Below are 72089 nucleotides of genomic sequence, written 5' to 3' on the forward strand. Positions count from 1 at the left end.
TAATTTCTATAGTATTTTTTTTATAGTCAGCAAATCTATTTTATTTTATTTTATTTTATTTTATTTTATTTTATTTTATTTTTGTATCTTGGTTTGTTTTCCCTGATCCAACAACAGAGGCACTCGAAAAGGTGTCTTTAAAATCACAGAGCAAATGGTATATATTCTAGAGTGCACATTTGAGCAAGCTCCTGCTTTCAGTTTAGACTTCCACTGATCGTGGTGTCACTACACCAAGAGTGTTGACAAACTTGAATGGAAGACATGTTTCTTAATTTTGTTTTTGGAACATACCTCCATTAGAAATGTGTCTTAATACTTAACATTCTCCTTTTAAGAATTATTCTTGTCTATGACTAAAATGCTGTAAGAAGAGACTGCTGTATGAATCAAGAAAAACTGACTATAAATATCAGGAAACTGTATATTCTTTTTTGCTAGTTAGTTATCTGCAGTCATTTATCCTACTATTTTTCTCCCCAAATTTCTTGTTTCAATATCTCTTTTTTATATCTCCCACCGTCTACCAGTTACCTGAATTTCCTCTTTCACTCTCTGAAGTCTTGAACCTTAATACAGTAAGCATGCCTTTTTTTTTTAAATATTGTAAGGTATAAACACCTTAGGAAATCAGCCAGAGGTAAAGAAAATTGGAAACACTGAATGTTCACCAAGCTTTGACAGAGTGGTACAATATGATGAAACAGATACACTGGCATAAAAAAAAAATACAGAATTAAGTATTATATCCGTTTCACTACTTTAGAGATGTCACTTCTCCAAAACTCAGTTGTGCCCTGAAAGATAAAGATAATACTGTCCAACTTGTAAATCGTTAGAAAGACTGGAGATAATTCATGCATTCAACAAATATCTTTTGAACACATTTTCAGTGTCAAGTGTTGTGTTAAGCTCTGAGTGTACAATAGATGACAGGTCTATTATATAGATTGCATTGGTCTCCAAAAGGTCTCTCCGGCCTCAGTAGTTCACATTTGATTGGGGGATGGGCCAAGAAATACATAAGCACAGAGCAAATAGATATTTACAAATGGCCTAAGTAAAAAATATGAAGTAAAGATTAAGATAGAAGGCCCTTTGGAAAATTTTTCTTATAGTTTTCAAGTTATTTGTTGACCTCACTTATTTATATGTCTAGAAAATTACCTTAATCCATTGGGGGTTCTCCGAAAGATATGTCAGTCACCTGGGGTAAAATAAGGGAAAGCCTGATCAAGGAGAGAGAAAGTCCTCTTCTGTTCTTGGGCTCTAAAGAAAGAGGTCAAGAGGAATGGCCAGATTTACTCACAGCTAATGGCTGACTTGTCCAAGTGGCTAGCCTGAGGGCAGCGTTCCATGGGTTTGGATTTGAAGAAACGAAACACCATGAGCTTATGTGGTGCATATGAAATCCTTTGTTCTTATAGAAAGGGAACTGAGGCAAACATTGGTGGCAAGAACACTCGTAATCAATACCTTGTAAAGTCGCAGGGTGAGGACTCACTGCCGTTTCTGGAAATAGAATTTCATGGAATAATTATTTTTATTTTTGGGTCATATTTCCCTGTTAGGTATTTTGAATTTAACCTTCTCGAGTACTCATTGAGTTCCTCAGCTCACACTGACTGATTCCATACAACTCTCCAGAGACTTTATGAGGTTGGAGATACGCTAACGGGTGGGTTTGTTCCTGCCCTCAAGCAGCCCAGAATGCGGAGAAGGCAGACAGTGGATGAATCACTGCAGTGCGACACAGTCCGTGGTCCAGTGGTAACTGAATGCCAGAGCTCAGAACCTTCAGTACATCAAATCTCCAGGGTGTGGCGTGTTGAAGTTTGCTTTGTCTTCTGGGATAGGAAAAAACAAAAAACAAAAAACAAAAAACCAACCGAGAAGGAAAGAGAGAAAGAAAGAAAGCGAAGAAAAGAAATAAGTCATCATATCCAGTCTGCACTTATCTGAACTTTTGATATGGTTATTATGTTTTGACTAACCCAAGAGCTCGTTGTAATTTCTCTGAGCCTTATAGTGGTTGAGTCTACTCTCGGTCTGTCTAAGTCTGTAGCTGAGTCGACTCTGCTATTTTTTAAATTTGATATTGTGCCAGGAGGAATTCTCAGCAAAGACTGTTTTTGCTTTCAACCCTTCTGCCAAACCTGGGAAGCAGTCATCAGACCGAGTCACTTTGAGGGCATCCTTTAAGAACACTTTGAGTGTTCTCGTCAAGTATGTTGTGGTTGTCTAACTACCACGTACTGGTTTTTTGAAGAGGCCTTTACAGTTAGGCTCCCAGAGCTTAAACACTCTGTACACACGTCAAAGACCCCTCGATGTATGTCTCCCACCCTCACCGCTTTCCAGAATTCTAGTCTCGTATATCTAGCAGCCCCTTCCACCTCTCTACCTACTTATCTAACATGCTTATCAAAGATTACCTATGCAGAACAAAACTCGTGATTCTCTACCTTGTAAAACTGTCAACTTTTTAATACATAAGGAAAATTAATGATGCTCCTAACATTGTAATTCAATTCTATCAACCTTCCCCTGAACGAGGACCTGTCTAGGTAATTATCTATTGGTTGACTAAAAGCCCACGAGTGTAGTGAAGAGTATACACTTTGGAATCAAAGAGGCCATTCATAATTTGATCCTAAGCATTTCGGCACAACGCTGTACGATTTTGAGCAAGTTACCTAACATTTCCCAATCTGAAAAGTAGAATTTAAAATATTACATTCATTCATTCATTCATTTAAAAAATGTTTGTTGCATAACTAAAAAGTATCAGATACTCTGATGAGCATCAATATAAAAAGTAAAAAAACAAAACAAAACAGATATAAAGCTGTCCTTATGTTGCTTAAGATTTATAACTGAGCATAATAAGTGTCAAACATACAACCAGTACTCAATAAACAATGGTTGCTGTAATGGTGTTAATGATTGTGCCCCGACCCACTCATACATTGAAATCCTAATGCCCAGTAGGATGGCCCTAGGAGGTGTGGCCTTCGGAGGTGGGGAATGTGGAGCCCTCTTAAGGGGATTAGTGTTCTCATGAAAGAGCCAAAGGCAGCTCCTTGGCCCCTTCTGCAATGAGAAGATACAACCTGGAATCTGTAACCCAGAAGAGGGCGGTCACTTGACGATGCTGATACTCTGATCTCAGAAGTATAAGAAATAAATATCTATTCTTTATAAACTACTCAATCTGTGGCATTTTGTTATAGCAGCCTGAACAGACTAAGACAGGGGCTTGGTTGTTTTCCTTTTGACACATGGATCATCAGCCACCTATCCCAACTTCCTTCAGACATCTCCTGATTCTTAATACAGAGCTATTTTTACTTTGCCATGGTGCCTTACGCCATCATCTACTGTAGCGGTACTCAGTTTTTATTTATTTATTTATTTATTTTATGAAATTTATTGTCAAACTGGTTTCCATACAACACCCAGTGCTCATCCCAACAGGTGCCCTCCTCAATACCCATCACCCACCCCCCATCAACCCTCAGTTTGTTCTCAGTTTTTAGGAGTCTCTTATGGTTTGGCTCCCTCCCTCTCTAGCCATTTTTTTTTCCTTCCCCTCCCCCATGGTTTTCTGTTAAGTTTCTCAGGATCCACATAGGAGTGAAAACATATGGAATCTGTCCTTCTCTGTATGACTTATTTCACTTAGCATAACACTCTCCAGTTCCATCCACGTTGCTACAAAGGGCCATATTTCATTCTTTCTCATTGCCACGTCGTACTCCATCGTGTATATAAACCACAATGTCTTTATCCATTCGTCAGTTGGTGGACATGTAGGCTCTTTCCATAATTTGGCTATTGTTGAGAGTGCTGCTATGAACATTGGGGTATGTTCTATGCTGCTATGAACAAGTGCCCCTACGCGTCAGCACTCCTGTACCCCTTGGGTCAATTCCTAGCAGTGCTACTGCTGGGTCACAGGGTAGGTCTATTTTTAATTTTGGGGGTACTCAGTTTTTAAATTTAAATCAAAGAGCTAAAATTATTTGTTCTCAGAGGATCACTTGGCTAGTCCTTAGTGCAATGTAGGGAAAGCATCCAATTATTGTCTGAGTAGGCCCTCAACCACATATAGCACCTACTCGATGTGGTGAGATAAGGTGTATGAGGAAGTGAGCATGTTCACTGAAGGTTATAAAGAAGCATGTAATGCTTGTAGTAAAATACAAGAAATAGGTTTTAATTGTAGCAACACACCATAAACAGTCAGGTGACACCTATAGCCACAAAACAAGAATGCTGTTCAATAACTGGAGTAGCTCGAGACCCTAATAACCACAGCTGCAACTGGTGTCAGCTAGAAGCCACCTTAAACCAATTCAGTCGCAGCAGCCCGTGAGTGCCAGGTGATACCACCCTTTGATGAGCAAAATGTCACTGCAACAACCTGGGGGGGCCAAAGGCTGGTTGACATCGCCTGAGGCGCTGAATGGTTTCCTTTTTATATTTAGCCCCAGGAATTCATGCCCTCCTTCCTCCAAAGGAGCCAGGATTCAGTTCGCAGCAGAGAAAAGTCCAAGGAACAGGATTCCCATCACAAATGGAGACAATCAGAAACTGCCTATTTGCAGACACGATACATGGAGCTCTGAAATGGTTTGATCTTCATTTGCACCGGACAAGCAAATACAACCGTATAGAATGGTAGGCAAAACACACACAAATTGGCCGGTGTGAAAGATTTTCTCTCTGCGCTCTCTGGGCATGGAAGGTAATGAAAATGTAGGTGGTCTGGGGACAATTGTGATTCTGTGCCTATGCACCAATGGGTAGGTCATTTCCTTTCCGTGGGCCTTCATATCCTCAGTTGTGAAAAGGCAGTTGAGCAGGAAGCTTTAGAAGGCTCTTTGGGTCTTCAAAAGAGGATGGAGCTGTGGAATGGCTCAGGCCCAGACCTCTCTCTATCTGTGGTTCAGATCACTGACATCAGCCTCCTAGGGCATTTTGCCAAATTCTGGGCTTCCTTTCAGGAAGTCGCTTTGCATTAAATAGGCTCTTTCTGGATCTTTAGTCCCACACTATTAGCCAGATTTCACCTTGTTAACTACCTGCATTTTCTCCTCTTTGAGCCTTGGGGCCCCTCTTTGTATAGTAGCTGAATTTGCTGCCCGGGCAGCTGCACTAGAATTTCCAGTGGGTTCCTCTATTCAGCTTTTGCTCCAGGCCAAGAGACAGGCCTCCTTAGAAGAAAGGAAGATTGTACTTTTATAAGCTCTTTATTAACTCCCTTTTCTCAATGTAAGCATCTATAAACTCATGATAAGTGGGAATTAATGGACATTAGGAATTAATGGACCCACCCAGGTATTTGTCCTGTAAACGATTATTAAGCATCTTCTATGTACCAAGCACTGCGATAAAGGTATTACACATATGATGTAATCAAGCAAGTTAAAAATCTTAACCGACATGTACTGAGAATCTGGAAACATATATCTTACATGTCTGGTAAATTTTCCTGATTTTTTTCTTTCATAATACCTTTCTCCTAAGAAAAGATAAAAATACATTTTATCAAGATATAATGAACATTTTAAGTACACAATTCAATGACCTTTGACCAATAGGTGAATCCACGGAACCACTCCAATGAAAATATAGAACATTTACATCATCTCTAGAAATTCCCTCATTCCCCTTGGCAATCAACTCTCTTCTATATCTGGCCCCAGGCAAGCACTGATGTATTATTATAGATGAGTTTTGCCTACTCTAGAATTTCATATAAACGGACTCATACACCGTGTTTTCTTGGGTCTGGTTTCTTGCCCTCAGCATGTTGTTTTTAAGATTTATCCAGATTGTTTACATGTATTACTCATTATCCCTCCCTACCGTTGAACAATTTTCGTTGTAAGGCTATACCATAGTTGGTTTATCTCGTCATATATTGATGACATTTGAGTTGTTTCCAGCTTGAGCTATTATGATAAAGCTGCTATAAGTGCTCATGGACGAGACTTTGTGTGAATACACGTTTTTATTTCTCTTAGGTAAGTACCTAAAAATGGAATAGCTAGGTCATATTTAAGTGTATGTCCTACTTTATGAGAAACTGCCAAACTGATATGAGAATAGTATCATTTCATACTCCTAGAGTTTTACCTGCTCTATATCTTCACCAATACTTAGTATTGTCAGTCTTTTTATCCCAGCCTCTCCAGTGGATGCTTAGTCGTATCTCATTGTAATTTTAACTTCCATTTCCCCGACAACTAGCGACGCTGAGCGTTTGTAGATGTGCTTATTGGTCATTCCTATATCCATATACTATTTGTTGAAGTACTTTGGGTTGTTAGACTTTTTATAATTGAGCTGTAAGAGTTATTTATATTCTTGATACAAACTTTTCATTAGGTATGGGCACTGGGAAAACTTTCCCCCAGACAGTGGTTTATTTTTTCCATTCCTTAATGGTTTCTTTCAAAGGGCAGACATTTGTAATTCTAATGAAATCCAATTTATTACTTATTTTTTCTTTGTGGTGAGTTAATTGGGGTAAGGTCCAAGAAGCCTTGATTTATTCTAAGTTTGTGAATGTTTTCTCCTATGTTTTATTTTATGAGTTTTATAATTTTAGTTTACCTGTAAGTCTATGACCCATTTTGAGTTAATTTTTCTGTAGAGTATGAGGTACAAGCCAAATATTATTTTTTTCTATAGCTATCTAGTTTTTCTACTACAATTTGTTGAAAGGATTATATTTCCTATATTGACTTACCTGGGTGAATTTTCTAAAAACCAATTGACCATATGAGTGAGAGTCTGTCTCTGTATTCTCTATTCTGTTCTATTGATGTATATATCTCTCCTTATGGCAATACCAGGCTGATTGATTACTGCATCTTTAGAGTGAGTAAAACACTATGTCACTCCTTTTAAAAATTGTTTTATCTATTTTAGATTCTCTGACTTTCAATATTAATTTTTAAATCAGCTTGTCAAGTCTTATTTTAAATTTTTTTTTCAACATTTATTTTATTTTTGGGACAGAGAGAGACAGAGCATGAACGGGGGAGGGGCAGAGAGAGAGGGAGACACAGAATCGGAAACAGGCTCCAGGCTCTGAGCCATCAGCCCAGAGCCCGACGCAGGGCTCGAACTCACGGACCGCGAGATCGTGACCTGGCTGAAGTCGGACGCTTAACCGACTGCGCCACCCAGGCGCCCCTCAAGTCTTATTTTAAAATAGCCTGCTTGGGAGCACCTGGTGGCTCAGTTGGTTACCCTGGTCATGATCTCATGGTTCCTAAGGTCAAAATCTGTGTAGGGCTCTGGGCTGACAGCACAGAGCATGCTTCGGATTATCTCTCTCCCTCTATCTCTGCCCCTACCCTACTCGTGCACATGCATGCTCTCTCTCACTCTCTCTCAAAATAAATAAACATAAATAAATAAATAAATAAATAATAGCCTGCTGGGATTTTTACCGGAGATGCATTGAATCTACATGTTAACCTGAAAAGAATTGACAGTTTGGCAATATTCAGTGTTCCAATCCATGAGCATGGTATAGCTATGCTCCATTTATTTATCTTCTTTTTTGTTGCCCTGGCACTATTTTATAGTTTTTAGTATATAGGTATTGCATATATTTTGCAAAACTTATTCCTAAGTATTTCATGCTTTTTGATGCTATTGTAAAATCTTTTGAGATTTTCTCCCAATTATTTATTACTAGTACAAATATGCAAATACTTTTTGTATATTGATTTTTTTTTCTTTTTTTAATTTTTTTTAACGTTTATTTATTTTTGGGACAGAGAGAGACAGAGCATGAACGGGGGAGGGGCAGAGAGAGAGGGAGACACAGAATCGGAAACAGGCTCCAGGCTCTGAGCCATCAGCCCAGAGCCCGACGCGGGGCTCGAACTCACGGACCGCGAGATCGTGACCTGGCTGAAGTCGGACGCTTAACCGACTGCGCCACCCAGGCGCCCCGATGTATATTGATTTTTTGTTGTATAATCTTTCTAAATTCAGTTATTTGCTCATAAAGCTTTTTGTAGAGTCCTTAGAATTTTTTATCCGATAACATTATCTGTGAATAAGAACTGTTTTATTTTTTTTTCTTTTCAATCTATGTGCATTTTGCTTCTTTTACATGCATTAAAGTGACTAGGATCTTGTTTGTTGTTGAATGGAAGTGATGTGAGTTAAATGTCCTTCTCTTATTCCCATTCTTCCAGAGAAGCATTCAGTCACAAGCCATAATATATAATGTTAGCTGTAGGATTCTTTTGTAGAGTAGTTTGCGGAGAATTTGTTCATGAATGCTTTTTTATTTCGTGAGATGTGGTTTTTCTCCTTATCCTGCTAATATGGTAAATTACATAGGTTGATTTTCAAATGTCATATTACCATTGCATTTCTGTTTGTTCATACATATGTATCAAAAATTAAAAGCTGCTTTAAACTCACTGCTCATTGGTCGGCCTTGTCAACAGATGGGCTTCTTTATAAGATGTGGATTGTTCACTGTGTTGAAGGATTCCCATATGTCAGTATTTGTATTTCTTTTCTCTTTGGCTGATCAGATTCCCCATAAAGGAATTTACTAGCACTTCCTCAAAGGTTAAGGCCTGTTTTCCACTAATTTGTTGCTTCATGAAGGAAGAGAATATCATTGTAGGGCATATAAATATGTTTCCTGTTTTATTCTCTAATGTCAGTTTTTTCTGCTGTCCCTCTGGCTCAACTTCTCCAGAGACCATACCTCCATTCTTCTGTGACCTAGGAGAGGCATGTTGCCTATTGCGTGAGAAAGAAGAAGGGATCTGAAGGTCTGACTTCTTATACAATCTTGAGTCAATCATTCTGAGACCACTTACAGAAGTTCCTGATCTTTTGAACTTCTGGAACTTTCTGGAGTTTCATGGTACAAAATAGTTTGCTTTCAGGATTCCCTGTATTTATAGCTTGGGTTTCAGTATTGCAGAATATCGTTGCTATATCTCGTTGCTAATATTGTTGTTGTTTCTCCTCCCTTTATCTTTGTGAATTTATGCCTTAAAACATTTTTTACACTGTCTTTTAAAATAATTTAGAGAAGCAGCAGAAATTAATGAGGGAGTTCAATCTTTCAGAAAGTCCTGGCATCAGTTTTTAAAAATATTTTTAAATATTTTCATATTTGATGAGGAAACTGTGATGTTGTAAGACTAGAAAAACAATCGCAGACTTTTCCATAAGACCTTGTAATCCACGTAAGTGTTTTTCTTTCTCTCAAAGGCAGTGGAGAGCATTGAGGGATTTTAAGTAGAAGAGTAATGTAATCAGAATTTTGTTTGGAATATGAAAAAGTTGTTGAGAATAGTTAGGAATAAAGGCAGGGAGACTGGTTAAGAGGTTCTAGCAGCAAGAACAACCGAAGAGAAAGCTATGGCAATTTCCTCTTGGGCAGAGGCAGGGCATCATGGCCTAGAATCCTGACCTCTGCTTTCAAAGACTTCTTTCTATCATCCATCCTTCTTTCCTTCAATGAGGATGAATCCTACCATGTATACCTTCTAAATATCACTCCACTCTACCTTCTTTTCCTCTCCATACTAGACAGCCATCTATCTCCCCAGTGGCCTCAAGATACATCATGCATCTTTCACTCTGCTGCCTGAATGGCTTCTCTAGAGCACAGGCTGATTCTGTGTTTCTTCAAATGAAAACTTTTCAATGGTTCCTCAAAGTTCAGAGGACAAAGTTTGAGATCCTCAGTCTAACATTTATTTTTATTGCATTTTGCAAAAGTATCCAGCAACTGTAGTGTACAGGAAATTTTCTTAAAGAAAAAAACAACTGATCCTTTATGATACACAGTTTGAAAAACACTGCTTTAGATAACCTTCTCTGTGTTGTTAAAACTTGTGAAGCACCAGCTTCCTAACCACATTGATCTGGTCTCCAATGCTTAGAAAGGCCTGGGAAGTAGTAGAATATTAGTGAGAGAAAGAAAAAAGAAAGGAACACTAACATCTGTCAAATATTTGCTGCCTTTGTGTGACTTTTCTGGTAGCTTTACATATGTAGCAAAGTAAAGAAACTATTTTAACTCCTGACATTAGAGTTTCTCTTAGGGATGACACTCTTTGCTTAGAGAAATACCTTGATGGATCACTTTTGATAGGCAATGTAAGGCCTCAAAACAGAGCATGCAATATAGATGAGCATGTAATTAGTGCTGAGGAAAAGGGAAATGGAGGTACCAAATAGCCTCACAGAAATTTGGAGCCCATGGAGAAAAGTGGCCAAAAAGAAATTCAAGATGGCAGAGCAACATGAAGATGCTATTTTAAGCCAAAAATCAAAATAGCTGATTGCTAAAGTTTTATTGTTTAAATTGCTATGATATTAGCCATTATATTCTAAGGCATTTTTAGTAAGGATGCACACTAATACATAGTATGAATGGTTTTGAGAGTATACCAAAGAAAGGTGTGTGTTTCATATTTAGTTTGAAACAGGAAGAAGATAATAGAAAAGAGATGAGATGAAAATGAGCAGAACTTGATGGAAACCAGAACTCATAGTCAAGAGTAAGTAGGAGAATGTAAATATGCCATCACCCAGAAGTCACATAAAGCTTGGGCAGGGCACAGCATATCCCACTGGACACGGGATACATATTGTGAACCAAAATTTAAAAATCTCTCAATGCATGGTTGCTTCATAACAAATTGCCACAAAATCAGAGGCTTACAACAAATATTTATTATTGAATCATTTTTACAGGTCAGGAATACAGGCAAACTTAGCTGGGTCCTCTGCCTCAAGGCCTCCCATATTTAGAGAGAGATGGGGAAGGAGAGAGGGATTTATGCTCAGGACTTGCCTTACACAATTGTGAGGGCTGGCAAGTCTGAAATCTGGCAGGCCGGATATTCACGCAAGAGTTGAAGTCTTGAATCCAAATTCAGCAGGACGATAGACTGCAAACTGAAGAAAGATCTCCACGTTGCAGTCTTGTGGAGAATTTCTTTTTCTTTGAGGAACCTTAGTCTTCGCTCAGTTAAGGTCTTCGACTGAATGAGGTCCACCTACATTATGGAGAGTAATATGCTTTATACAAATTCTTCAAATAAACTAAATGTTAACCGTTACTCAAAGTCTACCAATTTTTTTTTCAAAGTCTACCAATTTTGACGTTAATCCCATCTACAAATTACCTGCACCAAACCCCTCTAGATTGGTGTTTGACTAAACAACTAGGCATCATAGGCCAAGTAGACATACAACATTAGCTATCACAGGCTGCAGTCAAGATGTTGGCCAGGGCTGGGTCCCGTCTGAAAGCTTAATGAGGGAAGACTAGATCTTCTTCCAAGTTCATCAGTTATTGGTAGCATTCAATTCCTTGCATGCTGTTACATTAGTGGCCTAAGTTCTTTGCTGGGTATTGGCAGGAATTTGTCTTTGTTTTTTGCCACATGGACCTCTCCATTTGGTAGCTTGTTTCATCAAGGTCAAGGGAGAGAGTCTATTAGCAAAATAGAAATCGTAATCTTATGTAACCTAGTCAAGGAAATGCTATCCCATGACTTTGCCACATTCTGTTGATTGCACACAAGTTGCTAAACCAGTCCACAATCAAGGGAGAGAATTATACAAAGGCCTGGACACCAGCAGGTGGGTGTCATCTTAGAGTCTGCTTGTCACAGTCTGTTTATCTCTGTTAACATTTGGATTTCAGGTAAACTATTTCATCAGAATTCTCTCAAACAGTTGATGAAGTAAGCACTTTTATTCCCACTTCACACATTAAGGAATTAGAACAACATAACATATGAAGTCACAGGCAGAGCTGGCAATCAAGCCAGCATCTATTTGCTACCAAATGCTGCATCTTTCCTATTATACTGTAAGGAAAGTCAGTGAGGCATAAAAAATATTGGGAGTAAGCATCTCTGAGAACAACCTTCTTTTTCCGTTTCTAAACGTTGAGATCCAATCCTGCAATCTGTGATGGTTTCCTTTTTTGATTCACTAGACATTTCTATTAGAAAGACTGATATGCATTTCTATTTCGCAAATCTAGGTACTTCACAGACGACTCTTAACTTTTTCGGAAAGAGCTCTAAGACCAGAAGTGGAGTTTCTGGGATTTTTCTCAGAATTTCTTCTCATTCTTTATATTCCTGGGTTTTTTTTTCCAGGCTTATTGTCTTATTATAATTTTTGGTGCCTCTTTGCATGGCAAGGATGAGCCTAATTTTTTGCTGTCCTCGTCATCTGACTCCAAAACTGGAGATATTCTTTTTGCCTGCAGATTTAACCTTACCTCATTCTTCAGGTTAAAACTCTGGATCTTATTTCAAGTTGTGCCCTTGGTCCTAAACTCTGGCTTCAAGATCTGCATTTATAACTGATTCTCATACCTAAGTACCTGTCTGGCATCCCAGTTTCTCTAGGATTAGGATCACTACCTTGATCCCTTCAGGACTTCTGAGGGTGTGGAGTTATGATTCTGAACCCAGTACCTTGTAGCTAGGTCCTCTTTTCTACCTCCTGCTGACCCTCTTCTTCTTTTAGCCTATAGTTATTATTTAAATGTAATTCATCCCAGATAAGTAGAGGATATGGAGCCTTCTGACACTCCTTCTGGGTTTGTAACGGTGGGAAATGGCAATAATTTATATTGTTTATATTGTTAGGTCACTTGTTACAAACATTAGACACAAATGAAGAAAGTTCCAAGCTAAGGGTGTGGGAAGAATAGCAATTTGGAAGCAGAGGCCTTTCTGTAGCTCCTTAATCATGAAGTAACCTGTGGCTATTCTCGAGGCAGCAATTTACCCAGACATCCATACAGCAGACTATCTCTCCCTCTTACACAAGTTTCTTCCATTGACCCCTATTTCACGGAATATGAAATCCAATGCCTAGGCTTGTATTCAAGGGTTTCCCTGGCCTTATTGCAAGCAGTTTTTCCAATCTTACTTCCATGTTCTGTGCATGACAAGCCTTTCCCCCTCCTCGTGTACAATAGTCTTCCCTTAATTATTCACTTTTTAAACTTGATAGAACATCTTTTCATTCAGGTCCATAAACACCATATTCCTAGATAGCACTTCCTGTTCTTTACTAGAATCCCAGTGAAATTCTCTTTTATCTATGATCCTCAGTGCACTGTTTATATCCACTGAAGCACATCTTTCATTCTATCAGGTGATTTGACTCATAATTTACATGCCTTTCTTTTCTTATTAGCCCAGAACACTTTTATTTTTTTTTTAATTTTTTAATGTTTATTTATTTTTGAGAGAGAGAGACAGAGACAGACAGACAGACAGAACGTGAGCAAGGGAGGGGCAGAGAGAGATGGAGACACAGAATCCGAAGCAGGCTCCAGGCTCTGAGCTGTCAGCACAGAGCCCGACGCAGGGCTTAAACCCACCAGCCGTGAGATCATGACCCGAGCTGAAGTCACACATTTAACCAACTGAGCCACCCGGGCACCCCCAGAACACTTTTTAAATAGTTAACTTTGTATTCTTAATTTCATTCCCACCCTCAAATTCTATCACAATGTCCTGAGCGAGGTACGGTGATAAAATGAGGTTGAGGATAGGAGATAAGTTTGGGATTCAGACACACCTAAATTTGGAAATAGGTTCTGGAAGTTACTGTGTGATTGGAAAAGTGGTTTAGCCCTCAAGTCTTGGTTTCCTCATCTGTCAAATGAGAATAGCATTGCCTGCCTCCAACATTTGAGGTAAGAACACAGTAGTATTAACTCTATAGAAAGATCGGTGCAACGTAGGGTATACAGCACTGTTTCTCCTCCAAATTTCCCGTTTTCACAACCCAGAGCTCACTCTCCATTCCAACCTCCCCTCTCACCTCCTCTTCCTACTTACACCCCCACTATTAATAAATGTTTATGAAATTGGAATGAATCCTCTGTCATTGACCTGCTTGAATCAGGAAGCAAATGACTCACAGGTTTTAAACAATCTATTGACTTTTCTCTCTGCAGACTTTCGGTTGTTTGGTGCTTTGCATTCTTGCTTTTCTCTTCCTTCCTGCCCTGATTTGCTATAAATCCGTCTTTTGTGCTCTCTTTCTGTTCTAAAATTTCATTTTCACCTTCAAGCTCTTTGTTTACGTTGTGTCTCTCTTCTGCTGAAAGAGCGTGGCCTTGCGAAGCTGACATTCGTTTAATCTTCTGGCTTCTCAAAATCTGTATTTATGAGTTTCCTCATGTTCCCAGTGCTGGGGACTGCAGCACACATGCCTGAGCTTTCTGAGTAAGTGCTCCAACCTGAAAGGAGAGCTGTTCCAAGGTTATGTCACCCCCCACCATGGCGCTTCCTCATCGACAGCCAGGAAAAAGAAAAGTTTCCATGGAGATGAAACAGAAACGAGTCTGTCTGATCAATTCTGATTTTTATAAATAGGAATCCATTTTAAGTCTAGGTTTGTAGCCTGAGCTGCTGTCATAGTTAAAAGGAAAGTAGGAAGTTATCCAGTAAATTTCTAGCATGGAATATCTACCTACTTCAGTATAATAGAGAAGAGGTCCTTGCCCTAAGGGGGCTTAAAATTTAGTTGGGGAATGAAAAGTAATACACAAGAAGGAGAGGTTTATTAAAGCTAGGAATAGGAAGAGCTAGTTTAATTAACACTTATTGACTTACTGTGTGAATAAATCAATACAGATTTCTATGCACTGAATGTGTTCCTCCCAGTGTTCGTATGTTGAAGCCTTAGTCCCTAATGGGATAGTATTTGGCGATGGAGTCTTCAGTCCTAAGAGAGGAACCTTCATCCCTCTCTCTCTTTCTCTCTCTCCCTTTCTCTCCCCACTCCCCATAATGAGAGGACACAGCAGAAAGACAGCAAACCAGGAAAAAAGGTCCACACCAAATCCAACTATGCTGACATCCTGATCTTGCAATTCCAGCCTCCGGAAGTGTGAAAAATAAATTTGTGCTGTTCAGGTCACCCAGTTTATGGTATTTGTTATATTAATCCAAGCTGAGATGATGATTGAGAAAAATGATTAAATGAATGAATAAATGAAGGCTTGAGCTTTAACTCTTGTGCTTTAAAACTTAGACAGAGTTACTAATCCAAAGCAATTTAAGTCACCTTTAAATTATTTGCACTGGAACTCTGTAAGTATATCATTAAGTCAGCAGTCTAGGCTATTTCAACAAACAAACTCTAAGTGTCTACAGTGGGCCAGACCATATAGTGAGTCCAAAAGGAAAGCAAGATGAATGAGATATTGTCCTTTCTCTAGAATAAAAACAGAATTTTCCCGTCACCATTTTATGGATTATTGCCAAGTATATCCTAAGTATAGTCCCAGAATAGACCAGTAGAATATCATTAGTTTTCAATACACTAATAGATTGAATGGAAAGTTTGTTGGGACTTGGGAATACTTGCTGGTTGATCTGTAAACATTATGCAGTATATCTATTTCATCATTTGGAGAGTTTTACCACTCCCTCTCTGGAAGTAATTTGACACTATCCATCCTCTGTTTTAGGTATGTGAAATATATGTTATGTTCCCAGCTAAACTTTAAATTTCCGGAGAGTAGGTCTATTTTTATTTATCTAAGCGTCTCCCACAGAGACTAGCCTAGCACTTGACATATGATAGGTTCTCAATTATATTGACTGAGTGGATAAGTGTAATATAAAATAAAAATATGTATTTGCTTAATATGGATTTGGGGACCTTGCCGTGTGGAATGGCAAATCTAAGTGATGGAGACATAACGATGAGTAAAACTGGTTCTTGGTTCTCCAGGACCTCTTAATCTGGTTGGGAACTCAGAATGCAAATGCAAATCAGTAGTGATAATCCAGTGTGCTAAGTATCACAGTGATGATAAGCATTGGGAGGTCTATGAGCAGTTGACAGGGATCGAGAGTTCTGAAAAGACATAGGAAGAGAGGTGAACTGAAAGCTGGACCTAAAGAATGAATGAGTTTGCCAAGCACAGAAGTTAGGAAGAGAGTTCCTTCAACTGAAGGATAAGAGTTCATGGTAGTGGTGAAATAGAGCTCACTGTGCACAGAAGGAACAACATATGCAAAGGTTCAGAGAAATGAGAATGTCCAACCCTGAGGTGGCCAGGGTAAAGATGTGTTATGGAAAATCATCACATAGGAGAATAGCAACATACACCAGGGTCAGATCATGAAAGCCTGTCATGCCACATAGTTTGAATTTCATCTCTTGAATAATAATAATAAGCCTCTAGTTTTCTTTAAGGGTAGTACCAAGATAGCCAATTTTTTTTTGTCTTAGAAAGACAATTCTGACAAGCACAGGAAAAGCGATCCTGAGGATCAAAGAAGGAAGGCAACATTTATTGAGTGATGACTATGTGCTGAGAAATTCATTAGAGGTTTTCACAGATATTATTGAAGTTTGCTTCATTTAATCCTAACAAAACAAGAGATAAGCATTAGTATGCTCCTTTAGCAGATTAAAAATCTGATGCCTGAAAATGGGAATGGGAATTGATTAGAAATGGAGAAACTACTTAAAATTCTGGGTGAGACCCAAAGTGGGTCAGTGCGAAACAACGGTGTTGGGCAGCACAGGTGGGGAGGGAAGGGGAAAGAGAAAACAACCTATTGGACAAGTATTTGGAAAACACAATTAATAGGATGGTCATTAGTTGGGTGTAGGCATGAGGAAGAGGACTAGTTAATGGTGAATGCAAACTCTCTGCAGAGTTGAAAACCTGGGTCTCATATCACTACTGTGTTCAAATGGTTCTTAAGTCTTTCACATTTCCTCTCATACCTTTATCTTAAAATCCATATAGGTAGAAAAAAATTTCCCTCAATACGTAAGACAGAATTGTACAGCTTTGTGACTTTAATGTGTCTCCCTGGGAGTCAGCTATTGAGTGTGCCAAGGAAGATCCTAGATAACCAGTTTTAAAGACAATTTTACATCTTGTAACTCTCTGGTATAGGAGAATCCCTACTGTAAAGTGTTCAGAGGAATTTGAAGGCAAACAAGTATATAAGTGCAAGGAATTGTATCCGATGTAAGACACCACCCAGACTCTTGGCAAGGCGAAATCACTTGGAAACAATTAGTGGCTCAAGAGACCGATATCATAGAGGATCAAAGTGTTCACTGGGAAATGATTTGGGAAGTGGAGAGGCCACCAGTGACTTCACAGCAAACCACGGAGCGATTGTGAAACTCAATGCATTTTGCAATGTTATACACAGAGGAGGAATGCTTCCAACTCCAGAGAAATCCTGCTGACATCCAAGAGGCCTCTTGTTTCCGTGTCCAAGGATCTCTAGTATCACATATTCCCCTTTCTCTCCTAGACTTCATTTGCGGTAGTCTACTCCCTATTTTGAGAGTTTCCTGAACAACTGACACGATTGGCAAATTCAGTCAGGCGCATCCTCAACTATTTGTTTTACGAGGGAACCAAGAGTATAGGAGACAGATTAAAGTTGAGGTGATAAAAAACGATATAATATACCTTATCGACCCTTCCATGGTAGTTTGGACCACGTCCTCTGGCCACTTTCCTCTCATGAAAGAGGAAATAAGAACAGAGGAGGTAAGCGACACAGGAATTTACAAGGGGAGGAGACAGGCCAAAAAGCCCCTTTCCTATTTTGCAAACCTAAAGACTCCTCATTAATGTTGTTTCATAGCAGATTACTTTTAATTTTACAGTTCTTAGCAAAATTTGTAGCCATAGTTTTTATAAGTATGGTCACCACTCATGATCCCTGAAATGCTTCATAATCCCTAAAATAATAGTGTCTAAGAAACTACGTTGAGGGATGTGTATGTGCAGGCTTATGTACGTGTGTATGTGTACGTGCATCTGTGCGTCTGTTTGTGTGTGAGAGCAACAATGGCTGCCAAGATGAGAAGATACCCTAAAATTCTCACATGGAGGCCTAGAACTTCATCTAGGTAGGAAGGTAAGTTTTATATAGTTCAAATATGATACTCAGGAAGAGAACCAGATCAATGAGCCCAAGTAATGGTAGTTATATATAAAGTAAACTATCTCTATTTCCTTATGACATTATGTATCTATCATCTATCTATCTATCTATCTATCATCCATCATCATCTATGATATAAGTAAATCTATAGAAATAGAAGGTGGATTGGTGGCTACCAGGAATGAGAAGGAGTGCGTAATGGTGACTAACTGCTTAATGGGTATGGGGGTTTATTCTGGAGTAATAAAAATGTTTCAGAACCAAAGAGATGTGGTGGTCGCATAAGTTGTGAGTGTACTAAATGTCGCTGAATTATTTTACTTTAAAGTGATTAATTTATGTTATATGAATTAAACATCAACAAAAACACTTTTTTAAATGGATTTGAATATAATTTTAAAGACTCATATTATAATTGAATGTAGCCAACAATTAAAAACATAAGTATATTGATGGGGCACCTGGGTGGCTCAGTCGGTTGAGCATCCGACTTCGGCTCGGGTCATGATCTCACAGTTCGTGGGTTCGAGCCCCGCGTCGGGCCCTGTGCTGACAGCTCGAAGCCTGGAGCCTGCTTTGGATTCTGTGTCTCCCTCTCTCTCTCTGCCCCTAACCCACTCACATTCTGTCTCTGTCTCTCTCAAAAATAAATAAACATTAAAAAATTTTTTTTTAAAAACCATAAGTATATTGAGCCCCAGGGGATAGGTAAAATTATGCCACTATGACTGAATATTTTATTATACAGAAAAAAAAATTGATATATAGTTAGTTCCTAGTATTTTACCAACATAGCAGAATAGCTCTTCTTCTTCTGGGAATGGCCATACATGTAACAATGTTGCCATGGTTGTGATGGCAACAGGGGTTTTACCTAGCCCCTGTCCACAGTTGACTTGTTGAGGAGTGGGCACTAGTTCCAAGATGAAGTACTTAATCCTCATTCAGTCAAATTGTAGGTTAAAATTTCTATATCTTGGATTGTAAAATATAAAAGCAAAGGTTGGAAAGCACTGGGTCAACTATTTTTCCCACTATGTAGACCAGAGAACCTGAGGAAAGAAGTTTGAAGGGAAAAAGGAATGAGGCAAACACACAAAGAAAAGCAAGAGGAGAGAAAAGGGGCTTCTACAACATTCATATTCCTCATTCCAGATGCATCTCTGAGATTGAATTCCACAATCCCTCTGTATCTTTTTAATACATAGTCTCTTTAACTTAAATTAGTAGGTTTCTTGTCCCTTGACGATGAATCATAACTATTACACAGTGAGGAAATGAATACTGCTTTATAGACGCAAATTCTTAATACCTTTGCATATTTTAAAGGCAATAGTGTGAAGACAATTTTCTTTCGAAAATAAAACATGTAACTTTATATAGGATTTTAAAGTTTGTAAAAAAAATTAATGCAATATCTAATTTCATACCAATACTACCCTGGAAGTAAATGTTATTATCACCCTTACTTTAAGGATTAGAGGACTGAGACCCAGAAATGTCAAATGGCTTGCCCAATTAGCAGGAGAACAGGAACTAAGACCAATTTTTTTCCTCTAAAAGCAAGCAATCTTTACTGAGCAGTCATTCTGAGGGTCTTGTATTGGCAGTCAGAAGAGGGAAGCAACTTGGGATGCTCCCCTTCCAGCATTCTCTCCAGTTGGACTTCTGCTCCCATGGCCCACAGACTCCTTCTTACTTTGTGGGACCAAGTAGAGTGAACCACGCTGCCTGGACCAGTGCTGGTATCTCCTGTTCCTACAAGGGTTTGCTCCAGGGCTCCCTGGTTGCCATGAAGGACTCTCAGGTCAGCTGGCTTGCCTGCTCCCTGGAATCCAAAAGATTCCATCCGTCTTTAGCTTTTCCCCTGGGGCCATTCCCCCTCACCACAGCACAGATCACCACAGACAAGTGATTTTAAGGAGGCAACATTCTACAGCTGAGGGAGCTGTGCAAGAGTTTTTGTGTTCTCTAACTAAAAAGGCTACTTTTGGAATTTGTTTATAAGGCTCACTGCAGAAGTGACCTAGGCTCCAAGGTATCAAACCCAGAACAGGCTTCGAGCAGATTTCTGGTACGAGTAGTAGATAAGGACGAGGTTCCCGATTATAGCAAAAACGTTCATAATGGGGAGTAGGTAGGGAGTGGGAATAGTGCCTAGACAGGATACCTGTGCTGTTTACTTTCTTTGCTAGGCTTACAGAAGGTCAGGTTGGTATGGGGCTTTTCAATGTCAGGGACCCAGGATCTGTCTGTTTTGTAGCTTCAACGTCTTCAACACATGGTCTCCACCTCATGGCTCAAGACGGCTGCCCAAGCAGAAGCATTATGTTTGCATTCCAGGCAGCAGGAAGGAGAAAGATGATATCCCTTTAAGGACATTGCCTGAAAGTTATATACTCATTTCCATCTACAGAAAAGGCACCGAAGTGTAGGCATGAAATCATAGGTAGCTGCAAAGAGGATAAAAAAAAAAGGGCAGTCTTGATTCTGAGTAGACATGTGCCCAGCTAAAATTTGGAAGGTGCCTTAATAAGGAACAAAGGGATATTAGGTGACACATAGCAAACTCTACCCCAAGTGCGAAAGCTGCTGATGAAGTCATTAAGTGGCTGTGCATGTGTGGCCTATGTGAAAATGCCAAGATAGAAAGTTCTGTTTCTTTAGAACAGACATGTCCTTTTCTAAAGAGGCATCCTGGTATCCCAGCACCCTGGGGAAGATGAGAAAAGAGATGTCTGCAGAGCAATAGAGGACACGAGATGTAGCAATGAAGAATAAAAAAACATTGTTATAATAATTATGATAATGATGCCTCACATTTGCATAACGCTTCAGATTTCTAATATTTAACGCATTCTAGTTGAACCCCAAACTATGTTAAGAAGAATTTTTAGTAATAACGCAATTTTAGAGAGGAGAAAATGGAGAAGCAGGTAGGTTAATTGCTTCTGTAAAGTTGGTTAAGCAGCGAATAAATCCTACTCCAGGGCGCAAGCACTGTCATGAACTCCAATTCTCACATTCTTCGAGGAATGCAATGGCAACATAAGTGTGTAATTCCAGCTTCTATATATTCCTTCGTTTATTCGTCAGTACACGTTTACTGAGCGGCCCAAAGAATACAAAGGTAACAAAATAGCCCTGCATCCCAAGACTTGAGAATCTAATAGCAAAAGTGGCAAAGTTATGTATAATATTTATAGAGATTGTATACTTATATTTTATATGTGATATGTAATTTTATTTTATATGTAAATATATTTATATGTAATAATATATATTGTATATTGTATATTTATATAGTATAGTTTATATATTAAGGTATATACTATAAGTATGACTATACATTATATATATACATAATTTATATATATAAAAACACAACATATTTGTGCTTTTATAAAGAATATATTCAAAATTCAGTTTTCCAATTTTCCTTTTCAAGACTAAGATTCTATGCCAACAGAATTCAAAAGCTAGCCCGTACCGTAGAACTCTTGTCTTTCGTATTCAGGCTTCCTTTCTCTCTTAAAGCTTCCTCTCACCATGTTTTCCATTCCTTGCTGATGCAGTTCTCAGACGTAAGGTCGCACAACATCCCAGCGAAGTAACTATCGCTCTACCTATTTTATAGAAAGAAAGCACAAGGCCAAGATGGAGAGAAAAGATGCTCAGGATAGAAGCAAATCTACACCAAACCAAAGTCTCCACATTTTTAAGTAGGATCCTTGATAAAACTACAGAAACCTAATAATAAAAAATGTATTTATACATTCTTTATAGTAACCATCACTCTGTGTTCCTCTAACACAATGCCCTGAACACAGCAAATTGCTCTACTTGCCTGGTACCAGGTTGAGAGCTCTCTACATATCGGAAGGTAATAATAATCATAGTTAATATTTATTGACCACTTAGCAGAGGCCACGCGCTTTGTTAAATATTTGACGAGTGCCTCCTTTCATCTTTAGAACGATGCCGTGAGGCCAAGGATGATATTCCCTCATAGTGTATGAAATTACCAAGAGCCAGCCATATGCCTATATTCACTCAGCTCCTAAGAATCACACTTGGTCTGGGTCTCACAATCTAAGTTCCCAATCACTCGTCCTACTGTTGTAGCCCTCAGAGCAACTACGCAAGAATTTACAGGGAGGCAAATTGTTGATATTGCTTAAAATTTCATTCGTTTTGTTCTGCCCTAAAACAAGCAATAGTGTGCAAGTGTTGGACAACCATCTGTAAAAGTGGTGTCCATATGGCTTCTAAAAAATTTGCTTTCCGCCGTGTTATGAGTCTTCTGTAAAAAATGAACACATGGGCCTGGTCTGTTCTTTACCTTCCTGTACAGGGCCAATTCATCATTTTATGTTGGTACCAAGAGATGGTGGAATAGAAAGTCATAACAAAGCACTTGGACATGTTTATTGTCTATTTTGTTTATTCGTTTTTGTGTACCTTCTGACTTACACCGCTGATATTAGTATTTTAAAATATTCAGTGTTTTCCTGAGATTTTTTACTCCATATCTGGCTTTTTCTAAATTTGATTGATGTTGTTCTTTTTATGTCTCATATAATTTTCTTCTGGTCTTTTAGCTAGTTTCAAAATAGAAACCTACAGTTTTTATCTGTTTTGAAGATGTAATTTTCTGGTCTAATTTTATTGTCTATAGGGATTTTGTTACTGTTCTTCCACTTTTGTCTCATGATAATTTGGAATTGGATATGCCCTCAATACTTTACTGTTGCTCAGTTTTATACAGAATTAACTTTCATGAACTTTTAGAAGGTAGTTCAGGGTAGCATGTTCAACTTCACCCCCTCTTTGACTTTTTCTGGTAGTGTTAACAAATATGGCAGCTTGTCTTCCCAGATTTCATGGCTCTTCTGCCCTGCCCTGCTTTTATTGGACCTTTTCTCCTTTCTCTGATTCTTCTCCAGTTCCATCTTGGTTCACCCTCTAGAAGTTTCTTTTCAGTGTGGAGTCCTGTCCTGGAAAAGAGTCCTGGCTAGTGAGTTTTGAGAGTTTATAAGACCTAGAATGATCCAGCCCCTTAAACAGAAATTTGCACTCACCTACTACCTGAATGGGAGAGATCACCCTAGGTCTTAGATGCTGCTTCCCAGTGGATGCCTATGGGTGCTTACCTTCTCCTGTTCTCTATGAGGTCAGACATGCCTTTATTTCCCTTTGCCGCTTCTAGGCAAATACCAATACCATGCAGGTCTTTAGGCTGTATAGTTTTTCCTCACTTGCTGGTATTTTGAAGTTCATAAGAATATTTTTTCATCTGGTTTTGTTAGAAATATTACCCATGGGTTTTGGTTTTATTATCTCGTTGTTCCCTCTCTTTTATTTTGAGATTCTGAGATACTCAAAATTCATACTGTGGTAATTACCAACTTCCGAGAATCCCCTGGGCATTTTATACTTATCTTCTTGTTAATAATTTCTACCTTAATCCCATTGTGATTTGGGGACATATTCTGTATAGTTTTATTTAGTTAATGTTTGCTTCCAGGGAAGCTCTGTGTGAGTCTTCTTATATTTCTAAAATAAAATATATTTCTAAAATATGGCAAGCCAGTGCTTGCCATATACTGACATTCAATAAATATTTGTAGATCGTTATTTTTGTCTGTTTTTCTTTCATTATTCATCAAGAGTGCTTTGCATAGCTATTATATACCTGGTAGTAACATAGCCACTTTGGAGTTTGTCTTAGTTCTTTCAGACTGCTAATAACAAAATACCACAGATTGGGTAGAGAATAAACACAGAAATTTCTTTCCCACAGTTCTAGAGACTGGAATTTCCATATCAGGGTGCCATTATGGTCCAGTGAGGGCCCTCTTCTAGGTCATAGACTCTTCATTGTGTCCTCACTTGACAGAAGAGACTAGCTAGCTCCCTGGGATCTCCTTTATGAGGACACTAGACCCATTCATGAAGGCTCCACCCACATGACCTGACCAACTCCCACAGGCCCACCTCCTAACATCATTGCATTGGTAGTTAGGAACATGTGAACTTGGGGGACACACAAACATTTAGACTATAACAGAGGTACCAAGAAATGAAAGATATAGGTTTGTCCTAAGATACTTTATATCTTTAAATCAGAGACTTTTCTGATTGAAGACATTGTTAGAGTCACCCAGGTGTACTGAAACCATTAAACAATTGAAATCACAGAGCTTAGATAGAAGTACATTTTGACTCACAAGATGGTAATAGTAGTATTGTAGTGTGTTCTCAGTCTACTATGTGTAGAGGACTATTCCGTGGCTACATATGGTGTTAGAAGAAAGAACCCAGTAGTTGACTGCCTGGAATGTTTCCTGCCATGTATATGGGTCATGAGAGTGGCATAATTTATCTATATATTTGTATTCTGAGATAAAAATCTGTTTACATTGCATAAAGATAATACGATTGTTTCAAAAATGAAATTGAAGGTGAACATTGAGTTTGCAGGAAGCTTGGGACTTATACATAGTAGTGCTATCAACAAAATAGAACTTTCAGAAAATCTGAGTTCAAGCTTCTGAATTTCTACTTGCATACCCAACATTTAATGAGTACTTACTATGTTTCCTACACTCTAGTTAGAGTTTTACATATATTCAACTTATTTACTCTTCACAGCTTTATCAGTAAGTTGTTACTCATTTCATAATTTTGGGAAATCACCTAAATTTACAGAACCTCATCTCTTCACCTATATGGCATGGGTCACCAGTGCTACTCCATTGGGCTCACTCAAAGCTTTTGTGATGTAATGTATGTAAACACAATCTATCGTCTGAAAGTAATATGCTGTTATTATTTCCAGCCCATTGCACTGTGATAACTAACACACGGGACGATATGACATAGGGACTGAATGGCATAGTATAGAGTACAACCGCTATACCAAAGGAAGATGTTGACAGCTGGCATATTGAGGCGAGAAAGGGATTCACACAGCACAGTGGCTTTAGTCATGAATTAAAATGTGAGGAGGAGAGAAAACATGAAAATTGTGGAGTAAGACTAAAATATTTCCTGAAATACAGACAACAGTTATCTTTGTGAGATGAAAAAGTAAACATTAAGAATAACATAGAAGCATAACAGAATATAACGAATGTTTGTTGACATTTAAGATATATTTCCAACACTGTCTTTTCTCTAAGAGTCACAATTATTCCTGTTCAGGTTTTGCTATCTTTTTTGGCTATAACCTTCTTGAGGACAGGAACGAGCACTTTTTCACTAAAATGACCCTTTTCATGTAGTGAAATAACATAGTAATTGGAGTAAGAGATGTGAGTTGAAATCTTCGCTCCACTCAATTCTTGCATGACTTGGAAAATTTTTCTTATCCGTGAAGTGGAGACGATGAGCGTGACCAACCAAAAGCACAGGCCACGGTGAGGATAAAATGATGCCATAAATGGGACACAATCAACTGAAGTGCTATCCAAATATTCATCATTGACACCACCATCATTGTCACCAAATTACCATCGCCTCACTACGATGACTATCAGTAGCCCAAACGCTATGTCTTGCAAGGTGGGTCAGTGAATTTTTGCTGAATGAAGGGACAATGAAATAAAAGCATGAAAAATGACTAAGACAAGACAGACTAGAAGCAAATAAAGAACATAAATGATTCAGGGCTTCGGAATCTCATCGTACATAAGCAACTCAAGGCAGAAGACGGGTTAACAAGACTCAATTTTGTAGTTCTGCCTTGTGTGTAGTTTCTGACAGCAAAATGTAAATTTGGCTTGAATGGAACCCAAGTAAAGGCCAGCGGCCTTGTTTAGGACTGGGAAAAATCTTTTTCCTTTAAAAGGAAACTTTAAATACTTTGGCACTGAGAGGAAAGCCAAATTTTCAGTGAGTGGGAGCCAGCAAATGACCTTCAGAGCAGAGGAAAGGAGGGAATCCAATCCCTTCTTTAATTAGGTCTGTTGTGGATGGACCCCACAGCCAGTTACCCTCTTTCAGACTCCTGGCATCTGTATCCAAATCAGACAGCATTTCCGGAAGTGAATTTTTACCACTGAGGTTGAGAATGTTACTTGACAAAGAAAAGAAGATCATCCAATTTCAGGAGGGTTGAAACCTCATGACACTTCCTGCCCTTTTGGGAAACTTGCGTACATTAAAAGCTTCTTAAAAATCAAGAATCACTTTTGCCCCGAAATAACATAATTTCTTAACCCTCTCCTCATAATTTTTGATGTTACAATCACTTATGCTTGAGGGTAAAGACATCAGCCTGAAGCGGGGAAAACAGCCTGAAGCAGATGTGGAAAAAATTTGTAAGATTTAAAACTACACCCTGTTTTACATCTCTGGCTCTGTTGTACAGGGTCATCTCATGATGAGTGAAAAGAAGGAAAACCCACAAAGCCAACCTATTGGGTGGGTGGAGGAGAAGAAGAAAGACATTTTTAAAAACATTTTTTTTTGTTCAAACTGGTATCACTTGCTCAAGACAAAAAATAAAAATAAAAAAACAAAAAACAAAAAACCAAAAAAAACCCTAAATTACAAATATTGTTAAGAGCTTGGATTTTTTTTCATGAACTAATTTGCATCAATGCAATTGCTTTTATGTATGCCCCTATGAGTATTTGAAATCATGTATAGGTTTTTATCGGTTTTGTTTTAAAAAAAATGTTTTCTCATCACAAGAATGTGCAATCATTTATAATAAAGATATGAAGGATCCCAAACACTGAGGCCACCGGGCTGGCAATAGAGTAGAAAAAAATTAACAATTCTCCGCAGTCTCTTCATTTGACCTTTAAACTTAGTTTTATCATTTTTGCCTGAAGAACTCTGAATTCTCAAAACTCGTCTGAGCCCTTTACTCTGGGTAATGAGTAAGTATGAAAATGTCTTCGCAGGCCAGCTATGGGGGCCGGGGGGGAGTGGGCTATCGGTGTCTCTGATCATCCACATTTGTATGAATACTGAATGTCATCAAAAGGATGACTGGAAATTGATAGAAACATTCCAATACTGGTGATAAGTACATTGATTTTAATTTGGAAAATATAAGAAAAAGGTCATCTAGAAGGCATCTACCTGTGAAAGCCCAGAGTTCCAAGAGAAACCAGGTAAGGTGCTCTCCTATTTTATTTTATTTTATTTTATTTTCAACGTTTTATTTATTTTTGGGACAGAGAGAGAGACAGAGCATGAACGGGGGAGGGGCAGAGAGAGAGGGAGACACAGAATCGGAAACAGGCTCCAGGCTCTGAGCCATCAGCCCAGAGCCTGACGCGGGGCTCGAACTCACGGACCGCGAGATCGTGACCTGGCTGAAGTCGGACGCTTAACCGACTGCGCCACCCAGGCGCCCCAATGCTCTCCTATTTTAAAAGCCAGCCCCACTTTTAAGAAGCAGGCCAAGTGATTCCGATGCAGGCAGCTGTTTAGAAGACTATACTGTGAAAAACCCTCTTAATTGGGAAGAGACCAAATATTTCATTAATGAACATCTAGTACTTGCCTAACACTGATGGGTGCTTTACACACATTATCATCATTCCTTATAATAACCTTATGAATGAATAAGTGTCATTATTCCAATTTGCAGATAATAAGGAGAGCCCAAGAATATGGCCCAAGAATAAGTGACCTAAAAAAGAAACAGAGGATTAAGGGTTGAGGTCCATGTTCTGTTGGCTATTTCTTTTCCTTCCCCAAAACTTCCTCCTTTGGCTCACATGTCAATCAATTCTGAGCATCAGGAAATTACTCTTGGGACAGCAGGGTGACTCAGTTGATCGAGCGTCTGACTTTTGACTTCAGCTCAGGACCACACTCAGTAAAAGTATGGAGAAAAATGTCTCCTGGGTCCAACTTGGCTCTAACCAACAGCAGTGGGCCTCTCCAATTGAATTTTTAAAGAATTATTCATCATCATCTTTTTTTTTTTTTTGGTCTGAAAATTGGATATTTCTCACAAAAGAAAATTTTGGGGGTGTGTGTGGTTACAATCAGGTTTGTGGATAATGATTTGTGTTTTTATAAACCAATCCTGTTACTTCTGATGGCTCTACTGTCCTTAGGAAAGTTGGTGTGTTTTCCTCTTCCTTTATATCGGTTTTCCATTCTTTCTTATACCCAGATGCTAAAATTAGATTTAGGGCAGCATAATTATGCCATAATTACCATGATCATATTTTCCTGCCATTGAAAACAAGTACCAATTTTGATTTTCCCCCAAACTTCAACAGATGCTATCTCTCTATAGTGTCGTAAATTAGTGTCAGAGTGTATCTAAATGTAAAGGCCATTTTCCTGAACTTGTGAGGGTTGTGCCGAACACACTGCTTCACTGAAGGTAATTGTTTCCAAGAATTATCATTTTTTTCTATTGATAACTTTATTCCAGAGAGCTTAATTATTCTCTAATTACCTTGCAAACTGTCTTATTTTACTGTCCAGAAAGAAACTTAATATCTCTGCCAAAAAACTTTATTTTACAAACAAGACGCAGAGAATCAGGGAAGGAAAATGACTTGTTCAGGGTCACTCAGCAAGTCCGAAACAGAGTTGGGGTTAGATATTTTAATCCCCAAAAGCTTTTTATGATATCACACTGACTTTATCAGTTTTTTTTTAATGTTTATTGATTTATTTCAAAAGAGAGAGAACGTGTGCTTGTGCGAGTGGGGGAGGGGCAGAGAGAGAGGGATAGAGAGAGAATTCCAAGCAGAATCTGTGCTGTCAGCATGGAGCCCGACGTGGGGCTTGACCTCACAAACCCCAAGATCATGACCTGAGCCAAAATCAAGAGTCAGACCCTTAACCACTAACCCACCCAGGCATCCCTGACTTAATCAGATTTTAGTCTTGAAGACTAAGACTGGAATCTTAATTCTGGCTAGCTGTCTGGGCCTTACTGCTTTTGAGCAAAAGAAGATTAAGGATATGGGAAGGAGACCAAAGTTCACCGCTTCTGGAATAGAGCGAAGCACCTCATGTCTCAGTAAAACCTTGGGAGATAGGATGCTGCTGTTTACCTGGGATTGAGAGCATTCCTACTCTCTTCTCTAGCTGGTTCTTGGCTGAGAGGAACAACACTCTGACATTCATTCACTCCTTAAACACTTAGTGACTGACAACCTTCCATATATAGTCCTTGGGGATGAAGGACAGGCGACACCATTTCCCCTCCAGCACCACCTCGTCCCAAGAACATAAACTCCCACTCCAGTGATAGGTGGAGATATTATAAACCCACAGTTACCCTACAGGTTGGTACCATTTTTTGATCAGAGTTGATCGTGAGATTTATTTTTAGCCCTATTTCTCATTTTATCGTAAGGTAACTGTTTCTTTTTCCTGCTTTCCCAGAAACATTGCTTTACTCAATGAATTTTAATTTATATTTTAATTGAGTATTTTTTGAGCTGTGCTATCAATAAAGAACTGAATCAGGCAAGGTTCCTATCTTCAAAAACTTGCAATCTAGTAGAGTAAACGAAATAAGTATATAATCATAATTCAGATTAGAGACTGAATATTCATCTTCAAAACTAAAGTATTAAGGAATTAAGATAAAGGTGGCATTTATATTGATCTTTAAAGAATTTGGAGGTGGAGGGTCTTGATATCCCATTAGGTGGGGAGAGGAATTAAGTGCAAAACGCAGTAGGAGGTGCAGGAGATGGCAGGTTAGAGAAAGGGAGAGTTTCTCCTTGGGCAGCTCATACACTGTAGGGGCCATCTTGGGATCAACAGAAGCCCACATACTATGCTGAAACAAAATCAAGATTAGACCAGAACTATGTTCTGTCCCTTATTTCTCCTAATCACCATCATCACATGCAAAATCCTCACACATGCATAACACACACACGTACACACACACACACACACACACACACAGAATCATGCATATTTTCTCCAGTTTTTTTTTAAATTTTTTTTTCAACGTTTATTTATTTTTGGGACAGAGAGAGACAGAGCATGAACGAGGGAGGGAGACACAGAATCGGAAACAGGCTCCAGGCTCTGAGCCATCAGCCCAGAGCCCGACCGCGAGATCGTGACCTGGCTGAAGTCGGACGCTTAACCGACTGCGCCACCCAGGCGCCCCATTTTCTCCAGTTTTAAAGCAACTAAGTTCTTTAGAAAAGAATATGTGAGCCCTCTGCAAGTTCATGGATATATTCATGAGACAGAACAGAGGAAGTGTGGACTCCAAAGCAAAACATGTAGTCCCCTCCACTAACACTATTATTGGTTTGCTCATCGTGGATTCCCTGAACAAGGGTTATAGACCTCTAGACAATAGTCCCACTGGGATAAAATGTGATTCTCTGACTTTCTCTACTCAGATGGAAGCAAGAGAGAGACCCCCAAGGGACATAAAAGTAGAGGACTTAACATGGGTTAAAGACACATAGTTTCAAAATTTATCTGAATGAATAATTTCATGGAAGATTCACAGGAGGAAAGTGATATTTGTCAAACAGATCTTACATTTCAGATGCTTTAAAATATACTATCTCCACTTTCAGATGGAAAAATTCAGCCACATAGAAGTTATATAATTCTCATAGGTCAAATGCTGCTGATTGGAAAGTCTGAGATTCTGACTTATGTCCATGTAAAAAACAACTCTTCCCGGAGACTATACCATGCTGGGATATTGGTAACTATTATCATTTACTGCATACTTAATTATCCCCAACATATATTACACATTTAATTGTAACAAAAGGCAACTCTAATGGGCAATATCATGCTCATGGTACAGACAAGGAAAAAAGAGAAAAAGGTAATAATAAAATTTACACACCTAATATTAGAGGTCATCAAGAGGAAGTGACCATCACTGGTCCCAGGGCAGTCAGAGGCTCCTCATTTTTCCCTTGTCCCTGGAATGTGCATTTGTCCACCGTTTCCACACTAAGAGCTGTTTCAAGGACATGGCCTTGAGAGAGTAAGATGTTATTGAGACCATCTGAATGCCGTTGAACTTTTAACAATCTGGTGGGTGGACACAGGGAGCTACTTGGCTTGTGGCCAAGTCAAGCTCGTTTGTAAGTCCTCTTGCTTATTAAACCTGCCACCCACCTGCCTGGAGTGTTGGGCCTCTCGCATCAGTCTCTCCTTTCCTTCTGTATGGGGGCAGTTCCAGTTTCATTTAAAGAGCTCCCAATGTGGCAAACCAACAGCTAAAAAGTAGATTTGGGATTGAGGCTCAAGTGTGTGTAAATCAAAACTTGTGTCCATTCCACTAAATCAGTGTCCCATTATCCCTTTGAGATTCACCTAGAAAGAGCAAGCTTACCTTGATATCAAATGGCTTTTTGTGGTCCCTTCCAGGCCAGAGTGTTGAGACTCATCTGCTTCTTGTGGTTACTCAATGGTGCCGTAATCCCTTGGGCTCTTGCTTTTACACACATTGCACACTGCGCTGTCACTGCATATTTATACATGTGCCCAGCCAGAGTATGCACTGCAACATATCCTGTTAGGGCCAGCCCTTAGTGACTGTCCATTTCCAGGGACCAGTGGGTTGCCTGGCACAGAGCAGGAACTCAAGAAGTTTGGTTGAATGTCTACTCTGATGGAAAGGTCTTCCACAGGCAAGTCGTGGAGTGAAGGGCTGAGTTCATGCCTAAGTTCCTCAGTTATTTCTGAGGTTCTGGGACAGCTTGGGGCAGCTAAAAAGAGACCAGAAACCAGGACATCCAACACGAACTGCAGCGCCCAGCCATTTGATGACTATGTCACAACAGCATTTTCTCATTTCCTTCAGAAGAAGCATTTACAAACGGGATTCCAGAGAAATCACAGAGAATGGTCACTCCGGTCTCTTCACAATAGAACTGTTCATTTGTGGCAATGGACAGCCTGGGCAGGAAAAGATGATCAGGACAGTCTGACCCAGAGGACAAGCCATCGATGGCGCTTCCTTTAGCAGCCACTTCCTAGCCTTCCTTTGCCAAAGGTAACCAAGAGTCACAGTCACCAGATAATGACAAGGTTTATTTGTTTTTCCCTTAGTCACAGACAAGATGCAGAAAAAGCACAGTCAATGGCTTTACATTCCTTGAAAAATTGCTTGGACAATCAGACACCGTACCGGACATATTGCTTGGGCTGACACATTTAATTCCCCAAACACCCTATGTGGTAGGTCGCAGGGGTTGTTCCTGGTGTCTGTACCCAATGGCTGCTTGAAACATGTTTGTTGGATAAATGAGTGGGGTATATTCCAGCTTGGCTGAGCCAGATTACAATTAAAAAAAAAAAAAAACACAGAACGTATGAGAGAGAAAACTCCTGGAGAGGGTATCTTAAGCCAAGATAATTCCGCACTGAATAGTTGTGCAAGTGTTACTAAGGCTCAAGAACAAAATTCTCTGCTCACAAATGAATGTGGACACTGCTTTGCACTCAATTCAGAGCAACAACGAGAGAAATGCAAGGCTCAAGGGAGAAATGGAAGTTAAGAGTGTCTTAAACGGCTTTCCCCCATCCCCCCAAAATAGTTTAATACAGACACTGCATGGAGAAAGTTTGTCCACACATACATTGATGGGGACCTGTGCAAGGCAGAATTGACCAGAGAAAGAAATTGACCCAGGATGTGGTTGCATGTTCATGTCAAACTGCACAGAGCCCTCAACTGCAGCAGGAGACTGGAACTTTGTATGCCCACAGGAGTCAGTCATTGTCCAGGCCAGGGATCCCTGGGGGACATGGCCTTGAGTGAAGAAAACTCTGTTGCCAAGAAAGAGTTTTAGCCAAAGGACAGCTGAAGACATGGGTATGCGGCACTACAGAAAGAATCCAGGAGGGAAACCAGAGTATCCTCCAGAAAGACATGATGTATGTGGATTTCCTTCTGAAATAGGCGGATGCAGAGTGCCAAACTGTAGGTAAGAGATTTCTCTCAACTGAGTTTAAAATTACAAGTCATAAATTCCAGCAACCTGGCGTCAACTGACTAGCATTCTGATGGGGACCCTACCAAGGTGTTCTCTTTCATTCACATATCATTGAGCTTCTGCTATGTTTTTTGGCGATGCTAAATAGTATGTTCCGGGAACATAGTTTTGCCAGTGATAATTGCTTTAGGGGGCTAGAGATTAGCTTGTTTTCCAAATTTGCTGTGTGTGGGCCAGGGAACATCTGTATGTACTGACACGAAGGGCTGCACAATATTTTTCTGAGTGATAATCTTGTGTATACTTTTAACTCTTTAGGTTCTTTGAAAATCAAGGAGGGGACTTTCATTTCCTGGAAGATGGAATAGATATACTTTTCCTATCATTTCTGATAAGTGTGGTTAAACCCTGAACAGTGTGTATAAAACAAACATAGACTCTGAATGTGGGAGAGAAAAAGGCAAACCAGCTAGGAACACAGGGTCCCGGAATGAAAAGGCAGTAAGTGCCTTGGGATTTGTTTGTTTTCAATCATATATCCCAGCCTTGGGGCCAGATAACCCAGCAAATTAGAAACATCAATGGGTACAGATGAAAAATCAGCCCCAATAGAAGGCCGCTCTGTCTAGTTAAAGGATGAAGAAATGGTCAGCTTAACAAGACAGAACGCTTTTAGACGATAGCCACTCCACTCCATCCAGGCAAAACATAAAATATTTCCCCCCACGCTCAAGCTAGCAAATTTGCGTGGTGAGCCTAGATTTCCACCCTCATGAGGCTGTAACAAAATGCTCCAACACTCCTGCTGATGTAGTGTCAGAGGCCAAGTGAGGAGCCTGTACTCTCATCCATGTTGGCCAATAACAAGGCCCTCGTCACCTACATTTCTACCTTGACACAATAAGGTACCCTTCCCTTCCTCACTGGGGTGGTATTGGAGGAGACGTAATGAAGTCAGGACTTCTACTATCACAGAATAGTAATGAGGTCATCCCCACCATAGTGTCACTGGAGACCCCCTAGGTGCCAAGTTTCCCACCATGGTCCAACAGCAACAAGAAACCTCCCTTTGAGGGTCAACAGATGCCAAGTGGAGAACCTGGACTTCTGCTTCCACCTGGAGTAATGAAGGAGCAGCACCTCTTCCCCTGCCAGAGCAGTACCAGAAGATCTGAGACCCAACATAGAAAAGACGCCAATCCTCCCAAGTTGGTATGCACATTTCACGTAATTCCTACCAAAATCCCAGTAAGACTTTTTTTTACAGATATAGACAAGATTGCCCTACAATTTATAGGCAAAGGCAAAGGAACCAAAATAGTTAAAGCAATCTTGAAGAAGCATAAATTAGAAGAGATAAACCTGATCTTAAGATTTCTTATATAGCTGCAATAATCAAGAATGTATGTTGCTGGCTAAAAGACAGCCCAATGGAAAAGAATGGAAAACTCAGAAAGAGACCAACATGGGGGTATGTAGGTGGCTCAGTGGTTAAGCATCCAAGTCTTAGTTTCAGCTCAGTCATGATCTCAAGGTTCATGAAATCGAGCCCTGTGTGGAGCTTGCTTAAGATTCCCTCTCTCTCTCTTCTCTCTCTCTCTTCTCTCTCCCTCTCCCTCAACCCCTTTCCTGCTCATGCATGTTCTCTCTCTCTCTCTCTCTCTCAAAAAATAAAAATAAAGAAAAATACCAAGACAAATATGGCCAACAGAATTTTGACAAAAAATGCCAAGGAAAATATAAGCATCTCAACAAACTGTGCATGGGCCACTGGCCATTCACAGGCAAAACATAAACCTCTACCTAAGTCTTACATCTTGTGGATGTTTAACTCAAAATGGATCACCAACTTAAATATAAAGCATTTGACTCTAATACTTTTAGAAGAAAATAGAATAGAGTCATCAGGATATAGTGCTAGGCAAAGAGCTCTTAGATTTGAAAGCCAAAGCAATGTTTATTTTAAAATGGATAAATTGGACTTCACCAATATTTAAGACTTCTCTTTTGCCAAAGGACAGTGTTAAGAGTATGGAAAGAAAAGCTACAGAGTGGGGTAAAATGTTTTCAAACCATATATTATACGGCTAGTATTTAGACTATATATAATATTACATGTATATTCTAAATACATATAATCTCAAGTGTATATATATACATATATAGATATATAGATATAGATATATATTTTACATATACTTATCTAGAAGATATATATATGTATACATATATACATATGTGTATGTATATATGTATATATATATATGTATGTATATATATGTATATATATGTGTATATGTATATGTATATATATATATATATATATCCAACAATAAAACTCCAAACAATGCAATTAGAAAATGAACAAAATACTTGAGAGGGCATTTCACTGACGTGGATATATGGATGGCAAATAAGCATATGAAAAGGTGTTCAATATAATTTGCCATTGGAAAAATGTAGATTAAAATCACTATGAGATGGGGGCACCTTGGTAACCCAGTATTGAGTGTCCAGCCTTGATTTTGGCTCAGGTCATGATCCCAGGGTCATGGGATCGAGCCCCGTGTCACCCTCTGTGCTGAACATGGAGCCTGCTTAATATTGCCTCTCTCTCCTTCTCTCTTCCTCTGCCCCTCTCCTCTACCCACGCTCTCTTTCTCTCTAAAATAAAAAAAAAAAAGTCACTATGAGATATCTTTATACACTGATTAAAATGGCAGAAAAAAAGGATTAGCAACAACAACAAATGCTGGGAAAGGTGCAGAGAAACTGGGGTATTCACACATTACTAGTGGGAACACAAAATGGTACAGCCAACTAGAAGCCAGTTTGGTGCTTTCTTAAGGACACTAAACATTCAAATCCTGTATGCCCCAGAAGTTGTATTCCTGGCCATTTGCTCCAGAGAAATGAATATTTCTATTTCCTGAACAACCTATACCCAATTGTTTATATCAACTGTAGCCAAAATAATTTCATGAGGAGTGATTTCTTTACCACACTCTGACATTTCTGTCTGTCTCTTTACTTCTCTCCCGATATGGGGTAACTTACCTGGTTGGAAAATTTAGAAAGACTAACCAGACGTTCAGGGCATTGGAAAGAGAGCACTTATTTTTGCCGTCCACAGAAAGCACATTCCAGTGCCTCCCATTCCCCAGCAGTCTGCATTCAGGGAAGATTGTTCCCGTATCTACTGGTAGGATGTGGTAAGTGAGCTTACCTACTTATAGCATACCATGTTATGCTGTAAGTAGGCATAATAAGTAGGTATACTGTAGGCCCACTTGCCTGTTGTCTCAAAGCAAGATTCTTCATATTGGCTTTGGTGAGTGACAGAGGTTTCAAAAACCCATCTGCCATTCAATATATTTCTCAATTTTTCAGAACACAGATAATTAAGAGAGGTGCTGCTTGTTTGGGGTTATTTAGGCTCCCAATATGTGAAATAAGCTTAAAATGCCGTATCAGTTTTCCAGAGATGCTATAACAAAATACTCCTGATTGGGTCGCACAAGCAACAGAAATTAATTTCTTACAGTTCTGGAGGCTGGAATTCTAAGACGAAGATGTTGGCAGCTTTCACTTCTCCCGGGCCGTCTCTTTTTGGCGTGACAAAGAATTAGCTGTCTTCTCTCTCTGACCTCATGTGGCTTTTTCTTTGTGACTCTTCCTTTTCTTATTAGGATACTAGTTATATTGGATTAGGGCCCCGACCTCATGACCGAATTTAACCCTAATTATTTCTTTAAAGGTTTTGTCTCCAAAGGTAGCATTTTGGAGGCTAGGACTTCAACATACGAATTTGAAGGAAACGTAGTTCAGTCTATAACAAACACTTATTAAAAAGCAGAGTTAGGGGCACCTGAGTGGCCCAAGCATCTGACTTTTGACCTCCGTTCAGGTCATGATCTAACTGTTTGTGAGATCGAGCCCCACATCAGGCTCCCTGATGTCTGCTTGGGATTCTCTCTCTCCCTCTCTCTCTGCCATTCACCCACTCGCATGGGTGCTGAGAGCATGAGCTTTCTCTCAAAATAAATAAATGAACTTTAAAAAAACAGAGTAAAAATAGATTTTGATTTTTATTTTTTACATAGATTTTTAATAGAAAATTAGTGCAGAGTTGTTGAGAGAAGATACACTTAAACATTAAGAGAGAATTTGAAAAATAAAAAGCATGGAAAAATTTAACTCAACCAGCAATGAAAAAGATTAACTTCCTAGCAATATGTAATAGATAGTGACTGAATATAGTAACAGAATAAAACAAATTAGGTATTAATTTATTTTTTATTTATTTTTTAAAGTTTATTTTGAGAGAGACAGAGAGAGAGAGAAAGAGGCAGGGAGGGGCAGAGAGAAAGAGAGAGAGAGAATCCCAGGCAGGCTCTGTGCTGTTAAGACAGAACCCAACATGGGGCTTGATCTCACGAGCAGTAATTTCATGACCTGAGCTGAGATCAAGAGTTGGACGCTCAACCTTCTGAGCTACCCAGGCGCCCTAATAACAGGGATAAGGAGGGATATGGCTTAGTGATAAAAGGAAATAAACCACCAAGAATGTATAATAACCATGAATTCACATGTGGCAACACAGTCTCAAGACACACGTGGCGAAAGTTTTCAGAAGGCAAGTAGCAATTGACTAATACAGCCAATAATTGATCATAGTCGATTTTTGACTCACTTATCTCAGAATTGAATATCTAAGGCAGTCCAAAATTTGATAAGAAGTATAGAAAAATTAGCATAATTAAACCATATCATCTAGTATCCAGAATGCTTAACCTTAAATGCATGGGAAATTATAAAGGTTTAAAAGTCACCCAAACAATTTTGAAGAAAAATAAGGTTGAAAAGATTGGGTTGGATTAGCTTGCTGATACCAACAGTCACCATATGAGAAGGCTATACTTCCTTAAACCTCAGTGGAAAAAAATGGAATTGTCAACAGATGGTATTGAGGCATGCTCCTATCTATATTTTAAGCAGTGAAATTAGATATCTTTCTTACATATTACCTCCAAACAAATTTCCTGCTTATGAAAGATCTACACGTGTGTATTTTAAACCTGTAGACGAAAATATAAAGAATATATTTATTACATCGGGCAAGACTGTTAGATTATGTTAGGAAAAATCACAAACTGTAAGTAAACAACAGACCGATAGGTTCGTTTACGTAAAAATAAAAATAAGCCACAAAATACATGATGAATATATTTGTCACTAATCACTAAAATCAAGTGATTAACAGAGAAAAGATATTTCTAAAAACCAGGAAAAGGGATCGGTATATAGAATGCGTAAAACATCTCCAGGTCAATAATATCTCAATAAACTACAAACAGACGAGAAAAAAAAAAACAAAAAACAGTAAAGCATTTAAAAAGGAAATTCACAGATGAGGAAACCCACATGCCCAATTAAAGACGAAAATATACAAACTATCACTAGCAAGTGGATAAATGAACATTATAAAAAAAATGAGATACTGGCCATCAATCAGGAAAGAATAAATTACTGAGAAAAACAGAGGCAAAGATCTTATACTGATGATGGCAGTGAAAATTGGGGTTAACTACCTTGGAGAGTAATCAATATTTGAAAACCAGTGTTGATGCACAAATCTGACCTGGCTAATCATCTTGTGTTTAGATATCTGTCCCAATGAAATTCTTCCCTCTGTATCAGAAGATTCTCAGGAATCTTCTGATAATCTCACGAATCACAATTATTCGTGGGTTTCCTGGGTGTCTGCACATCTTGCAAGCAAAGGCACTAAGTGTCCTTCCATTTCAAATGAACTTTTCGAGGATGTTTGTAAGGTGAACAGGCTTGGAAGAAAGAGATCGTGTCTGCAGAGGGCAGGCTTGCTTACTGTCCAGCACAACAGAAGTAATGTCTCCCTGGAGCAAAGATCAGGCACATTTGCTCACAGTGCGTTCTAGAAACTTCAGGTTCCCTAAGTTCAGGGTTCCTCAGCTATGATGCAAATCTAGTGTGTGCATAGTCTGCACCTGAGCCCCCGCAGTGGCCGAGAGACAGCAGAAGTGAGAGACAAGGGAAATTGGTGCAAATATGCTAATTCTTACAATGCTCACCGTGCCATGAGCAACAAAGCCCTTTGCCTCTGCTACAAGCACCTCGCGTTTTTTTACCAGAATTCACGAAACCGTGACAGACCAAACTGTTGGCTTACAAATAGGGTAAAATTCCAGACTTTTAACAGACCTCATAGCAGTTTCTAGTCATAAAAAGGTTGAGTGTGTCACAATGGGGAGATGTGTTTTAAAGTTGTGAAGCAGTGAATTACCCATTGAGCGTGATGGATGATGCCTCCTCACATAAGATTGTTATTTTTATAGGTCAAAGTTGTTGGCAATCTTACGCAGTTCAACTTCATACTTGGATCCGTATAAATAGATCTCAAAAACATAAAATTTAATTTTGAACTTCGATTTGTCCCCTAAAAACAGTATATGCAAAGTGTAAAATGGAACCATGCTCCTTCTATTCTCGCTGATGGAGTAAAAATTTTCTACCGAACTGTGCAAGGAGAGACCCTGATTTCGCCCGACTTGGCTGAACAATGAGGAAAATAGGGTGACTAGCAGGGAGAGTTCAACTGTATCTACAGAATTCTGGTTCTAAAACCAATAAGGAGAGAAGCAGGGACACCTGGGTGGCTGGTTGAGCGTCCGACTCTTGATTTTGGCTCAGGTCATGATCTCATGGTTCGTGAGTTCGAGCCCCGTGTGGGGCTCTATGTTGAGTGTGGAGCCTGCTTGGGATTCTTTTTCTTTCCTCCTCTTTCTGCCCCTCCTCAGCTCATGTGCTCTGTCTCTGACTCTCTCTCAAAATAAACAAATAAACTTTAAAAAAAAAGATGAAAAGCAAAATATAACATGCTAAATAGTTTGGCTGATACATGTATATACTTGGGTGGTTACCATATAACTCCCTGAATTTCTCTTTATATAGTGTATGTCTATTATTTCCCAATGAAAACACAAGACTAAAGTAAAGTGAATGTTCAGAGGCTCAAGGGGACAGCCACAACTTAAAAAGGAGTCCTCTTGAACAGGCTTTCCAAATCTCCAGAAACAGTGTGAGATCTCAGTTCTTTCATTTTCTCAGAAGGCCTATCTTGGTTTACAGGACAGTTTTTTTCTTCTAGAAAACACATTATGAGTCACTCAGAGGAGTATAGGCCTACCCTAAAATTTTCACCATGTGTCATTAAATGTCATATAGTTCAACTGCAGGAAATTTTTTTCTCATAATGAGAAATGCAAAGCCTGGGCTGATTTCAAGTTTTTATTTTTTTAATCCTGAAAAAAACATTAATGAGTTTATACAGATAAAAAACATCTTACAATACAGTGACCCTGTCTCTACTAATTATCTTTTCAGCTACTAGATTAGTATTTTTACTTTTTTTTTTTTTTCTGTTTTGCAATACCTATTTCTGGAAAGGGTTGGAGGTACCTAAGTAAAATAAAAGCAAAAATTATAAATGTTTAGAGCTCAAAGGGATTTTTATATTTTCTTTTTCATTTTGTAGATGAAAATATGTAGATGTTTTTGCCTAGTGGCCATGCCCCCATTTGAACTCACATCTTCTAACACATCAAACAATATTAATTTTAATATACAAGGCTAGACTAAGAATTACAGTTAACATTTCTTGAGTGTTTCTTGTATGTAAGGCCCTGTTCTAAGCCTTTCCTTGTATTATCTCATTTAATTTCACACATTCTTGGAGCTAAGTACTGTTATTTTTTCCATTTTACAGATGAGGAAACTGGGTACCAGGAAGATAAAGTACATTTCCCACCACCACACATGTAGGAACTAATAGAATAAGGATGTTAGCCCAAGCACTTTTATTGCAAAATTCACCCAACACTCTTTTTTTTTTTTAATATATGAAATTTATTGTCAAATTGGTTTCCATACAACACCCAGTGCTCATCCCAAAAGGTGCCCTCCTCAATACCCATCACCCACCCTCCCCTCCCTCCCACCCCCCATCAACCCTCAGTTTGTTCTCAGTTTTTAAGAGTCTCTTATGCTTTGGCTCTCTCCCACTCTAACTTCTTTTTTTTTTTTTTCCTTCTCCTCCCCCATGGGTTTCTGTTAAGTTTCTCAGGATCCACATAAGAGTGAAACCATATGGTATCTGTCTTTCTCTGTATGGCTTATTTCACTTAGCATCACACTCTCCAGTTCCATCCACGTTGCTACAAAAGGCCATATTTCATTTTTTCTCATTGCCACGTAGTATTCCATTGTGTATATAAACCACAATTTCTTTACCCATTCATCAGTTGATGGACATTTAGGCTCTTTCCATAATTTGGCTATTGTTGAGAGTGCTGCTATAAACATTGGGGTACAAGTGCCCCTATGCATCAGTACTCCTGTATCCCTTGGGTAAATTCCTAGCAGTGCTATTGCTGGGTCATAGGGTAGGTCTATTTTTAATTTTCTGAGGAACCTCCACAGTTTTCCAGAGCGGCTGCACCAATTTGCATTCCCACCAACAGTGCAAGAGGGTTCCCGTTTCTCCACATCCTCTCCAGCATCTATAGTCTCCTGATTTGTTCATTTTGGCCACTCTGACTGGCGTGAGGTAATATCTGAGTGTGGTTTTGATTTGTATTTCCCTGATAAGGAGCGACGTTGAGCATCTTTTCATGTGCCTGTTGGCCATCCGGATGTCTTCTTTAGAGAAGTGTCTATTCATGTTTTCTGCCCATTTCTTCACCCAACACTCTTAACTGTTCTTATGGATTAACTGAAAACAACATAGCCCTCAATAAGTATTCATCTTATCTTCAACTTTCAATTTGGATGATCAATTTTTCTAGCCTTTCTAGCAAGGGGGAGGGTAGGTATTCTTTTCATTTTATAAAGCGAAAATATAAGACATAGAGTGGAAGAATAACTGGAATCTTGATCCTTGGGTGATAGGAATTATTATAACTTTAGAATAAGATGCTGATTTTTAGAATCTCAACATACTGGGATGTTACAGTTACATGCCTTTCCTGAGGGAGTGAGGTCAGGAGAGAGCTATAAAGTCACCTCAAGATTAAAGAATCATGGCCTTGGTTAGGGCTTGGCTGTTCTAATAAAATAGGGTGGGTCTCTCTTCATTAATATCACACAGAACCCCATCCTGAGATGTGAATTACCATCAAGGCTAACACCTAGAGAAGCTTTGACAGTGTGGCAGAAACTGGACTGAGGGCTTTATTTACATTGTTTCTACCTATTATTTGGCAAGCACACACGAGCCTCAAGTTTTGTTGGGTGCTGTTCCAAGAGCTTTATACGTACGGATGGTGTTGATTTCCACAAAAACTATATGAAGTTGATTCCACTGCTGCCCTCATTTGATACGTGAAGAAGACCAAGTGGTGGAGACCAGGTTTTGACCCCTAGGGCCAGAGTTACTCTTAACCACCTCTAGACTGTCTTCTGTATTTATTATCAGCATAGCACCACAGAAGGGGTACTCTTCTTTTCTCCTTGAGGAAACTGAGCGCCGGAAGGGCTAGGTAAATGGCTCAAGTCTTGTTTTTGCATAGCTAGAATGGAAACAAAGACATTTTAAGCCCTACATCTGACCACCATGGTTTTACTTAGCACATTGTGTTTATCGGTGCTTCTCTCTCCTTCCTCCTTTCTCTCTCCCTGCATGCCCTCCTCTCTCTCTCCTTTTCATACGATAGAAAACACAGCATATAAGAGTTTGCACTACCCTCTGCCACCTGGAGTGATGCCTCCAGCTTTGTCATTTTATAATCCTGCTGGAATATTAATCAACCTGTCACTTTAGTTATGTTTGTACTTCTCTTGCCTAACTTTTTATTATTAGTTACAAAAAACACCTTTGCAATTTATATCACTCTCCAAAAGTAGCTTAGAATGCCCTGTGTGTCTGGAATGGAGACTGGATTGGCTTATCTCTGAAGAGAAAAAGCCACCAGAGACGTAGGCTGAAAAGAAGGTCACACCATGTCATGCCAATCCTTCCTCCTGATGCTTTCAAAATATCATACAGTGGTAATTGGCACAGAGTCTAACTCTGATGCTGGAGATTCCCATAAAAGGTGATGTGATTTGGAAATTTTTCCAGTTCTAAGTTCTGGTTCTGACATGGTATCATACCCACTAGCTTAGTGACTTCCATGAGTTATTAACCCTCTATTTTCCCATCTTTAAAATGGGAGGGCATAGGGAGGTGAATGCTGCATAGTTCATAACTATCTTATAAGGATTAGAGATGAAGTTTCGGGTGTATACCAGGAATGTGTCTCAACTGAGTTCCTAAGATCATGCAGGTATTCAAGAAATGGTAGCTATTTGTATGTGCAGCACCCACATTGCTGACTTTCAGGCATTGAACGCAGCAGATTTTTATGTGGCATCTGATGTCTTCTCAACATAGCCATTGACTTTAGGCATTGGCATGCTGGACATTAATTCCTCACCAACTCAAGAAAATTTTGGTCATAAAATATTTCCATTTGACAAGTATTCTCGCAGAATATTAGCTTCTGGAAACACGCTGCCAAGGATTCATAAAACAACAGATCAACCCTTTACAAGGCACGTCTACAATGTGTATAACACAGATGTCTCTGCTTACGTGTTCTGATTGGCTGCTGACCCTAAATTATGATTTCTTCCCTGGAGGGGAATCATACGAAGAAGAAAGTACAAGGTCAGAGATTATGCAATTCTGTTTCTGCAGGGATTGTCCCGACTGCTTGTTGCCAGGTCTCCCTCCTCTATTCCTGAGTTCACAGATTGCTGGCCAAGTATTCCGGGTGTAACACTAGGGAATAATAAGCATATTTACAGTCCTGATATCTCATAGTCATATCCCAACCCACTGGACCTTTCTCTGTGTGTCTGATCCAATTGCTTTACTCACATCTGGTGCCATGCCTTCTCTCGCCCTCTTACCCAAGATTGGGAATGCAGTTCTGCCCGACTCAGAGGAAGGGATCTCTCCTACAAAAGACGGTGTGAGGACCCAGGTAGACTTCAGAGACTGCAGTCCATTTTCTTTTAAGTTCATGCCATACTTAGGTTCAGGAGAAGCTAGCAGGGCTTTCCCACCTTCTCTCTTTGGGTTACCAATGATTTCTGAAAATTGGAAGCTAACCAAGCCAGTGTGAGTTCGAGGGAGCATTACACCTTGGAAAAGGAAAGCTGTGATCGGCTGAAACAGGCGAAGTCTTCGTGGCTTCATTATTTGGTTATTAAGGAGTGGTTTTGACATCAAAATGTGACTTTTAACTCACATTTGGCAAAATGCCTTGACCACAGTGTTAGTGACAATAAAAGAGCTCAGAACAAGAATGCTTAACCTGTTTGTTTAACAAACAGTTGACCGAGACTTACCTTATGCTAAGTACGAGGGCTACATATGTGACTATTACAACGCAGTTCCTTCTCCACGTTATTCAAAAAGTCACGGAGACATAGATACATAAAGCCGTAGTTAAAAAATAAAACAGAAAGGGACAATTCATTCAGTTATCAGAACTTGAATTTCTTGTAAGGTAAAACGATGACTAGTGACTATAATTCTTACCTCAGGTGGCTTCAAATTAAGAAAACATATGAGTAAAGTGAGTGGCACAGGTATGAGCCGACAACAAGTGAAAGATATCAAGATGATTATTAACATTGTACTTCTTATAGATCCAATAACACACATATGTGTAGAAGATATATGGAGGGGCATATACGGAGGGGCACATACGGAGGGGCATATATGGAGGGGCAAGACAGGGAGCATTTAACTCTACTTGGGATGAACTTCAAAAAGAGTGAACATAGTGTTTGGCAGGAAGAGAAGTTGGCAAAAGGTAACTTCAGGCACGTGGCAAATACTCAGTCATTGTTATTACTATTATTAAAGGAGGATGGTCTGTGATAAGTTTTGAAAGGTAAAATAAGGCCAAGGAGGGAAAGTGAGAAATCCAGGCAGGAGAAAGAGTTTATACAAAGGACCGAGGCGCTACACTCCATTGTGCCGTCATGGAAGAAGAAATGCTTTAATATTGAGGGGGAATAAATTGTGAGTGAGATGGGATTGGAGAGGTAGGCAGGGCCACATCATAAAACATCTTGAATGCCGGGCTAAGGAGCTTATACCATATCCTACTGACTATGAGAAGTCACCTCATATATTGAACATTTTAGCGACATGACCAAGTTTGCATTTGAGAATTGTCACTTGCGTAGAAATAAAGAAGAATGTTAGAGAGAAGCAAGAGGCAGAGAAAGTGAAGGGATATCTGATAAAGTTAAAATGACCAAGAACCTAACAATCTTATTTCTAGTTTGCACCCCATACGGAGCACAGCGTTTGCTCATTGAATGCAACATTATTTATAAGAGCAAAGAAGTTGAGCCCAATCCAAGATCAGTAGGATTGAATGTAAGAATGGTATATTCTAGTAAAAGAATTACTAGAACACTATGCATAAAAATGAATCCGTTAAATCTAGGTGTATAAGCAAGAGTCGATCTCAAATACACATGAGTCACCACCACCACCAGCCCCAAGTTGAAGAATGTTAATTACAATCTGACACCATTTATAAAAATTTCAGAAATAACGTTTATGGATACAAATATACAAAGCAAATATACAGCACAAAGACCAGAAGGGAAGTCACTAAATTCCCAATAGTTGTAAAGTGATGGGAGAGAGGAACGGTCACAAGACTGGAGAGGAAATCTATAGATGACTTCAGGTTTCTCTTGGCTGTTCCGTTTTTTCTTGGATGTTCTGTTTAAGGATCAGCCACATTTTAAAGCAAACACGACAATATAGTAACATTGGTGATTTTCAGTGTGTGCGGGTATGGGTTTTATTTTAAACTGGTTTCTGTGCTTGTAGAAAAAAATGTAAAATGAAATATGTGTTTAATTTGGTTGATGGTGTGTGTGTGTGTGTGTGTGTGTGTGTGTGTGTGTGTGTGAATATGTGGGAGTATGTGAGTGGGTGTGTGAGAATGCGTGAGTGTGTTCAGTGTGTGTGTGAGTGTGTGTAAGGCCCAAGGTCTCCGCTGTTAAGGGAATGTCTGAGAATGTGGAGGCTCCCCCCACCCCCCCATCAATCCCAAAGGCAGGAAATGGCTGAGTGAGAACAATAACATCAACTGGGGCCTGAAAACAGAGGGTGGGGGGTTCGTACTTTGCTGCCAAATCTTTCACATGACACTGGGGCTCCTCATAGGTTTCACATGTAGAAATCAACAAAGACCTGTTAGTGCTATTAGCTCAGGAGGAGGGAGAGTCTTCAAGGGAGGGGAGCATGGGGGGTAGGAGAGCTCAAAGAGCAGGAGTGAGTCAGCCTATGGTTTCAGGGAAATGGGACAACACCTTCATAACTCCAGGCAAATGATTTTGCTTCACCTCCTACATTCTGTCACCAACGGCCTTCAAATTGTTATTGTGGGAGGGATGGAAAATGCTATCTTCATAGTCATATTTTTTGTTGTTATTAAAACTACAGTCCGAGACCCTTATGGAGAGATAAATCGTGGTGAACAAGGTTAGTTTCAAAAACATGAAGAAAATACCCTCCTAGGTAATTTGAACTCTCAAGTCATTTCAAGTATGCAAACAGCAAACATTTTTTTCCCTTTGCCAAGTGTGTTTTGAACATTATTCTAGGCACTACGGAAAGTGCAGAATAAAAAGAAACACTATCTTTGTATTCAAGAGAGCTTCAGTCTACTGTGCAAGAGGCGTGTACTAAGGGCTATAGGATTAGTGCAAACCATGCTGTCCAGCGTGAGAAAATCACACAAGCATTACAAAACATGCTAAAGGACGTGCACGGGGTCTGCGTTTTTGCTGGGTCTTAAAAAGGCAGCAGAGTATCAGCAAGAGGAGGTCAAAAGAAAGAATACTTGGCTACAGGAAGGCCATGAGAAAACCCAGAGGAAAGGGAGATGCGCTATTTGGAGTATACAAATTGTGCAATTCAGCTCCACAACAATGTCTGAATTAAAAAGAGTGGAAGGGTAGAGATGGGAGACATGGAAGTAAGGTACAATCCATGTTGTGTAGGACACTGAATGTCAGGGTGAGGAATATGGGCTTTACACAACAGGCCATGGGAATTGATTCAGAAAAAAAAAAAAATTCAAACGTGAGAGGCTTGGAGTACTCTTCTAATACTTTGGATGTTCTAGAAGCACCATATCCAGCTTCCCGTTATGCTCTTAGAAATCTCTAGCTTGAGAACAAGACCAAGGTAGCCCGCTGAATGATGCGAGACACAGGCTCCATCACTCCTATTGTTCTAGGTGACAGGATGCCAACGGCCAGACATGTAAGTGAGGCCATTCTAGATCATCGAGCCACAAAGTGACCTATCAGCCAACTGTAAACCCTTGATAAAGCCCATCAGAGATTATCAATGCCAATCCAGACCAGAACCACTCCGCTAACCCACAGAATCACCAGCTAAATACATAGTTGCTTTAAGCTACTAGGTTTTGATGTGTTTAGTTACATGGCAATATGAATCTGGGCACAGTAAACCCTTATTCATCCAGGAACTACTGAAAATGACAGCAGGCCTTAGCATTAAGAGCCATAGGTTATATTTAAGAATCACTGGAAGTCTTACAGATGATAGAGCTGCACAGAAATTCCCTGAGTCCTTATCAAGTGTATTTCTGTATTCTAAGGGTGCTTCCCTAAAGCTCTTGGGAAATAGAACCTGTCCTGCTTCCTTTCCTTCCTTTTCTGATGATCCTATTCTCACCTATAGCCCATAGGGCATGTCATGTTCTCTAGCCAATGGTGGTAGCCAATGATGCCGATGATGAAAAAAAGGATAATGTGCAGAGAAGAGGTGACCTAGCAGACCCGTGGCATTGTGCCAGTCGATATTCTCGAATCCGTAGAGCTGATGTGAGAATTACATCTGGCAATGTAAAACAGAAACTGTGCCTACCTACAAGGAGCTTTCAACCTACAGGGAGACACTGACATACACATGGTGGTAAGTACGACACGAGAGAATCTTGTCTTATGAAATATCCAACTGCCCCGTGTCTCACGTTGATCCATGACAGACTGGCGAGTGCCAACACTGATTCTTGCTGAGAAAGCCCCTAGTCTCTGCTCCAAGGGCACCAAATTCAATCTTTAAATATAAGATTTTTTTACCGTGCCCACATAGAAACTTAGACACACACACACCCCCACACACACACGCACGCATACACGTAAGAAAGAATGAACAAATTCTAATGGGAAATTAAAAGATGAACAAATCACACTTAGTCGTGAGGAGCAAGAAAGGTCTGAGATGTTTCCTAAACGTCTGTTCTCTTTTTCGATCCTGTCTCTCTGAATAGGAGTTTCTTCTTCTTCTAATGAGAGTTTTGGATTCTACAATTTTGTGGGTCCTACCAAACTGTATCATTTTATGTTCACTGAATAGGCAACTAATTGTCATCACAATTTTCAACGTTAGTGACTCAAAACTATTCCCCACAATCCTTCAGATGTAATCCATTGTTCCATTAAAATAGTTGCTGAATTGCAATACATTTGCATCTTATTTATTCCTTAGTAATGACACCAGTCCCATCCCTGTAAAGTTTATAAGAAAGGGCTTTCATCTTACAGTTGCAGTCAGGGTACCTAATAGGAAAAACAAACCACAGTCAAAATGAAAAAAAAATGTACTTTCTGAAAATACTAGCAAAACAAGTGACAAATCAATTTCATAAAAGCTCAATGCTCTGCTATTTAATGTAGATGTGTGGTCTACAGATCTCTACCCAGGACAGTGAGCCCTCTGGCCTGCTCTGTTAAATTTTGTGGGGTTCTTTTGTGCTTTTACCAAATGTTCCGCTTTTCCCTCCGTCACCCAGATAATTGCTCTTATCTGTCAAGTACATACAATTCTTAGGTGTTTATGCTTTATTGCACTTTTCTATTTTAAATAACTTTCAAGCACATCTTCACATTCGATCATCACACAAAGCAGTGAAGGGTTTTTATAAATAAGAACACTGAGCCCTTAGAATCCAAGTGACTAGCCCCAGTTTACACAGCAGATCAATGACAGATCTAGGGTGAAACCCTGACATCTCACCTTGAAACCAGTTTTTTTTTCCCCACTACATAACAGAGTGGGGGAATTTTGGATACTTGTGTAGGCCTACTTCGATTTCAGAGACAACATCATTCACCAGTTTCATCGCTAGGGCATTCAAATCATATAAAAAAAAAAAAAAAAGAAGCAGATCGATATGATGTCAGCCAGGCCACTTTGCTGCTCATCTCCCCATCTGTTGGACAGCTGGACAGGGGAACAGCTGCCAGTCAAGGCTGTTTTGCCTGGCACTGTCATATCTATTGGCACTCAAAGCCATATGCCAGCAGCTGGTGCCTGCTCTTGCTGAATAGACCTTGTTTGGGTAGTGTAAGGCCCCAGTTGTCATTAATGAAATCATCAACCTCAGTCTTCTTCATGAGGCAAGAGTGAAGGTCAGAGCGGGAGGGTAAATCAGACTCACCATTGAAAACAGTTCACTTCCAGGTTTGTGGAACCAGAACCTGGCTTTGTGTCAGACAGATGGGTGTATGAGACCACATGTGCCACTTCTCAACTGTGTGACCCCCAGACAAATCCCTCTGTCTCACCCAGCTTCAAGTTCTCCACTCTGGAGATAGTGCCTACCCTGCAGAAGTGCCCTGAAGATGAAATGAGTATGCATGAAAGAGCCCTTGGACATCACAGTGAACTGATCATGAGCCACTTCAGTCTGGGGTGTGGTGTAATCTCCAGAAGAGAGTCTCTCGAGGCACTTGTTACCAATTTTCAATTATGTGAAGGACTGGAAGACACAGGGTAGACTTTAATGTGTACTACTCCAGAGGGAAGAACTAAGACCACAGTTCCAGTCGTTGCAGAGAAATAAATTTCATTTCAAAATTAGAAGCAACTTTATAGAACCCAGAGCACCTAAGAGATGGACAGCAACGTGCCGCACCAGAGACTCCTGGGAAGGGGCTGAGTCAGCACCCACAGGGACATTACAGGAAGGAGTCCCTTGCTCCTGTCTTCTTTTATTCTGCTTTTCTTTCCTCTCTTCATCTCTGGCTCTTCTCTGTCCCAAATGTACTGTGTAGGGATGAAAGGGACGAATGCATGCCCCATCCTAAAGGAACAATACATACGTTACAAGACAGTACATAAGAAAAGACGCAAAAAGTGTGCTGTAGAATCCAGGAAGCATGAGAGGGAATAGCAATCTGCAACTAGCCGTGCAGAAATAAATACGTGTCAAGCTATTGGGGAACAGTAATGTGAGTATCCCTCCCTAGGCTGAACCCCCTTGAAGTGGGAGAAATAACTTTTTTATCTTATGGGTAATAACTTTTGAAGTGTAATACCTTTGGTCTGTATGTGTTTGCTACAGCTGCTGTAACAAATATCACCCTAATTAATTTGTCATCACCATAACAAATACCTCAATAAGTTCTGGAGGCTAGAAGTCCAAGAGCAACGCGATGGCGGATTGGGTCCCCTGTGAGCATTGTGAAGGAGAATCTGTTCCATGATTCTCTGTTAGTTACTCATGGCTTGCTGGAAGTCTTGGGCATTCCTTGGCCTGTAGAAGCATTCCCCTGATCTCTGCCTTCATCTTCACACACATTCTTCCAGTGTGTGTGGCTCTGTGCCTAGATGTCCCCTTTTTATAAGGATCCTTATCCTATTGGATTAGAGCCCACCTTAATGACCCGATCTTAACTCATTACATATACAGTGACCCTATTTTCAAGTAAGGTCACATTCTCAGGTTCTGGGGTTAGGACCCTAACACATGAATCTTGAAAGGTGACAATCCAGTCCCAAACGTGGCCTTATATGTGGGAAATCTTCAGTAACATTTTCTGCGGGAATGCAGTTTGAAATCAGAGTGATCAAACCTCAGAGTTAGAAATAAACTGGTAAAAACAAGTTCCGCCTCTCCCTGGCCTGGGTCCCCTCTGCAACTCCAGTGTTGCTCAGAATCCTCCAGCAATGCCCGTGAGAGGGAGAATCTGTGTTATCCACTTACTTCTGCCTCCAAGCTTCTACAACTATGGGCAAGTGAGGAAAGAAAGCTGAGGAGGGAGGGCACTGGAAGTATCCATGGCTGCTGAAAAAATTGGATCCCTTTGCTTGCCAGGATATTATTAATTAATGACTACTGTTGAACTATCAAAAGCAAATTAATTAGAAAGTAACATATTCGATTATTGTTAAATATTAAGTATGAATAATATTAATGAGATAATAATTGTTAAATAAAATATAATTAATAATAATACTAATAATAATTAAAATTAGAAAGTTAAGGGGCGCCTGGGTGGCTCAGTCAGTTAAGCGTCCAACTTCGGCTCAGGTCATGATCTCACAGTCTGTGAGTTCAAGCCCCGCATCGGGCTCTCTGCTGACAGCTCGGAGCCTGGAGCCTGCTTTGGATTCTGTGTCTCCCTCTCTCTCTGACCCTCCCCATTCATGCTCTGTCTCTCTCTGTCTCAAAAATAAACATTAAAAAAAAAATTTTTTTTAATTAGAAAGTTAAAACGGTACTTATCATGTGTTCAAGTACTGTACTATTGAAGTGGTCGACGTGATTAGATAGAAAGCAGTTCACAGCAAAGGGGGTGTTACCATTGACCTCTATTTGCATACAGAAGGAACCAAGCCCTGAAAAGCTCAAGCCACTTGTCCAAGATCACCCTGTGTGTAGGATGGTTCATGATTCAAAAGCCTCACCTTGTACGTCCTGTCGTAGGCAGCCTGTTCTCAACTCTTACTTTTCTTCACAATGAAATTCAAACAGAATAACCTGCTTACTGAGTCAGAGTAAGGGTGGAAGGTGCGTGAGGAAGATGCTTGTTTGTGCAACCATGTACAAAACCGATACATTTTAAAGAGAGAGGGAGGAAAGGGAGATGATTGGTAGAAGGCAGAATTCTTACCAGGTAACATTTTAGGTAGGCAGGTGGGTGGCTGTTTATAGCCCACGTTCTTCAAATTATTTTTGGCTCTCGCCACCATTAAGTAATAATATGACAACAGAACAATTCAGAAAATTCTGTTTCCTAGAAAGGCACCTGGCCCTCCCTTCTGCGGGGGTGTGAGGAAGGGCTCCAGATGTGCTGAGGTTTGCCTGCTCTAGCATTCTTCTGTGGGTCTCACCACAGTCCCTGAAAAGGAAAACTATTTTAGGTGAATTAATTAAATGAAGGTGCTGTTGAAATTGTGTCTCTGGCTCTCTAGATTAATGCTGTCGCAGTGAGTAGAAATGCTGCGTACCAGGCTGGTTACCTCACAAACCCAATATGCCATTCTATTTCTCGACCTGAGAAAATAGCTCTGTGAGTCTCAGTCAAGTAAGGGGGAAAGGGCTCAGAAGGCCAGCCAGACTTCTTCTCCCTAGAGCACATCACCCAGAAATGTGCTACTCTTCAAGGAGGAACATGTTGAAATTAATCCATAAACACTCCCCATTTTTTCCCCAGTCCTGATCCTGAGGTCGCCTACTTTGTAATCATGGTTCTCCATTTAGGAAGTGACATGGAGAGGGTTGCAAATGGCCAGAACCCACTCTGTTCCACGTCCGCTTGAATATTTGTGTTCATTTGTCTGGTGGGATCTGAATAGGTGTTCCTGGAGAATTTCACATCTTACTAGATGTGAAATATATTCACCCATTACAACAAAACTATCAAGCATTATTCGTCCCACTTTAGTGAAGGATACAGAGGTGAGGCAGTGGGGGGGGGGGGGAAATGCAAAGTTTTCGGTTAGCAACTGAAAGCATTTAAGTAGAAACTGTATGGCCAACTCATTCATTCATTTATTCAACAAACAACTTTACACCGTGCTAGTGATGACGATGAGAAAAGTTGTAATATAGAGAGATCCCTGATTTCATAGTTTCTATAGTCTATCAGAGAAACAGAATAAAACATATCATCATACAGATTACAATATGTTTATAATTACAAAAATATATATTGTGAATTGAGAGCACGTACAAGAGAGATATCATGTGGTCTGAGTATCGGGAGAAGCCTCACTGAAGAAATAATATTTAGACCAAGACATGACAGATGAGCAAGAGGTAGCTGGAAAGGAGGACTGGCAGATGGAATAGTAAGATGAGAATTAATTTCAAGTACTCTGGGTGAATGAGGATGCAAATCATTGAGAGGATACAAAGGAGGAGAAAGATGGTATGAGATGAGGCTATGGAATTAGGGTGGGGCCAGAACATGCAAAGGTGGTCTATAGTCTAAGAATAATAGGAAGGCATTGGAAGGTTTTCATGAGGGGAGTTACAGGGCCAGAGGACCATTTAAAACATCTGTCTTATCCGGACACTAAGAAGAGGAACAAGAGAAGGACGAAGACCTGTTAGAAGATTCTAGAAAGAAGACCTGTTAGAAAATTCTGGAAAGTTCTTTCGGAAAAGATGTGCTAGCTGGGACCAGGATTATGGCAGTGAAGATGTAAATAAGTGCTTGGATTCAAAAAAATATTTAGAAGGGGTCTGGCTTAGATTTGAATGCTATTAGTTGTACACCTGAGGCTGAAGGAAATGTCCAGGGAGACTGAGGTAACAGACATAAGTAAGTGTGAGGCTGGAGGTGACACTACTGAGATAGAAAATGCTAGAGATGGAGAATACTTCTTGGGAAAAGGTTATGAGGTCAGTTTGAGATGTACACGGTTGCATTTATCTGTGCAACATCCAGTCTAAAATATCAAGTCATTGATTGGATATTAAGGTAGAGATCTAGAGCCTGGAAAAAAGCGATGTACATTGGAAGCTCCAGTCCAAAAGTCATAGTCTTTGAGGTGTTAATGATGCCACGGGCACAGAAAATGTGACCTAGGGAGAATGCCTAGATGGAAGTGACAAGATAGCCACAAGAAACCCTGAGGTTTTCAATATCTATTTAGTCAAGGAATCATAACTGGGGGAGAGTTTGAGAAATAGTGACCAAAGGTGCAGGTGGAAACAGGGGATTCTTGCACCAGGCAAGTCAGAGGTGGAAAAAGGATTACTGCACAAGGCAAGTCAAAGGCGGAACGTAGCTCCCAAAATTGCTCAGAAGTCGAGTACAGGTGAGTGCAGACATTGCATGGAACTGGAGATTTGTCTCTCACTGGGAGCTTCAGGACAGTCATTGCCAAGATGTGACACAAGCAGGAGCCAGAATAAGGCAGGAGGGGACCAAACAGAGAAGCGCACACTGAAAGCTCTGTAAATGTGGTGAGAAAGGAGGAAACAGAGGCTGGCGGGAAATGATCCAGATGGCAGAGAGGGCATCTTTTCTACCATCAGCTGAACCAAACCACCCCCAAGCACTTTTTAAACACACAAACTCCGCCAGAGTATCCCCCCAAGAAGTCAAGCAGGTCTAAATAGTCGTGTTTCTTAGTGTCTGCCTCCACAACCCATCACATTATAGATGTTACTAAATGTTGGTTGAAAGATCAAAGTTATAATTGTGGAGGACCTGCTAAGGGTTCATGAGATACCCACAGGAAATGAAAGAACTGTTTGAGTAGAGATCTAATAAGAATAAAGGCCAAGATCTTTGAAAACAAAAAATGTGATATCCTTGTGAACAGAATGACTAAGTGAGCAGAACGCTGCAGAGCTCCTCGTAAGGGAATATACACTTATTGGCCAATGAAACCACCAGTGTAGATGTATACATATTGAACATGATTGATTTAGAAAGTATAATGGCCTAGCAGCCAGAAGCCCCTTTAGGGTTGTTGTTTTTTTTTTCAACAGTCAGTATTGGAATGATCTTTTCTCACACTTGAATGCTGTGAAATTAGTGTCAGCTCTCAAGATATGTAAGGAAGTGATTGAAAGCCAGACAGAGTAAAGACGAAAGTACCTTCCTTCTTGAGTTTCTCAAAAATACATTGGCTTGATTGCTTATCAATAACTGTCTGGTTACTGGTTTTAAAGCCTGATGTTAGAAAAACTTGAGAAATGTACTGAGGCTGATGCTTAATATTGGGGATATCCAAAGCCCACAAAGGTCACTCAGCCTAGTGTGTTTGAAACCAACCTTGAGGTTAAAATACCTAGAACTTAAAAACCATCAATAATAAGTGTTGTTGCATCCTGCAAACATGCAGTTCCATCCTGCTGGGTCCCTAAATTTGCTATTTGCCCTTTCTCATATTGATTTCTATAATAACAGTTAACATTTATTCAGGGCTTACTATATGCCGAACACTGAACATTTGTTATCTCTATGGAACCCTCAAAATACTTTCCATTTTACAGAAGAAAAAACTAAGGATAAGACAACTTCATTAAGATTGCGTAGTTATGAAATGGTTCAGCTAGGAATTAAATTCAGACCAAGAACAGGGCACCTGGGTGGCTCATCCCCTTAAGCGTCTGACTGTTAATTTTGGCTCAGGTCATGATCTCACAGTTCATGAGATCGAGCCCTGCATCAGGCTCTGCACTGACAATGGGATTCTCTCTCTCTCCTCTTTCTTCCCCTCCTCCACATGAACATGTGCTCTCTCCCTCTCTCTCAAAGTAAATAAATAAACGTTCATAAATTCAAACCAAAAATAACAAAATATGCCAGAACATTCATTCTGCAGCGAATGCATCGACAAAAATAATGACCAGTTGCAAAGAGGCATCATCTCCATCAAAGCCAGCAACAAGTGCAGAGTGGGACAAGGACCCACACATGGATCCAAAGCTCCATCTTCTCAGAAGGGTTGAGAAAGCTCTCTGATTCATCCAGATGCCATCTTGGGAAGAAAATAGAGGAATGGGTGGAGATGTTGAAATATTAATAGTTTACTCCCAAAAGATTATTTTCAACTGCTAGGCATCTCATTTGTATTGGAAAAACTGAGATGTCATCAGCTATCAAGTCCTTTCTTCCCACCCTGAAGATTTGGGATTCAGAACCCATCTTAGCTGAGTTACATTAAAATGAGAAACCTTCCATTTCTGTGCCTACCTGGAGTATAGTGTGAAATTGGTGATCCTGCCACATTGGGGGGTAGCAGGCTTTGGTTAGTTATCCCCAAACAACCCTAACTGGTACGGCTACTGATATCATCTCTCCAGCACAATTCTTTGACAAAATTCTAGAAGTTTCTACAGTTTTCCATTTCTGCAGTTCCTCTATCCTACTGATGTCACATACAAGGGAAAGCTCCTCCAACACTTTAAGGTCACAGTGGTCATCTGGTGTCAACATTTTTGTGTGGTGCCCTGTCCTTGAACCTCCCAGAACAGGAAACCCACAGGCACAAAATGAGGTGAGGAACCTTGTTGGGTGGCGGAGAGTGGTCTGGGATCACCTGATGTTTCCCCATGGTTCTTGAAAGGTTGCACTAGGGACAACACATGGAGTTTGCAGATAGAGGGATTCAGGAAGTAGAGAGTCACAGTAATTACTTGAATCATTTATGAAAAACACTTTAAAGGATAACTTTCTAAACTTAATCATGGATTTATGGAATATCCATGTTGGGAGGAAATTTAGAGCTTGTGTGGTTTATCTCTACCAGACTGAGATTTATAGATGGGCATCCAAGGTGATAAGTGGAGTTAATTCAGGAATGGAACTTTTTGTCCAGGGAGCTCACTGTTCACTGGCGTTCATCCTCAGTTTTCCAATAATAGGTCTTACTCTCATATTTCCGAGATAACCCTTCACTCTTCAGGTACCGATTTCACTTCTGTACGGTGAGCTTAAAACCTCTCATTTGTGTATTTGCTTATTGAAATTTCTCAGGATATTCTCTATTACTGGGCACTGGGAAAAGATTAAGATATACATTCTTCCCGCACAGCACTTGAGAATAATAGAGAAGGCAGGTGCGCAAGTGTAGACTCAATCGCACAACCCAATCACGCCGAATCTCTTTTGTAATTCCTGTGTCTAGGTGACTCCCCTTGATGGTACCTGAGGTTGAGTTGACTGCCCCTCTGTCTCTGTCCATAATACTCATCTGGCATACTAAACAATGAAACTATTCTTGCAAAAGGGATGCTTGGTCATTTAAGAGAACACGTTACTTTTTTTTAGCAAGTCCAACTCATTAATGCAGACACAAACAATGCACACGATAACTGTGACCCATGGTTATTTGGAGCAGAACAGTCTTCTAGCCGCCAAGCTGTCTTGGAGCGCCCTCAGCTTGGAAGAGGAGCTTCTTCTAGACCTACCACCATGGGTCAAGTGAAGGCCCAGTGGCTCCTCCCTTCTACCAGGCCAGTCCCGCTCCTCTTTCTCTCATGTTTTAGTCTTGCCCATAGGATTTCACTTCATCAAAGTGGTTGCTGCTTTAGAAAACATGAAAACTATTGATTTGATGAACTCCTCGATTTTCAAAAGAGGGAAGTTGAGGACCAAGAAATTAAGTATGTCTGCTAAGGCTCCGGGGTCGGTTGGTAGCCAAAAAGCAGTGAGGCAGGTTTCCCACTTCCTGCCTGGTACTCTTTCCACCATGTTTCCCTGCTCCTTCCTTCTTTCCTTGGGAGACTCCACTATGCCTGTGATCAGAAGTGGAAACCATTGGCTCTTATCCCCACACACACGGAAGTTGCAGACCTATATTTCTTTGCAAAATGACTTGGCCTCTCGGTCATTTCCCAGAGCTAAACTGGCTTTACTGAAATAGGAAAGGGAGAGCTTACTGAAACCAGAAGCTTGTCCTGTCCCTGAAAGAATGCCATGACATTTGACAAAGCCATTATTTTAATGAAGAGGACCACACATCTATGTATCTGCGATCCAAGTAATCTCTTAAAAGTGGCACAGAAACGCAACGGTTTTTAATTCTCTGAGTGCAACAAGTCAGCAGCATTAAGACTAAAATTAAAACAGCCATATTAAATATGAAGTCACGTTCATAAGAAAAACAGGAACTAACATGTGTTTGTTTACTTAGGAAATCATCTAAGAAATGGACATACAACAGCAGGTGCCACAAAAGATATAAGCATCTGATTAGCTATTAAAAAAAACCATGATTTTCACAGCTTAATCTGTACTTTATGCTGAGCAATTTTATCCAACCTTGATCATCAATGAAAATCACTATTCAGGCAGATCTAAACTGCCTGTATTGTACATTTGAATTAATTAGTTGATACAAATCTACACACATGGAACTCTGACATTGGCATACACGCATACACCCACATACACACACAAGTGAACTTTATGATTATGAATACACACTTACAAACAGGCTTACGTTCTCTTTAGAGTTGAATAGACTTGCAGATTTAAGAACCACAAGCCAAAAAACTGTAGTAAGATAAAAGCTTTGCAGGTTGTAGAAAATCTTTAAATTAACGGTTGCTTTTGAAAGCTAGATTCAAAGGTGGTAACTACCCAATTTTGCATAATCTACAGCAGTAGTCTGTGAAGGGCCAGAGAGCAACTCAATTACATTCCGTGGGGGTTATGGTCTCTATTGCAACTAAACTCATCCACTGTAGAGAAAGCATTCAGAGACTGTGGGTAAACGAATGGCCATGGCTGTGTTCCAAAAAAACTTGATGAAAACAACTAGCACTCAAGTTTCATATAATTTTCATGTGTCATGAAGTAGTGTTTTCTTGATTTTCTGGAATAGTTTTAAAAGATATGGGTCATGTAAAACAGACAGGGCTAGATTGTACCTGTGGACTAGTGTACTGACCCTCGCCATACAGCATCCGGTATCCTCTTATCAATACTAATTGTGTGAATATTCCCAAGGATAATGCAGTTTGCTCTTTTTTCCAAGGACAATGCAGTCTGATGGAATGTGCTGTCTCGAGAGGTATTAAATACTCTACAATTGAGCTGTCCAAGTTGAGTTGACTTATGTGTTCATGAGCTATCTCTCACAAAAACCCTTCTGGAAGAAGGGTTTGATTGTGGTGAAATTAAAAAATAAAAAGATCATTAATTTTAACTACATTTGCCCTCCATGGGGTAAAATAATGCGCTTTGGTAGGAGGACAAATCTTTATACTATTCCCTTCCTTCCAAACACAAGTAAACCACATCCAGATATTGAATCATATGAGAGGAAAGATTGTAATGCCAAAGCTTCCACCAATTCTTTGGCTGTCAAAAGCTGAAAACCCCAGATGGATGGCCCTTTGTTTAAGGGAAAACCATAATAACTTTTTATATTTTTAAAGATTGGCAGAGCTGAGAGTTTGGGTGAAAAATAAATTATTCTGTGCACAAATGGAAAGCACTCTAAGGAGTTTTTCAGGTAGGCCCAAAATAGAGGTAGAGCCGAGTCCAGGAAATGGAAGAGAGAGAAGAGAATATGAAGAGAGTGAGGCCTTGGCTCATGTGCAGTCAGAAAGTGCGTGAGGAAGACTCTGGATGGTGAGAAACCCCTGTGAGGAGCAAGTCCGTAGAAGTCTCTGGGAAGGCGAGACCTCATTACTAATTTCCCATGGTTTTCTCTGTAGTACCACCAAAACTTTTTTTTTTCTTTCTGAATCTTGAACCAAAACCAGGAAAGAAGACTAGGTTCCACATGTGTCTTGATTTAAGCTAGGAAGAGAAGAGTCGCAAGTGACGAGACACTAGTGAGATCAAGAATCCAGAAAGAACCTTGAGACGAGGGAAGAAGGAGGGAAATCTGTGACCTTCTCCAATAAGAACCCAAGCAGAGTAATAGTAGGATGTACTATGGCCGGGGTTTTAGTTGACTTCAACATTAGAGGGAAACGGGGAGCAACTATCCACGGTAGGATTTGGGCCACACTCAGCTGACTGCTACTTGGATAAGAAAAAGAATAATGAAAGCATCCAAACTCTAATATGAAGGGGAGGGGGGAAGCTCTTTGCACAAAACTCTTTCTGGCAATTTCTACCTTCACCCCACTACATCCCCTAGATTCTATCAACATCAAGTGATTTACCTTTTGCAAATATACTATGACTGTTCAGAGGACCATCTTTTACCCTATCTGGAAGGCTCTTTTCTATCTGCTAGAGTACCCCCTCAGATGTCAGTGTCAGCCCCTTATGAAGATTCTTTTTACTCTCCTGGTTCCTTCCTCCCTCATAGCAGCTTACATCTGTTTCTGCTATAATCCCTGCCACTCTGGATTAGTGTTACTTATGACATGACTATCTTCCTGTCAGAGCCATAAACTCCTTGAGGGAAGGAAAAAGATATTGCTAACATCTTTGTTCCAGAAAGGAACATAGATGTGAAACAAATCTTGATTAGACACATGAGTGAATGTTTGAATGCCTTGTTGGGCAACTTCGTTCAAAACTTGATGGGGAGAGCTCCAACAAGGTGCTTGAATTTTCTTTGGGTTCTTGCCCCACCTCAGTCACCATCTGTGACAGAGAAGCTCTAAGTATACACTTCTTGTGAGGATTACCATGGTGAGGACGTCACAGCCTCAGTCAACAGAATTCATGGAAACAGGGCTCAACTCTTTTGAGCTCTTAAGGAATGTAGGAGTTTGCTTTTGTGGTTCAGCAGCTTTTCTGTCCTGAAGGGTTTGTTTCTAATTTGATTGTTTCAACTTGTTGTTTTTGAAATAAGTTCCAACTTACAGAAAGTTTATAACAATACCAAAAAGAAGTCACTGTATACTCTTCATGCAGATTCAAGAGTTGTTAAAATTTGCCATATTTGTCTTATCACCCCCCCCCACCCCATATGTATACACCTACATAAATAAGCTTCAGACATCTTCCCCCTCTATTGGTAAATACTTCAGTATGTACTTCCTAAGAGCAAGGGCATTCACCTCCACAACCATGGCACCATTATGAAAACCAGGAAACTAAAAAAAAAAAAAATGTTTTTAAATATTTATTTATTTTTGAGAGAGAGACAGAGCACTGGTGGGGAAAGGCAGAGAGAGAGGGAGACACAGAAGCCGAAGCAGGCTCCAGGCTCTGAGCTGTCAGTGTGGAGCCCGATGAGGGGGCTTGAACTCACAAACTGTGAGATCATGACCTGAGCAGAAGTAGGACACTTAACCACCTGAGCCACCCGGGCAATCCCAAACCAGGAAATTTAATTTTGGCACAATGCTATTCATTTATCTATGGATCACAGTCAAATTTCACCAGCCCTTCCTGTAATATCTTCTATGGCAATTGTTTCTGGTCCCATATCTGGTTCAGGATCACATATTGCATCTAGATGACATGTGTTAGGTTTCCTTGTGTGTGGGCAATACCTCAGCCTTACTGTGTTGCATTGACACTGACACTTTTGAAGGATACCAGCCTCTTCCTCAGTTTGGGTTTGTCTGATATTTCTTAGTGGGTTGATTCAGTCTATATGCATTTAGGGCAGGGACATCACAAGTGATGTCAGTGCATCTCATTAGGAATCACATGGCTCATCCCATTTTTGGTAATGTTTTCTCCACAAACTATTTAATAATTGCAGATGCAAAGAGAGTAATTTATAGTGGAGAAAGCTGGCAGCATACCTTAATCGAATGATCAAAATGAGAACGATCCACGGCTGATTTTTTTTTAAACAACTACTTAAATGAAAGGTTTAGCTATTTAATTTTTGTAATGTTTATTTATTTTTGGGACAGACAGAGACAGAATGCGAGTGGGTTGGGACAGAGAGAGGGGGAGGCACAGAATCCGAAGCAGACTCCAGGCTCCGAGCTGTGAGCACAGAGCCTGACGCGGGGTTCAAACTCACAAGCTGTGAGCTGAAGTCGGTCAGATGCTCAACTGACTGAGCCACCCAGGCACCCCAAAGGTTTAGCATTTGAAGAACTCATTTACCACCCATGTGAATTACACGTTCTGAAAAAAAAAATGCCTGAGAAATGTGACTTTGGTGCTGGCAGCAATATTTACTCAGCACCCAGGGCATGAGATGTAGAATAATTTCAAAGATGGTCATGTAATCCCAAGTCCTTAATAACAAGTTACTACTGACATTTCCACATATCTTTTTCAATCTTCCCATGACCTCATGTGCCAATGCGGAAACAAAAGGAACTTGGCCAAGGTCACACAGCTTGAGTATAATGTCGGAATATTAGTGCTCTTTGTCTCCTTGCTTGCCCAGTAGCCGTCCATGTGCAGGTATTGAATCCAAAACCAGTGAAAAGATGGGTACGCACATTAGAAAAGTGCTCAGCATGAGCTCAGGGGAAGGCCAAGTACTGGTTCTGTTTCCAATCCTATTCAACAGCACTCTATAGCTCCCTCATTAAAATAGTAATTCAGAGAACTCGATGTGGAAGAAGACTAAATACGGAGGAGAGTGGGGGCTAAGGCTGCAGGTTGTGGAAAGGGAGGAGGATTGATTCCATTCTCCCCAACGTGAGACCAGCCCATGCTGCTCTGGATGTAGGTATTTCTGGTTGACGGGGCCCCAGCTTGTGAGCTAAAGTGCCTTTTTCAGAGAAAGCAGGAAACTGTGTTTTGCTGTAGATAGGAACTTAAAAGTAACAGCTATATATAGCACTCCAGCTTGCAAAAACCCAAAAGCCTCCAAAGAGCCCCAAACTCTCTGTTTCAATCATCTTCAAGTTCTAGATAAACCTCATTTAGTGGCGGGAATCTCATCAAGCAAACATTTGGAAGAGACATCATGAAATGGAGGTCAGGATGGTGTAGCCCATGCAATTTGCAAGGGAAGAGGTGGAACACAGCCAGACCAGGTCAGGGGGAGGAAGTCGCAAAGCTGTCTATCTTTTCTCTAGAGCTCCTTCTTCCACGTTGAGTCTACAATGCAAGCTCATGGCCCCTGCGAGGCCAATGGGAAGGGAAAGAGGCTTTGCAATTTTCAGCACTTGCAGCTACCAATTGACGAACTGGTTTTTGGAAATAGCTATCTGAATTCTAGAGAGGGTGGATGGGGCTGGGAGGGGAAGTAGAACCACAAACACTGGAAGGATAGTGGAGTCCTTCAAAAGCAGGTTGCGATCGTTAGCCAGAATCTTCCCAAAGTGTACTTTTTCTTCTCCTTTGCCCTCGTGGGAGTGTGGGCGAGCCAGTGCCTGCGAATAAACTATCCAGATCGCTTTCTTTTTATTAGCCGCCATCCCGTGCTCTGTGCAGCACCAGCTAGATCAATTCTCCTTGGCTGGGTCACTTGGCCACACGCCCACACTCAAGGAATGCGTTACGTTCCCCTTGTCCGCTCTGGTGATTTGGCCTGTTTTGCTCTCTTCTTCACAGGCATCACCCTCGGCGTCTCCATCCAGGCATTCCTTTGTTAGAGTAGAGCCTACCCCCTCCATGTACCCTTGGCCTGCTTCCCTTGAAGACCAGAACACGAGAACAAGAGTGTAAGACCATGAAGCCACACATTGGCCAGGCAGAGCAGTTATGGGCTCACATTCGGAAGTCGCACACCTGGGTTTGAACAGAGTCCCCCCGGCCCCCATTATAAAATTCAGTGATCTTAACTAACCCTGTGTGTCCATTTCTTCCTCTGTGGAGACGGAACAATTGCAGAACTACCGTCATGTAGAATGCATGCAGAGTTCTTAGCATTTGGTGAGGACTTACTACATCTTGGTGATTAGCATGGATGCCATCATCATTATTGTACTTGCTGTTGTCGCTTTGTCAGCGCCGTCATCGTCACTGAACTTCATAATCGCTATGAAGAAGTAGGTAAGAAGTAAAAATCACGGGTTTGGAAATTTCGAGACGCTTCAGAATCTTCCTAAATTCTCACTGTGAGGAAATAGGTCTTCTTCCCCTTACTTAAATGTCATTTTCCTTGACTAGGGATGTCTTTTTCTCAAGAGAGGATGTGAATTTATGTGGAGGACGTGGGAGGAAGAGGGGAAAGGTCTCGGCCTACCTCCACCCTTGACACCTGGCACAGCTGGGCTCAGGTGAGGACCTGAAGGAAGCAGAGCAGGGCAGTGGCCACCTGGAATCTTCTAACAGTCTCTCGGTTCCCCTTTTCCTGGGCCAAACGTACAGGGCTTAGCTCTAGGGCTCCTCACTGCCATGGCATTTACCATACCGTGTTCACAATGTGCCCCAGTGCTGTGGTCCATTTTCTTAGCTGCCTCCCTGATTAGACCACAGGTGCCTCCCGTATGGGAGTGTGTTTTACTCAGCCTGTGTTCCTTGGGTCAAGAACACCCAGGAGGAAAGAGCTGGGTCAGGGCTCTCTGACTGACTGGTTAGATTTTCTCAGTCTCACTTCTTGTTTCTCTTCTGTCAGGGCAAAATTACATTAGAACAGGACAATAGCCCTCCCTCCCCAAACGCACAGCCACTCCAGCGGACCATTGAGGAAAAGGGCTCCAAGATGAGTCCGTGCGTCTGGGATCTCTCAGCAGGTAAATTAATGGCAGCAGCAAGATAAGAACAGTGGTATTGGGACTTCTGTTCCACATTCCCACATAGCCTCTGCATTCAAGGGTTTGTAGTTTCCACCGGGTGTTTATGATTTGGGGGAACCCCAGACAGGTGACTCACCACAGAGAACTACTCTGCTTCCACAGGAAGGATCACCTGCTCGCCTTCTCTCATACTCTTCTTGATTGAAAACTGCCCTGACATCCAGGGACCACATCCTCCTTGTCATCTTTATACCTCACTAGAGTCTTTCTCTTCCTCCCCCACCTCCACTTTCTTGCAAAACTAACCCATTCTGGGCAGCAGCCCAATTCTTGTGTATGAATGTGAGGGAGGATGCTAAAATGGTCTTACTTCTATGCATTTTTAGAGGGACCTTTAGAGGTCAGCGTCTCTAACCCAAGGAGTCCTCAGGCCAGGAGGCCAAACATGAGCGGGGTGGGGGGGGCGGGAGGGGTGTTTCCAGATTATGTGGGGGATGGGGAGGTTCCTGGGAATGATACAAACTCATGAAGCCTATGCCCTTCAATGGGTTGATGTGTCAGATCACTGGAAAGTGAAACTTGCATGCCGGTCCAGAGACTCTAAAGTACTCCACCCTCGTGCCCAGTCTTGATCATGGTACCTGTTCATTCACCAAAATAGAAATAATAGTAATGAAAGCAATTGTTATTAGAGCTATCATGCTTCTATTAATCGTTCACTATGTACGGGCGAAATGTAAACCTCAACAACTCTTTAAGACAGGAGTTACTATGAAGAAAAGAAAACTCGGAGAACTTGAATGACATTGTCTGACCTGGAAGTGGCTTTGAATCCAGGGCTGCCTTACTCAGTTGTATCTCCCTTGTATCTCCTTGATACTCCTTGTATCTCCCTATGTGGTGGCCGTGATCCCATGGTTCTGCTGGGTAGAGATACAGGAGGGTATGTGTTTAGTGATGGGAACACAGGGAGGGAGAAGAAGGCTTGAAAAGGGATCACTGTTGGGAAGTTCACCCCCAGGGGGTCAACTTTTTGTTTGTTTCCTTTGGGTCCCAAGGTTTTTGAAAGAGAAGGTAATCAAGCAGGGCAATGGCTGCCAATCCAAGCAACTTAGCCCCTTTGCTTGAGGCCTGTCCTGGCTCACGAGTTTATGCTACCTGTCAGTGATGGGAGGCATTTGAGGATTTAAATCCCAGACTAGAACTCAGAATGAAGAAAGTGCCGGCTGAATGTATTCTGGGATCTGATGAGGTGTTTGTCATTTATTGTCATATCGGGCCCAGAGGGACACTAAGGAAACCAAGGCAAAAACTCCTTTTGCTGCCCTGTTCCCACGTGTAGCAGCTCATGGCTGACAAAGCCTTTTCTAGCCCAGCCAGTCTCTGATTCTGATCTCTTAAGGTCTTCACAACCTTGCTCTGAAGATGGCCTGGGAGGGCTTACCACTCCTACTTCCCTTCTTCGAAGTATTTCAGGAGCTATCTTGATGAAGTCTGACAACATCATTGAGTGTATTGAGCAAAAATCTTCTCCCTGGCAAGTTTGATGCATTTCAAGCTAGAGAATGGTCATAGGCCAAGTTCAGTCACACCTGTCTCCATGTAAGGATGCTCACCCCCCACCCCCTACCACACCTTTCTTAGGTGAATTTCTTCTTCTGTAAAGCCCAGTCACTCCCACCTCCCTGACATATTCAAGTTCAATCCAGAACTCCGCTCCAGCATATGACCAAGATATCTTGATTTTTCCACAAAGGAAATACCTGAGACAATAATAATTCTTGTGATTATCATTGCATTTATTGAACACTTACTCTGTACCAGTTAACAGTCTAAACACTTCATATATATCAGCTCAGTTAATCCTCCCCCGTGAGCCTCTGAAGCTACTCACGGATATGGTCTAGTCATGGGTCACAAATCAGACATCTGTTAGGTTCAGGGGCCCATTTCTACCCCTTCTGTATGTCATCTTAAACACTGTTCTTTCTGCCCCTCAACTTGAGAATGTCTCCTGAAAATCTGTCTTGTTCTTTTGAAGATTGATTGCACAGCAGTGGACGTTCCTGAAGGATACAGGCTTTGCTATACTTGGTGTGGGAGAGGTGTCCAAGTGATGGCTGGTTTATCTCCAATACATTCCAAGAAAAAAAGCAGTTGAGGGTGAGACAGTAGCTACCCAAAAAGATACATGCAACAGGTGTTAATCCAGCAGCGGGGGCTGCTGTGGACTGCTCATTTCTAGTACCTCCCTGCAGCCATAAGCATTGCTCCAATGGCCTGAAGGCTAATCTCCGCTCTTAGGCTCCTGAAGCAAGGACAGAACTATCCTAGGAGAAGAGTGACCACACACAGACACAGAACTCATTTCTACAAAGGGGCATGAAAATCTTTTGCCACCTTTTTTTGTTTGTTTGTTTGTTTGTTTGTTTTTGGCATTTCTGTATGGTGGTCCCATCTAGGCAGCCATTCCCTACAGAATTTTCAAAAAACAATTTCTCTTGAAAACCGATGAGGGACAATTTTTCTATCCTGCCCATTTATTTGTGGAATGGAATTCTTCCCAAACCATATGTTTGAAATCTTCCTTTCTCTTGAAGAATACGGCTGGACATGTAAGCCACAGAAAACATGTTGGAATCTCAGACCCATCACATACTACTCTTGTATAAGTAACTTAAACTCTAAAATGGGAAGGGCTCCGTGATTATATTACTTGTGATAATGCATTGAAAACAAATGCAAAATATCCATCAGCTATTAGTAATCGCCTTAGTCTTTGCAGAGGTCCTTGTCACTTTTTGCTCAGATTACAGTGATAATCTCTTATCAGATTATCTTTCTTTCTCTCTAAAAGTCAATTTTCAAATTCTGTCACCAAAGATTATCTCGGACATTTGATCAGTTCTGCAGGCCAGTAAGAACGGCATTGACAATCTGAGTGAAATTAAGAAGGAAAGTGATCAAAATTAGGAACACACTTGGAACCATACCAGAGCAGGAATGCTTTAAAGAATTAGTTGTTTACCCTGGAGACAAAGATATTTGTTGATGTCATTTTCAAATAACTAAAGGATTGTTTTGTGGAAAAAGGAATTATACTTTTTAATGAAGGCATAAGTGGCAGAGTTCAGATCCACTAATGGAAAATACAGGAGGACATATTTTGAAACTGGAGGGGGAAAAAAACCCTCATAATAGTCCACAGAAAAGAATTGGTTGACTTGGGAGGTAGTGAGGTCTGGTAGAGGTGTTCACCTGTAGACAGGTTGGCCACTTGGTGGGGATGTTGTAGAAGGGATTCAGGTATCACCGGAGGGGGTTGTGCTCCATGACCTTGACAGTCTCTTTGAACTCTGAGATCTTGTAAACCTATAAATTCATACTTAACTTGTATCTAGTCCATGCTGGCTGTAAACTGGTACAAGACAGGTTGTGCTTTCAGAAAACTTCCTAAGAAATGATCTTTGGCTTCGAACAATAAAATAACCAAACGTTACAGCTGAGATAAAACTTAGGGAGCACCTCACCTATACCTCATTGTAAAAATGGGTAGGCTGAGGTCACAAGAGTTAAAAATCTCTTTCCCAGGATCCCATAGCAAATGGTCGCCAACTAAAAACTCAAAATTTCAAATGATAGATAAGATACGCATACACCTCTTCTCAGGAGCACTTTGAGGGAAGCACTTTTTGAAAAAGAAAGCTGCAGTGCATAATCTCTTATCCTTTATCTACTTAGTAAATATGAAGCACACTTGCCTTTTAAAAATTTAATCAAGTGACCCGCGCTTAGCAAAGACTAAGAAAGTGATAAACAGAGTCGTGCTCCAAACTTTCAGAAATAAATGAGCCTAAAAGTAAGGCTCACAGTAAGATCACAGGGAGGTTGCAAGAAGATAATTCTTAATTTGAACTACTGTTTTGGGAGGCATCTGATGGCAGACTTGGAACTTCTAAGGGAATTGAGAAAGCCTACTTCAGGTAAAAGTTGTCCTCTCTGGGCAGAAAGCAGAGGAAGTTTACAAAATACTTCCCCCTGCAGAGGAAGGAGATTCATGTCATAGCAGGCGTTTCTCAGAATATGGGTGGAGTCAAGAAAAGTACTCACCATCATTTTTATAGGTTTGTGAAATAGCACAAAAAGGAATCAAAGCAACTATGACAATAATGAATGAAGACGACCTTAAAGACTGAAATAGATTGAGCACGTTGAACATATAGAGGCATAAAAATCTCTATGAAGAGTCACCACTGAGAGAAGGCGATAGCCAGTCTGGCGTGGGTCTTGGGTTGGAACATTGCCGCATGGAAATGACCAAGACTGAAGCCCCAGGGATAGTGAAGAAAAGGTCAAGGCCAGTCCTGGGTGAAACCCAGACACCTCTCATTCCGTCTTCCACGCTGGAATGAAATCGTACATTTTCACATCCATCTTTGAGATGATAATGTGATCTCCTCAAAGTCAAGATCTTCTGTAATCCATCGCTTTTCCCCGTGCAAAGCTCAGAACTTACTAGAGTAAACGTGCAATACATTTTAGTTATATCGGAGTAAAGCTGCGCTTCCCTAATATTCCCTAGTGATAAGGAATTAGAAATTAATCCCAGGTCTTCTCTTGACAACGTACCTGGATACCAGGGCCATGTGTGTAAGTGTGGAGCGCACAGACATTGGCTTAACTTTGGAAGTGTGGCTTTAGAATCAGTAAGACAAATGACTTAATTTCTCCAGGACTCAATTTTTCCAGCTATAAAATAGAGATAACACGTACCTCCAGATTTCTAGAACTATGGTGAGGATAAAAAGAGATTATATACACAAAATGCCCAGAACAAAGTCTGCCACATACAAGTGTTTAATAAATGACATGGGTGGCCATTGTCAAAAACTTACTATTAGTTTTTTCTTTATGAAGACCTCAATTAAGGAATCACTTTTGCTAACTTTCTGATGTGAGATCTGAGCCAACTGGACCTTCTGGGGATTCAGGCAGAATTCTGGTGCTCAGAGAGGACATATCTGTTAACTATCCCTCACAGTAGATCAGCACCTTAATAACATATCTTCCTGTTTGGACCTGCTCCCCTATAAAATATCATAGAATATAATTATGTTGTTTAATTGAATATAACTCCCATTCACTTGGTAGGTAATCTTCATGATGTGTGTAGTATTTTCTGCCACTCCCTGTTTTTTCATTTCAGCGTAATTTCGCCTACAGCTCTATGCTGCTTTAAATTGAGAGCGGGTTTTTCCCCAGTCTCTCTATTCTGCTGAATTGCACCTTCAGGTCTGTTCAAACAGAGAGAATGAGAAGCGAGAATATAGTGATCAAGATCCTTCCCATCTTTGTTGCCTGTAACATAGATTTTTTTTTTCTAGTCTGAATACGATAACGGTTATATGACTGGTAAGGTACTCTATAGTTGAAAAAAAAAATAAGTAATCAGAAGAAAAACTGTAAAGACCCTAAGCTAAGAAAGTTATAGACCTTAAAGAGTCAAGTGCCCTCTGTCTGAGTATTCACATCCTTATCTGCTGAGGAAGGAGACTGGCCATGTGGCCCTCCTAGGGGGTCCTGAGGGCATCATATATCTTTTATCTTTGTGTACTTCCTTTACCCTCTTCTACCGCTGTCACATCACTCAGACTTTCGAAACTTAAACTAAATGGAGAAAAGAAAACCCCACTAAATAATAATTTTTTTAAAAAATCAATAGTAAAAGCACAGTTTGAATTTGGAGCACGTTTTTCATCCATTCTTTTGCTGCAGACAGGTTTTGTTGCACTGAATTTAAAGACACTCTGACATTTCGTTTATGTTTTCTGCAGACTTGTGGCCAATAATGGAAAACCACCCAAGATAGTAATGGAACAAAATTTCTTAGGCTTTTCTGGGAAATTCCATTCTTTTCCTGGGGATGAGTAGTGTTGAAAATCTTACAATCTAATTTAGATTAAAGTCTACGACATATAATTAAATGCTTGGGTGAAAAGTATGACTTCTTTACAGTAGAAAATTAAAAATTAAAAAGCAAAAAAATAAACCTTGTTATCAAGGTTTCTGCTAACATCACTTCAGCATGAATAATATACCGCTGTCACATTACAGTTTGCAAAAACCTGAGAAAGGATAACAGGGAGAGTGGGGACTCGGAAAAACAATAGTAATGAGACACATATAATATACATCATCGGTGTTGGGGAATAGACCTAAAATAAAATTCTGGAATCAGAGTTTGTGAACAGGGATTGCATGTTCAAGTAAAGATTGTTGTAAAATTGGGCACATCTGAAGTACGACACATCTAAAGTAATTGATCCAAGTTCATAGTTTGTGCTATTGATTCGCCACTATAGTCAGCATAGCGTTTGGGGGAACAGATAGCACCATGGCATCTTTGAAAGGAAGGTGGAGAAAAGGACAAAAACCTTTGTGGACACCCACAGTGGAGAATGTCACATAACCCAATTTAGGGAAGCAAAAGATTTTTGTAGCAAGAATTAATTTTGGGCGAACAATTATGGGTGTAAAATCTCACGTGAGAGTAGTGTTTGATGAGTTCTCTTAGGCATGGCCTAAGAGGTGGCCTGAGGAAAGTTCTCAGTGAACTTTTCCCTGAGCTAAGCTCAGGTTAGATGAGTAAAGCAAAAGCCTCTCTAAAATAATGGGCTTCCCATGCTAGAGGAATCCACACTTAGACATTATTTCTTTCTGTTAGAAATTTATAATCAACCTATCTGGGAAATCTTCACTTTAAATGTTTCCTTGCCTTTACAGAAAGCTTGGGGAGAGCTTTGAAAATAAATATGCTTTATAAATGTGAAAGTCAACGCTAGCACTGATTGCCATTATCATTAACGTTTTCGGTTTGACTTCTAAATAGAGAATCTTGCATTTATGGGCAACTTTCCTTCCAAAATCTTAAGGGATTGTTGCCTGACACATGGTACATTTGGTTCAGAATGTATACAGAGGGAAATAGAATAAGGAAAATCTTGAAGAAGAATTTCAGAAATCAGATATTTTTCTGTAGTTTACCTCAGAGATCATTGCTTTTACCGAAATTATTTTTACAAATTTTAATTAAACTTTGAGAGGAGAAAGACTTTCGTCAGTCTATTTGTCTTAATATGATGTTTCTTACTGTACGTGAAATTTTCTCCAATCTTTCAGGCCTTCAACATTAGTTATTGACGCTTCAACAGAAAAAAAGAAAGGAGAAAGGAACCAGTATGTATTGAATACGTATTTTTGCAAAGCACCGTGATAAATACTTTACATCCATTATTTGATTAAACTACCCATGGTGAGCTAATGTGTGGCCCTCTAAGAGCTTGTAAGTGACTCACAGTAACACAGCTTTAAAAAGATAGAGATGAGGTTTAAGCAACTTCTGCAAATGTTTCAGGATTTCCCCTGGACCTGACCTCTTGCTCTACCAAGTAATGACCCTGAATGCTAAGTATGCATGGGATAGAGTTTCTGAGAATTCAGTGGTTCTAGGCAAAATAACTGAGTGAAATCCTGAGCCGGGGAGAAGCTTACAGCAGAGCAGGAACTAAAAGAAGGTCAACAAAGCCAGAGGGGACAGATGGAGTTGAGAATTCATCTGAGTTCAGACCACACAGGACCCTTTGGATGATGGTAAGCATTTGGTCTTTATATTGAGAGGAATGGGCAACTGTGAATGATTTTCTCTAAGATTATGACAGGAATATATCAGCGGTTTAAAATGATGGCTCTGACTCCCAAAT

General features: G+C 40.2%; 1 long non-coding RNA gene across 1 annotated transcript; it reads right to left on the bottom strand.

Annotated features, from left to right (window-relative positions):
• Positions 1-1559: 1559 nt before the first annotated feature.
• Positions 1560-24835, bottom strand: LOC123586765. The gene is made up of 3 exons (XR_006706936.1): positions 24586-24835; positions 21481-21616; positions 1560-1847 (listed from the first exon to the last, which is right to left on the bottom strand). It is a non-coding gene; the product is annotated as an uncharacterized LOC123586765 (long non-coding RNA).
• Positions 24836-72089: the final 47254 nt, after the last annotated feature.

The sequence above is a fragment of the Leopardus geoffroyi genome, chromosome C3 (assembly GCF_018350155.1).
Source record: "Leopardus geoffroyi isolate Oge1 chromosome C3, O.geoffroyi_Oge1_pat1.0, whole genome shotgun sequence".
NCBI lineage: Eukaryota > Metazoa > Chordata > Mammalia > Carnivora > Felidae > Leopardus > Leopardus geoffroyi.